At 40.6% G+C, this 72,089-nt stretch overlaps 1 protein-coding gene and 1 pseudogene across 1 annotated transcript; one reads left to right on the forward strand and one right to left on the reverse strand.

The window, feature by feature from the left end:
• Positions 1 to 4,972: 4,972 nt before the first annotated feature.
• LOC144251458 (spermatogenesis-associated protein 31E1-like) lies at positions 4,973 to 52,753 on the reverse strand. Its single transcript, XM_077794356.1, has 5 exons — positions 52,568 to 52,753; positions 51,534 to 51,579; positions 50,397 to 50,457; positions 47,126 to 50,128; positions 4,973 to 5,177 (listed from the first exon to the last, which is right to left on the reverse strand). The coding sequence occupies exons 1-5, from the start codon at positions 52,751 to 52,753 to the stop codon at positions 4,973 to 4,975; spliced, it is 3,501 nt and encodes a 1,166-aa protein (XP_077650482.1).
• Positions 52,754 to 67,256: 14,503 nt separating this feature from the next.
• LOC144251459 (cleavage stimulation factor subunit 2 tau variant-like) lies at positions 67,257 to 68,888 on the forward strand (annotated as a pseudogene).
• Positions 68,889 to 72,089: the final 3,201 nt, after the last annotated feature.

Consider the following 72,089-nt stretch of genomic DNA (forward strand, 5'->3'; position numbering starts at 1 on the left):
AGGCAGGAGAGTCATGAGTTCAAAGCCAGCCTCAGCACTTAGCAAGGCCCTAAGCAACTTAGCAAGACCCTGTCTCTAAATAAAATGTATAAAAAGGGCTGGGGATGTGGCTCAGTGGTTAAGTGCCTCTGGATATACTCCCTGGTACCAAAAAAATATATCTATATCCCTCCTTACCGCTCTGAATTTTGCTGACCATACCTCTTGAACATACTTATGATAATGTGCACATTATGGGAAAAGGTAAATTTTATATAAGTTTATGCTCTGCTACTTATAGATATTTATTACTCTACAAGTCATCTATTTTTGTAACCACCTGTGGTCCGTCCTTTATTTTAATTCACACTTCTTATTAATGATGGTGATAGGAAGGGAGGCACCGAGATGAGGAAAGTTCATTTCTACTATTTCAGCCAATCTTTGAATGTAAAAACTACCCTGTGGCCTTGCTGTTTTCCACCCTGCCCGGTGTGGAACAGATGCCTGTCTTGACCCCCACCCTCGGGATGGAGTGGAGCTCCCTCTCTGCTCCTTTTCTCTTGCTCTTACCTGTGGGGTTGGCCTGCGGAGGGTGTTCTGGGGAAGTGCTAGTGTGCAAAGGGAACTTGAGTATTCCCACTGGTTCTGATCTGCTGCCCATTTACTTATACGTGGACTGTATTTGTTTACAGACGGTAGGTGGATGTATGATTTAAATCTTGGTTTAATAAACATTTAACCCCTCCAAAAAAAAAAAAAAAGATCTTTCAATTTCTTTCTTTAGTGTTCTGTAGTTTTCATTGTAGAGGTCTTTCACCTCTTTTGTTAAGTTGATTCCCCAGTATTTTATTTTATTTTTTGAAGCTATTATGAATGCAGTAGTTTTCATAGGATTCATCACTGATTATCTATTTCTTGGTATGTATAAAAAATGCTGAAAAATTGGGCTGGGGTTGTGGCTCAGTGGTAAAGTGCTTGCCTAGCACGCTTGAGGCACTGGGTTTGGTCCCTAGCACCACATAAAAATAAAATAAAATAAAGGTATTGTGTGCATCTATAACTAAAAAATATGTTTAAAATGCTGAAATGTTTATGAGACTTACAGTAGGTAAATTTTTAAAAAAGTTTTTTAATACCTTAATTTTTATATATTTATTCTTATGTGGTACTGAGATTAAACCCAGGGCCTTGCACATGCTAGGTGAGTGCTCTACTGCTGAGCCACAACCCCAGCCCAACAGTAGGTAAATCTTATTAAAATAAAATACAGAGGATCATAAAATCTGTAATGTGAATATCTTTGTAATAGATTGAACCCCATGGATTACTTCTTCTGGATAAAATTTTGGATTTCTGCCATGGAAATTGGACACACAGATCATTGAGGTGACATGTGACAGATACATGTGCAGTGATGGATGAGAATGTTTCTTTAAAGCAAACTGTTCATTGCTAGGCCTCTAGGGAGCTCGGTGCTGTTAGAATCCCCAGGAGGGAATGAGGCTGACTTGGAGATCAGGGAGGGGCAACTGCTCTGATATGGTTAAAGTGGATTGGCTGTTGGCTCCCTGAGATTTTTGGAATGAAGAGAGTAAAACCTTTGTCTGTTTCTGTTTCTTCTGCAAGGGCCATTCCATGTGCTGATTTTCAGTTGAGATGAGAGGCCATACTTCTTCCTGGGATATAGGGAAAATTGTTTTCTGGGTCCTCTTCTGGCGTGGAGAAGAAGGTGGTAGGTTTGGGAGTGAGGATGTGAGATGTGTGTGGTTCTGGACCTGAGCCACAGAAGAAGGTAGTGTTTGTGTTAAAAATTGCAATTGGACCACATAGTTGAACAAGGGCTGGTTCTGGGAAAGTTATGAGATTCTTCAGCCTGAGATTGAACTGGGGAACAGTCAGAGATTTTGTTAATATAACAGCTTTAGATTGTGCAGAGAAGGACCTCTTAGAGACCCAGGCAGTAGCCACTGAGGACTCACTTTGCAGAGAGGGAAGGCTCCAGAACAACTGCCTGTATGCTCTAAAGGGTCCCCCAAGGCCTTGTGGTAAGAGAAATACTGTAGGTATTCTGGTTTCCCTTTTGTGCTCCAGAACGGGTGTGCACTGGTATGTCTCTTGCCTCCCAGTGACTTCAACATTTTCCCCAGAGAATCCAGGTAGTGGTCTGGGGTCATTGGTTTGAAAGAGGACTCATTCTTAGCATTTTCATCCACATTTTTAATTCTGCTCTTTGGGTGATTAGCATCTCTAGCAGTTTCTGGATATGAGGTTTGATGAAAGAGAGGCCCCCAGCCTCTACTTGCTAGTATGTGAGGTCTCCCCAGAATTTGAGGTTTGGGCTATTTTATAAAATAAATGATAGACTATTTTGAAGTATAGTCCCCTCATTATGCTCTATAGTAAAAAAAACACATTACTTTATCTATTTGGGTACCCATTAACTGATAAATATTTTTTTTTGATACTAGAAATTGAATCCAGGGATCTTAACCATTGAGCCAAATCTGCAGCTCTTTTCATTTATTTTTCAGACAGATTCTCACTAAGATGCTCAGGACCTCACAAGTTGCTGAGACTGTCTTTGAACTTGTAACTCTAGTGTCTCAGCCTCCCAAGCTGCTGGCATTAAAGGTGAGTGCCACTATACCTAGTGACAATTAACTTTTTTAAAAAATAATCTTAGTCAGAAGAAAAAGTGCCAAGAGTTTAATATTTCAAACCAATTTGTACAATTATGTCAACTTAATTTTAACGCACTTCTTGATATTTTGCAAGGTGTGGGGTTCACTTTGGAACCTAGGGACATGCAGTTTGCTAAATCAGGACCAGATTTTAAGATGTGAAATTGGCATGCAATTTTAAAGGACTCGTGTGAGAGCTACCACTTACTTTTAGCATTTCTTTTTAGGAAAATATTATAGTTTGCAGCTGGAATGTCCCTCAAAGACTCATGTGTTAGTTACTTTGTCCCCTGTTGATGGCACTGTTGGGAGGTGGTGGAGACTTTAGGAGGTTGGGACCTCCTTGGAATTGGGTCAATTGGGGGTGTGCCTTTGAAGTTTTATTTTGTCCGTGGTGCTTCTCTGTCACCCCTTTCTCCTGGCCATGAGGTGAACAACTTTATTCTGCCATACCCTCTGACCATGATGTTTTGCCTCACCAGAGGCCCAGAACCAATGGAGCCATGTGACTATAGATGAAAACCTCTGAAGTCATTAGCCCAAATCTTTTCTCCTCTAAGTTTTTCTCAAGTATTTTATCACATCAACAGAAAGCTGAATAATGCAGAAAAAATGTGTTTGACATTTTGGATTATTGGGTGAGCTATGAGTTTAGAAATGTGAATTTCTATATATATTATAAAGTTGATTTAAGTATTCACTGTGTAATATTATATACCATATCTAGCCTAGGAAATAAGATGGAGACTATGACAATTTTAATTCTTGAAATACTTCTAAAAGAAATTATTTTAAAAGAAAGACATTCTTTCCCTAAATTTTCAGTGTCAGTTTTTTTCTACAATACTCACAATGATTCTGATAAAAACAAATGGAAGTGCTCATTTAAATATTAAAGTTGATGTTGCCAGATAAAGATATAGGAATCGAAGCTTATATGAAAATGGGACAGCATAAAAGAGACCAAAACCAAACAAGCAAAGTAGGTTGACACACAGTTCACATATCCAGATTTATTCTGGATATTTTACATTTTTTCAGACCCCCAAACATTGCTAAGCAGAGGGTTTTTATAAACACAGCAACAGCATTATCCCAAAGTAGTGTGCTATAATTGTACACTATGGAGGTAGAATTATAGATTGGATATATTAGAGTTGGGATCTGGAATGTCCTACAAAGGTCCATGAAGTAAAGGCTTGGTTCCCAAGGTGGTGCTTTTGGGGTCTGATGTATTCTGTAGGAGATTGGGGCCTAGTGGGAAGTCTTTAGGTTACCAGGGGTGTCCTCTTAGAGAGGATTTTAAGACCCCATTCTCTGCCTCTCTTTTTCTTCCTGGCTTTGAGGCTAGTTTTTTTGCTTGGACAACCGTCTTTCCATGATCAGTTGCGTGCCATCAGACACCTAAAAACAATAGGTGTGATCAAGCATGGATTCCAAAACTGTGAGCCAGAATATACCTTTTCTCTTTATTAGACTGATGCAGTCCCATTTGTTGATTCTTGTATTATTTCCTGAGAGAAGGCTGGAGTTCTATTCAGGAAGTCCTTGCCTGTTCCACTGTCTGAAAGTGTTTCCCCTGGGTTTTCTTCTAGTCTTTTCTAAGTTTCAGGTATTTATTAAGGTTTTTGATTCATTTTGAGCTGACAGAAGTGAGAGATAGGGATCTAGTTCCAATCTTCTACATATGGGTATTTAGTTTTCCCAGCATTGTTTGTTAAAGGGGCTGTCTTTTCTCCAGCACTTGGTTTTGTCAACTTTGTCAAAAATAAAGTGGCTGTGGTTGTGTGGGTTTCTTTCTGTGCCATCTATTCCATTCCATTGTTCTACATGACTGCTTTTATGCTAGGACCATGCTGGTTTTTGTTACTATGGCTCTGCAGGATATTTTGAAGTTGAGTATTGTGAAGTTTCCAGCTTTGCTATGTTTATTCAGGATTATTTTTGCTATTCAGGGTCTTTTGTTCTTCCATTTGAGGATTTTTGTTTCATAGTTCTGTAAAGAATGTTGTTAGTTTGATGGTGCTTTCATTGACTCTCTGTAATGAATGATTAATAACAATGATATTTTAGAAAATTCAATTTGTAAAACAATGAAGAGAGTCATGCTAATCAGGCCCTCTGGCTGCTGGATATGTTCCTATGTTCCCTTTTGCCAGATGTGCCAGGCTCTGGCCACCGGGCTCTAGCCAGTTATTTGTTCCCTGTTCACCCTGCCTGGCCTCAGGCTTCCAGGCTCCACACCTCTTGGGGCTTGGGGCTGACACACTTATGCATCTTCTGGCAGGCCACCAGTGGATGTCCTGTGCTCACAGCCAGTAGACTCTGTGTCCTGGCATGGGGGCTGCTCCAGGAAGCTGGGGTGAGGTGGGCAGGGTATTTGCCAGCATAATCAGCTGGACTGGTGGCATGGTGAGGTCCAGTGGTTCTTGTTGATGTGGCTCTTCGTCAAGGCTCTGGTCATGGTGGGCATGTACCTGACAGCAGTAGGCACTGGCAAGGGCCTGATCCCCACTGCAATAGTGAGCAGAGTCCAAAGAGGAGCAGTGCCCAAAGTCCTATATGTGCACTGCTTTCTTCTATCCTGAGGCTGAACAGCTTGTGGGACCAGTGACAGGCAGCCTGGGTGATTGCCCTGAACTATGAGGCCAAAATGAGAAGGGGCCCCATGCAGCTGTCCTTCCAGAAAGATCAGTGGCCTCAGCTCTAAGAGCTGGCACAAGCATGGTTTAGTCAGCCCAGAATGTGGTGGCCTGTCACGTGTTGGCCTGTCACATGGTGAACAAGACCTTTCATATGGAAATCCATATGCAATAAAATGAAATTAAACCCCTATCTCTCACCATGCACAAAACTCAACTCAAAGTGGATAGAGGACCTAGGAATTAATCCAGGAGACTTTGCATGTAATAGAAGAAAAAGTAGGCCCTAATCTTCATCATGTGGTATTTGGCCCCAATTTTCTTAATAAGACTCCTATAGCACAAGAATTAAAACCAAGAATCAATAAATGGGATGGATTCAAACTAAAAAGTTTCTTCTCAGCAAAAGAAACAGAGAGCTTACATCTTTGGAAGCAAATTTTTACCCCTCACACATCAGATAGAGCACTAATTGTTAGATGGCCCTTGTTCTGAATCTGAGCCACTGGTGGGGCCAAGGATAAAGATAGGTTGGAGTCAAAGTCTGAGGTTGGACTACATGGTGGAGCAAGGGCTGAGACAAAAAATTGCCATGCAGGTTCCTTAGTTTGAACTTGTACTGAGATGGAATTAGAGAGTCTACTGAATAAAATGGAAAAATGCTTAGTGGGGATCCCTATAGTAGGCACCAGAGCTTTGCTGTTTAGAAGGTTCCCAGAAAAGCTGACAACATTTGTGCTGTAAGTGGTTTCCCAAAACTTGGGGTAAAAAAGCTGCTGAGAAAAAGAAAGCTGCTGTGTTTTTCCTTTTGTTTTCCACAAGGGTTGTGGGGTGGTGGTGTCCTGCTCATTGCCCAGTGACTTTACTGTGTTCCACAGAGAATAAAAGGAGTCATCTAACATCTTTTTGTTTTCAACATACAAATTTTCAGTTCTGTTCTTTTGCTCATCAGTATCTCCTGCAGTTTCTGGACAACAGAGTTAATGAAAGAGGTACCTTCAGTCTCTTTCTGAAAGTGTGCATGGTTTTCATAGAATGTGTCCTCTGGTGGGTGGGAAACATGATCTCTCTGGTATTCACTGTGTGAATAATTGGAGAACATGAAACTCTGGCAGCCATCTGCTACCAGGAGAGGGATGAGATGGGACAGGTGGACAGAACATGGCCTGAGATTGCTGGGACAGGAGATGGCAATGGAACAGAAGAAGGTGATGAGACAGGAGATGGTGATGGGACAGGAGAAGGCTATGGGTTAGGTTCCTGATGGCAATGGAACAGGAGAAGGCAATGGGAAAAGAAATGGCAATAGGAAAATGTTATAGTTCGGATGTGAGATATCCCCCAAAAGCTCATGTGTGAGACAGTGCAAGAACAATCAGAAGAGATGATTGAGTTGTGAGATTATCAACCCAGTCAGTGATTAACTGAGTGTTAACTGAAGTGGTAGGGTGTGGCAGGAGTGAGTGATTTATTGGGGTGTGGTTATATGGTATACTGGAAAGTGGACTCTCTGCTTTCTGATCACCATGTGAGCTGCTTTCCTCTGTCACACTCTTCTGCCATGATATTCTGCATCACCTCGAGCCCCAGGGAATGGAACCAGACTTCTATAGACTGAGACTTCAGAAACTGTGAACCCACAAATAAACTTTTTCTCCTTTACAGTTCTGATCAGTTCCTTTAGGCACAGCAGCAAAAAAGCTGACTAAAACAGATAACATCATGTTTCATAGAACATTTTAAAAGCTTCTAGTTAAGTCTTCATTTGGTTCAGATTTTTTTTCATTCAAGTTAGTTCTTGATTGATTATCTCAATCTAATTATTCTTGGCCTAATTGCATGTAAATTACTTTCCTTCATGGTGGAAATGACAGTGAGGAACTAAATAGGAATAGTTACAGTATTTGTTTCTGATACTAAATGAAACACTGTGCACACCTTTGCATGATTCTTATACATGTTAAACTGTGCTCATAGTTTGGGTTGCTAAAATCCAAAAGAATCATCTGCAAAATGAACTTCCCATCATGTGATAGTTGTGCTCGGTTCCAGTAGAGCAGGTTTGCTGACATTTTAAAGCACCTGTCCTGGTCATGAATCATAGCTAATCTCCATTGCTCATGACCTTTCTTTGAAATTATGTCTTTGCTGGGAAGGCCAGAACCTGCTGCAGCTAAAACTCTGAAGTTCTTTCCTTAAAATACTCCTTTACATGGAAGGAGATAGGAAATAAGCTCAATGGAACTCAAGTTACTGGTGGTAGTTACTTAACTTCAGCATATTCTGCTGACCTATTTGAGGCACCCTGATGCACACTCCAGGGAAAATCTTCTGGCACAGGCCTCTCCTCATGAGGCCTGAGGCTCTCAGTGGTGGCTCTAGGTCAACTGGACACTTGTGCCTCATGGTCACATGCTCAGGTCCTCACTGCCCCTGGCTCAGGACACAAAGACAGAGTCTGGGTGAGTAAATAATAGGAAAACAGTAGCTGGAACATACCAGCATTCTCTAGAGGGAAAAATGGTAGAATAATGGTCGTGTTATTGAGGGTACATCTCTGAAGATACTAGGTTTCTAGAACTGTAAAAATGGAATGGAAATAAAGTGAAATGACAATAAGGAATAGGATAGATTTTACTTGAAGATGCAGAAGTGTATCAAAAACTCCTGTAGAAACCAAAAACTCTCTAAGGTGAACTAGAATGAAACTAAGGAAACCATGCCCAACTGTTCCCACAGAAGGGGTCTGCCATACCCTCATGGTGTCCTTGTCTTGATGAGCAGGGGCTGACTTTTGACTTTAGGGCCCCTGAGGAGAGAACAGTATTGTTAGAACATACTGAACCCCCAGTAGATTATGAGCTATGACAGAGCTGGGCTCAGAGCCAGAGGACTCAGGGCACAGACGAATTCAGGTCATCACCATTCCTTTGTCCCCTGACTGGAGCAGGTCAGAGTAGGAGTGGCCTAGGGATGGGTAGTGGCCTAGGGCATGGCCTGTCTGGATGTGGCTCTTAGGATGCATCAAAGCCTTGTACCAGGGACTGATTCCACCAAATTTACTCTGACCTCTGAGCTTTGGCTCCCACCACCTACAGGTCCTCTGCACCTGGTCTCAGCCACCCTGAGTAGCCTGCACATGGATGACCAGGACCTCATGGGAGTAGCTGGGATCTTGGGCTTAGTGAACACAGAAAGTAAGAATGGTCACCACAGCCTCCAAGGGGCCAGAATATGGATACAGAGAATGGCTGATAGGCAGTGGGTCTCAGTCATTAAAGCTGGGCTCTGCCAGGACACTAGGATCAGGCCCCGGTAATCTTGATGAAAAAGAGATGCACAGTTCTTTCAGCTCTCCAGGCCTCTCCACCAACACTCTGTAGCTCCTCACTGGAGTAATATAGGATGCCACAAGTTCAGCAGCCTCTGCACAGCAGCCCCTCAAATCTACTGCTGGAGACATCGGATTATCCTCCTGCCACCAGAGACCAGCACAAGCCCATTCTGAGAGGAGTTTTCTGGGCTCAGGGAAATCACCTCTTAGAGTGTCTCTAACTGCTTTCTAAGGACAAATCCAGGTCACCTCTGGCCCTAAGTTCCCACTTCCCATGGAATCCATTTATGCCCTCATGCATTATTTAGAGACATATTCCAAGTGCCTGATTCTGGCACACAGCTTTCCATGACCTTGTACTTAGGGGAAGGGGTGTGACCTGAGTAAATAAATAAATGCTGTGGATAGCAGTGGGCCAGGAAGGGACATGGACTAAGAAGAACAGACCCAGCTCTCCTGGGGAACATGGAAGACCTTTGAGATGGGCTCTCAAGGATAAGCCCATTCAGAAGGGAAGGATCCCTGTAGCACTGGGGAGTGGGCATTCCAAGCACAGGGAACTCAAGCAGGGTTTCTGGGAAGGAAGAGCATCCAGAATGGTTCTGGAAAAAACCCAGTATAGGTTGAGTGCCATGGGGGAGGGTCATGGTGAGAGTGAGGCCACAGAGGCTCCCAGGGACCATATCTTGCAGGACTTTGAGGTACTGGGTGAGAACCTGAGGTGGTTCTAACCAGGTGAGTTGCACAGGAGGATTTTGAAGAAGGAATGGATCACTTGACTTTCTCTGCTTGGATTTTGGTGGCTCTGTAAACAATAAAGGGAGGAAAGAAGGGGGAGGGCAGGGAAGGATGTGGGCTTATTGATGAGGAGGGTATTGCAGAGCGTCCATGTGGTCTGTCTCTCCAACTTGTGTTTCTGACATTATAATATGTTTCCAGATGTAGGAAACTGAGCCATTCCCTCTATCTCCCCAGATGACTGTGATGTGTTCCAGGCCTGCACCTGTGGAACAGGATTCTGAGGGATGAGGGCAGAAGGCAAAGTCTCATCACAGAGAGGGTCTGTCAGTTCCCTTGCTAAAGCCAGTGATTATGGTCCCTCATTGTAGTTGCAGCTGGATGGTTGAGGGATTTGGGGTAATTTTGTGTTTTCTGTGCTGCACTATATAATTCATAATAGCAGAATATTATTTCTCTTTTATTTCACAATTTAATCCACTTTAACTATAGTGCCTAGTGTGTAGCAATTCCTCAACTTGTGGTATATTTGTATGTGTGCTGGGGTGGGGCAGGGAGGAGGTGGAAGGGAGAGACTGCTCACTTCTCTTAGTGGAAACTTCTTTCCTTTTGTTTTCTACTTTCTCACTTTACATTTGTAACTCCATGAATTCCACTCCATCTTTTCTGCACACCTTGTGTTTATGTGGATGCCTAGGATAATGTGTGGTTGCTCAGCTTCTGGGAAGTAGATGTGAGTCCAGATGCTTCTTTGCTGGTTCATATCATTCCTATTGTCCATTTGCTATAGGTGTTTATCATGTTTCTAAATTAGTCAACAATCCAGAATTCAGTTCTTGACTCCAATGAGATAAAGTGACATTTATACATTTGAGAATAACTAATACTGGACAAATAAGATGATTTCTCTAACTGCATGTTGGCTGCATTTTATTCATGTTTAAAATTTGTGATTCTCTAAACTATGGGTCAAAGTTGAGACTAGTGAAAACCTGTACAGGAAGGAATTTTTCAAGTCTGCACTTGGAATCTGCAGTTCTTCTGTTCAGAGGCAATGACATTGCAAAGGAACAGAAGATCCTGAGGATTTTCCCAAGCAGAGAATGTCATTTGGGAGGCCATGTTGACAGTGTCTCAGGGGTCTGGTTGGTGTCCTCCTTGTGCTTCCAGTTGGCTAAGGGGTTTCACATGAAAGAAGAATGATGTGGGGTTTTCTGTAGAAAAATCCTGTGAAAGGTCTCTGTTCAGTCTCTGTGGGATTTCTGAGTCCCAGTGGGAATTTAAATTGTGAATTAAAAGAGAAATAATTCTGTAAGGGTCTCTGTATGACAATCCTCCATGAGGTCAATGTGTATGTGTGAGATGTCTCTGTACTATCTCTTGGTTCTAGCTAAGGAAATCTATAGAACATCTCTGTGGAGATGTTTCCCCAAGGTCTAGAACTCTGGAAGGTCTCTGTGAGAGATCACTGCATGAGGACCATGTGGCAGTGAAAGTTTGTTGTGGGAGACTCTGTGTTAGGTCTCTGAGGTCTCTCTTGGTACAAATCTCTGCCAGAGGTTCCTCTGGGAAGTCTGTGTGAGGGGTTCTGTGAGATCTCTGTGTGAGGACCCTGAAGTTCATGCTATTATCTGAGGGAGGTCCTTGTGTTTCTGGGACTGCTATGTTGGAGGTTCTGTGGTGGTCTCTGTGGCCATCTTTAAGTTGGGCCTGTGAAGGTCTATGTGTATGTAGGATTCTGTGACATGTCTGTGTGGGGGTCTCTGGGATGTCTCCTGATTGTTGGAATTACTGCCCCTCATAGATGACAAAGCTGGCAGAAGCAGAGAGCAACAGGACTTCCTCTCTCAGGCTTCTGGCTGTCCATCAGTATCACTGTCTGTGGCATTATCCCCTCAGGATCCCTGGGATCCACATCCAGCTCCTCTGCACTGAGAACCTGTCTCTGTGCTTTGAGAGAGCCTAGCAGAGCAAGATTCAAGGACCCGACTCTGTTCTAGCTCATTCTGTGCCTAAGTCTTTTCTTGATTCTAGGCCCACTCTGGGGTCTTCTCTGATCACAAAAGGCACAGGACCTGGCTCAGGGTTGGCTTGTAGGACCTGTTCTCACACTGGGAGGGACTACCTGGCTTTACATGTGGGGTACTTTCAGGCATTAGAGCAGGACTATGCCTGTGCCATATGCCTTGGTGGCACTTTGTGGTATAGACCTCTCCACCAGGGAACAAAAATGGCAGAGGGCCTGGAGCAGTGCTGCTTCCCCAGATGGGCCACAGCATCAAACACTCAGTAGACATGGCTTTTTCTCTCCTCCTGTGGGGCCTGCCTGCTTTCCCATTTGGACAGGTCCTGGGAAGAAGCAGCTTATATTGGAAGACAAGTGCAGTCAGGGAAGTCTGCTGGTTGCCCCCTATCCAGCTTACCCCTCCCTTTTGGACAAGTCACTGCCCTCACATGATAAGTTCTAACTGAACCACCTCTTCTTCTCTAGTCTGGGGACAGTAAGTTCTCGAAGCCCAGGGAATCTTGCTTTGTGACCCCAGGCTACTTCTTTGACCTTTTTAGGTCTCTGCCTTTTCACTGCAGAAGTGGTGCTAGGGCCATGTGTATGTGTAAAGTCACCAAACTGGAAATCACAGCTAGAGTTACCTAGTCCTAGCTACTCCAATTGCTAACTCATCCCTTCTATAATTAAAGAGGCAAAGCCATGAGGCCCTATTCAATATAATGTCAGAAAATGAATCTGCCCTATAAGAGGGCTTGCTTCCTCTCTAGGCTGTGTCATTGCTCAAGAGGCTTCTCTAGGTTTTTAGTCTGGGTGTGGCCAGGGTGAGTCCATAATTTCTCCTCCCTCAGGTTGGTGGCTGGTAATATCTTCCCATCCACCATACCATCTTGGTATCCCCATGTTACTCTGCCTCTTTCTTTGGCTCCATTTTAATTCTCCATATCCCATTTTCTGCCCACTCTGCCCCACTGTCAGATGGTTAGTGGATGCGTATTTGTGTCAGCTGTAAGGAATTTTGAGGGATGGTGAGCTGCAAGTGGCAGCCCTTAGTAGCCAACTCACAGTTCCCATCCAGACACTCACACACCAATCTACAATCTCCATTCTGGACACCGCTCTGGAAAGTGAGGAAGGCAGAAGCAGAAGCAGGTGACCATGGCATGCACCCTGAGCTAAAAGGAGCTGGCAAGGCTCATCTCCATGTTAGGCTCCATAAGGCAGGGATTCTCAGAGCAGGTGTCTTCTGATTCCCACCAAGGTATCCACCAGCCAGAACTCTCCAGCCACCTCTGAACTCAGGGTCTGGATACTACCCCTCTCTCCCCAACTTTCCTGAACATGGGAAGCTACTAAGTTCCAGATAACCCTGTACCCCAATCCCTACAGCCTCACAAAGTCCAGGATGGAGGAAAGGCTCTTTTATTTAGACTTTAGGGTTGGGTCCTTGTGGGATTGCCCCATATTGAGGAGTCCCAAAGGCATTGTATTATTTCTGTAATGATCAAGTCATGAATTCTTAAGACATAACAGGGGGATCTGACCTAAGGGTGGGTACTCAATGCCACTGTCACCTCCTTGCATTTCCAGTCTCTTCTACAAATCAGAATAATGAAGAAAAGACATGACCACCTTCCCTATGACCCAGCAAAACACTGATTTAAAAAAATGTTATTAAGCAATTGTCACCTCATTAGGAAGAAGCCTTTATCAAACAAATGTTGGGCTCACATGAGGACAGTTTTTCTCAGTATGGTTTTTATTATGGGAAAAACTTCTTCCCAGCAGGACAAGAGTGAAAAGCATGCTGATGTTGATGAGACAACAAACATTTCTTTAGAGCATAGTGCATTGGACTGTGGACATTGTGGCCCAACATACCTGCCACCCTGGTCCTCTGCTGGCAGGGGCTGGGAAGAGATGTAAACTCCTTGAGCAGCAAGGCCTTCTTGTTGTCCTTGTTTATGATCCACCTGTTCAGAGGATGGCTGTGTCCCTTGGACTGGCCTGGTGACCAGGAATGATAGCACCCATCACTCTCTTTTGTTCTGGGGAGGAGGAACCCCTAGAATAACGGGATTGTCTACTCATAGGGGCCTGGAGTACCTCTTTAATTATGTTTTTCTTTGAGGCAGAATGTTCATAATGAAACTTCATTATGATCCATCCAACGGTGGTCATGAGTGTCTGGGCTTCTGACACCCCATTGTCTGTAAGCAGTTGGCTTGTGAGTAACCCTTATATTTGCGTATTAGTTGATGGGGTCATGATTTGCATAAGGAGTTTGCCTGCCCTTTGGCTTTACTGTGGAAAATATTCTGTAGAAAGTTTCTTATTCTGTCCCCAAATTTTCTCTTTAAAAGAGCCTGGGAGGACTTGTCCCCCACAGTGTCTTCTTCCTTCATGACAGAGGGACAGAGGAACCCATTTCCTCTGCACAGGATTGCTTCCCTCCTGAAATCCTTTCTTCCTGTGCTTTTGATCTGGGCCACACACTGTCCTCCCTCTTGGCAGTTGCTCTAATAATATTTCTCCTACTCTTCTATGAATCCTGGAGTTCAGGGATCTTGCATTTTTGCTGTCTTCACTGGTCAAGAGTCCATACAGCCCCTGAGAAGTTGATGAAATGCTACTGGACATGCTTATGGAGCTGGACAATCTCTCCTGGGAAGCTAGGATGTCTGTAGCCAGAAGCACCTCAGGGGCACAGTTCTGATGAAACATGTCAGTGGCACAGTCTTGCAGGATGATGTGAGTAGCCTGTTCTTGAGGCTGGTTCTCTGGCTCAGTATGTGATTTCAGGCATGAGTATTCTTGGCTATGTAAATTAGAACTTCTAAGAAGGGGAGGGTCTTTTACTGGTCCTCTGAGATTCTAAATTTCCCAGATGAATATCAACATTTAGGAAATTTGACATCTTTCTGATTCTCATGTTGATTCTCCAGTCAGAAGACTCCTCCTCCTCCTCCTCTAGCTCTCTGATTTCTTCAGCTTTTAAAAATTTAAAAATACCTGAAGTGATAACATGCTGTGGCATGAGACTTGTGAGCTCAAACCTCCACTCCCCAGAGACTCATGTATCCATTTCTAGGCTTGGACTTGGTTCCAGCTATCTCTTGCAGATCCCAAGACAGTATCATTGTGCCAGATTCTGCCCACAAGAATGTAAGTGTGGGGCTGAGAGGGCAGGCTGCCCTTGTGTACAGTTGGAGATTCTGAAATCCCACAGTTGTCACCAGATGTAGTTCTGCTCAGGGACTCAAAAGAGGGTCCAGAAAGAGGACTTTTCTGGGTGGGAACTGGAGTTTTTGCTATATCCTTCAACCCTGGACCTCTCTGAATGGATTTTCCCAGGACCCTGGCATTATGGGTAATGGAGTCAACCTTGGAGTTACAGGTGGCTGTAGAGGGAAGGGAAGGCTGTGGAGATGATGAATCCACAGAGTTTCTCATCTTCAAGATATTTATGTGCTTAAGGACCTTGAGGGGTGGGCCCTACCTGTGCCTTACTCTTAGACTTTTAACACATGTCTTCGGCATCTGCACAGTGCCAACATCAAGGAGGGAGATCTCCTTGGAGGTGTTCCTGAAGGCTCCCCCACCTTTTAAGTTTGGTCCATCCCAAGTTACCTTCTGAGTCTTTGAACTTTCAGGTGGGACACAGACATGGTGTGTGCCAAGCCTGGAATTACAAACACTCACAGGAATCATGCCCTCTTGGATTATCACTGACCTCTCTGAACCAGTCTCGTACAGCAGAGCTGTTCTTGTCTGGAATCACTGAGTCCCAGGAAGACTCACAATTGTCCTTTGCCTGACTTGTCCTTGGGATGTTGTCCCAGGATTCTGTCAGATTCAGAAATGGGTAGATATTGGGTGGTAGTCCATACTGATGTAGCATGAACCTCTTCTGAAGGTGTTGCTCTAGTTTCTCCTGAAGCTCAAGGCTGAGGAAATCCCCTGGGGGCATGTTGATGGGCTTGTGGTCACAGGAGGCCCTGTTCTCAGAAGTGAGATGGCTAAAGATGTTCAGAAACTTTTGGACCAAACAAGGTAAAGCCTCTCTACTTTCTATTTGTTTCCTCAAATGTTGACATTCAAGGTGTTGAAGAGAAGAAGGGAAAAGCAACTGGGTCTCCTTTTGGCTGTGGGCATGGAAATCCACAGGCAGCATTAAGAGGAAGATGACATGGTAGGCTTGGGAGAGATGATGTGAGATGTTTCTGATGGAGGATATGAGCCAATGATGGGGACTGCCACCAGGGTAAGGATGGAATCACAGGCTGGAGTTGGACAAGAGAGTGGAGCATCTGAGAGGAAGAGTGTAGCCTGCACCTGCCCTGGAATGTAATTAGGTACTTCACTGAATGCAGTCGAGGAAAATTCTGCTGAGGGCCCAGACATTCTGACAGTAGCCAGATTCACTGTGCAGAATAGGGAGGCCCCAAAAGAGCTGGCTGCATTTCTGCTGTAAACATCTCCCAGGAACTTGGTGTAAAAGAGCTGCTGAAAAACAAAGCTTCTCTGGCTTGCCTTTTGTGTTCCAGAAGTGTTGTGGGATGGTAATGTCCTTCTCCCTACCCAATGACTTAACTTTGCTTCCCTGGGAATACAGGGAGTAGATTGTTTCATTTTTTGTCTTCACATTACAAATTTTCCTTTCTGCTCTCTTGCTGATCAGTATCTCCAATAGTTTCTGGACATCAGGGTTAATGAAAGAGTCCCTTCAACCTCTACTTGTGAGAGTGGGTGGTTCCCCAGTATGAATCCTCTGGTGAGTGAAAGCATGATCTCTCTTGGATTTACTGTGTGGGAGTGGGAGAGGCCCCAGACTCTGGCAGCCATCTGCCACCAGGAGAGAGATGTGGGAACAGGTGGGGAGAATATGGCCTGAGATTGCTGGGACAGGAGATGACAATGGGACAGGAGTTGAAAATGGGCCAGGAGAAGGCAGTGTGCCAGGAGATGACAATGAGCCAGGAGATGGCCTTGGCACAGGAGAAGGCACTCAATAGTGGGTGGAGAAGAGCTGTGTGGGTTCATGCCTAGTGAGAGTGTCATTGAGTCATACTGATGAGGAGTCAGGCTGAGGCCTGCAGAGATGGAAGGTGGTCTCTGGGATCAGGAGCATGAGATGGGAGAAAGAAAAGTTCATAAGGCTGAGATGAATGTCATTCTAGAGGAATCACAGACTCTGGTGACTGAGAGGCACTCAGGATTTAGTGTGACTCAACAGTCACACTGAACTGAGGAAGTCATTAGGTTTGGTAACAAATTAAAGGCCAGGAGCAATGGTGCTCGCTCAAAGAAGTCAAGGAAGCCAAAGGGAAGAAGGCAGTGGCCAAAGCACCCTCCATAGGCAGTGTATGTGATTGGTGGACTCTAGCTGACTCTGGTTTACACATCTCATCTGGGTCATCTCCTTTTAAGAGCTGGTGAAAGCTGCTGTCATCATGGCAATTCCCTTGGTGGCTCCAGAAACAGGAGGCTCAGGCTGCAGCCAGGATCAGATGGGGCCATGAGGTAGGGCTAGTGGGGAGGGGGTGGGCACCTGTGGCCCATGGCTCCTCGCTACCTACACCCTGAATTTCTAAAGCCCTTGCTCTCCAAAAACCCAGAGCTTTAGTCAGATCCTACTCCAACTGAGGGCTTCTGCACTCCCCCATGAGAGCTTTGTGTTGTCAGATCTTATCATAGGCAGTGGGAAGGACACAGGAAGAAATAGAAAGTTACTCACATTTTTAGAAGTGAAAGCAGATCTTCATTCTCTTCCACTTTCTTCCAGCAATCACTATAACCTGAAAATGGAGACTGGGTTATTTTGGACAAGGGAAGGGTGAGTGGTATGTCCATGTGGGGCAGACTGGGAGAGTAGATTCTGGAGGGCCAGCACCAGTGTTTGAGCCATATGACAGATGACAGGTATAGCAAGGCACATGCAGGGGTGGCACTTTGTCATTCATTTATACCTCCACTAGCCTCCATTGTACTCCCTATGGGGAGAAATATTGGGCCATATCAAAGAGGAATCCGTCTTAGGGGCATGAGAACTTGTTCACACTTTTGACTAGAAGTCCTACTTCCATATCCAGATGAAGTATGTGTGTTGAAGGGTAGACAAATGGCAGTCAGTGTAGATAATATATCTGTCTCATCAGGAAGATGGGGCTGGTTCAAAAGGAAAGGAAATCAAATGGTCTTTCTCCCTTCTCCTCTCATGTGCCCTCCCACTACTTCTACAGCTTGTTGCTAAGGTAGCCTGCCCTAGAATTGTTCCTCCCTGCAGGGAGTTGTAGGAGTTAATTAATGCCTCCTGGGCTGATACCTTCCTGCCTGGATCACTTGCGTCCACCTTTGGGTCATGTATGCAAAATGGGAGAGGAGAGGCAAGAAAAAGGGAGAAGGAGGACATGAGAAAGAGGAATTCTAAAATACTAAAGGGTCTAGACATCCCCACTTATTTGGATACATGTGTCAGGGACCCCTTTTCTGCAGAGAAATCTAAATAAAACTTGCTTTCTATGCTTGCCTCAGAATTTCTTGGGTGTTCAGACTTCACCCCTAGGGGAACAGAACTTGGCCCTGATTGATTCTCATCATTGGCAGGATCACAGACAACATGGCTCCAATAGTGCCCACACCAACCTACAGGACATCACCCACCCCAGCCCACCACAGCTTCATTCTGGGCACCTGAGAAGTATCTCTAGTATGGTTTCTTTCCCAGGATCCTCCCTCTCAGGTTTCTGCAAGTTACATCTGGGACATGGCTCTGGTCTCTTGGGGACAGAGGACAGCAACTCACCTCTGGAATGGAAGGGCAGAGCCTTACCTTTCAGAATGCTACTCTTCTTCCTCTGTCCCTTTTTCACCTTCAGATGCTGACCAACAAGAAAAAGGGGGGTGTCTAGAGCCTAGTTTCTCTGCTTTCTTAGGCCAGCTACAAATGTTCTATGTTTCTGAATAGCATCACTTTCTATAGCTAGTGGAGAATCTTTTATTCAGAGAACATTTTTAAAGTGGCAAAACTTCATTTTTTCCCTTTGGAAAGCACAAAACGGGATTTTCTGTATAAACTAAACCATGGATGTTCTTAGTTACTGGTCCTTGGCTCAGGAACAGACTCATTTCCACAAGCTCTTCTCAGCTGTCAGGCAGGGTTGTGCTTCCTGAGGCCAGAGGTTTCTCCAGCAGGTGATGGAGGCCCTCAAGGCTCAGCCCTGACCAGAGCCCAACACAGGAAATGCTTGTTCTAGAGACACCCTCCAGGAGAAGGACTGATAGAGTAGTGCTTATGGCCTGTCCTTCACCAGAGGTTCCCAGATCTCTCAGGAGTCCAGACCTCAGCCACTGAGTCACAGTGTGTGCTTCACTCTAGGATCTGCAGCTCACCACATGGATGGTCTGAGATCTTCAGATAGAAGTCCTAGTGCACACTCTCTCTCTGCCATGCCCCACCTATCTCAGAGTGATTCTCTGTTCTGTCCTGAGATTTTTTTTTATGGTCTCTACTTATTTTGGAAAAATGAAAAGAAGAGAAGACAAAAGAGAATCTGTTATTTGTTTGGTCTGGCCTGAGGGTTTCTTACCTTCCTGAAATTTACCTTCCTCCTTGGTGGTGAGAAGGATGGATTACCCTGGAGGCAGGGCAATAAGAGGAGAAAGAGCCCCAGTCCACACACAAAGGCAAGGATCATAACCATTGCCTAGGAGGTGAAGCTGGGGTTCAGCCATGAGGCACTAACACTATTCAGAGGAAAGAGTATTCTCCATCATCTGAATTGCACTGTTCTGTTTGGATAAATGAATCTCAAGAGTTCACTTCAGCAATGAGGAGTAATACCCAGGCCTGTGTCACACAGGGCTGTGCCCTCTCATCACAAAGGGATACTGAGAGCGGGGGAGGTGCGAGAATAAGAGGCAGCACCATGCCCCTGCCCTACTCTCCAGCCCAGCATGTCCTCCACCCTCCTGGGCCTTTTAGATCCTTTCTTCCAACTCCACCTGCTCATCCTGCCAGAGGAGACCTTCATCAATTTCCTGTTGTTTCCGCCTGGTACCCGGACATGACCTGTTTCCTTGTAGATCTGTTTAGCTCCATTGATATCACACCTTTGGAAAATTGGGTCATTTCTCTGTTATTTCACAGGGATTGTTACTCTCAGATTCTCTCCTGTCTGAAGTTACATCTTTCTCACATAATATTTTCTTGTATTGCACCAACTCAGACATAGAACTGAAATCTCTTCTTTACGTATATATTTTTGTGAATTTTGAATAAAATTTTTTCATAATTTTTTCTAGTTATTATCTTCAGTTAGAGGGTCTTGAACATCAACAACAAATAACTAAATTAAATATACCATTATTAAGAATTCAGAACAGGTACAGAAAATGAAAAAAAAACTTTAAAGAAATTTTTGGATGTTTCTAGTATATTTGCTTCTAAAATCAATGAATGTTCAATGGCAAAAGATATTTTGGGGAATTTCTGTACAAACACAAACATGGACAAACACACACAAACAGATGCAAACCCAAGTATTCATATGTGATATTAATACCAAATATCCTTCTGTGATTTGCGTAGAAATTGATTTTTTTTTTTTTTACTTTACAAAGAGGAAATATTGAATCCAGAGGTCTGTGTTTTACAACAAATTTGGTAAGTTTCTAGCCCTTATTTTACAAGGAGTTTTTCTTCTTCCTTCTCTCCTTTCTCTCTCAGTGTCTCCTTTCACATGTGCCGGTAGCTGTGCTGAAGGGGATGTCCAGGTCATGCAGCATTACTTGCTGAAAGGATCTCTGCTCCGTGCTGCTGTGTCCCCTCTGGTCCTTTACTGTTCACAGGTTGGCTATACTGATGTGGGTCTGTTTCTGGGTAATATTTGCTAATACTTCATTGCATTTTTTCTTATACTCTCTTTCATGGCAGATTTTAGCCTGTAAATTTCTTATAATCTTTGTCTGATTTTGTTATTACATTAGTGCTGGTCTGATACAATGGGTTAAAAAGTACCTCCTTTGCATTATCTTCTGGAAGAGATTTTAGAGAATGGACATAATTTCTTTCTTAAATGTTTGTTAGATACCAGGAACATATCTTGAACTGGTGGGATGGCCTTATTGGTTCTGTATCTTTGATAAGTTACAGTTTTATTCAGATTGATCTTTTTGTGTGTGTTAAATCTAGCATATTTGTCTTGCAAGAAATTAGTACATTTCATGTAGTTTCTTGAATTTAAGAACATTGAATTGTTTGTGGTATTCTTTTACTATCTTTCTAATGTCTATAGAATTTGTATTGATGCCACCCTTTTAACTTCTGATCTTTCTCATTTTATCATCTTTTTTCTTTAATATATTTTCTAGAGGCTCATTGTTTATACTGATTATTGACAAATAATCACATATTTATAGGGCATAATGGGCCTAATGTAATGTAATGATATATTATGTCAGGTCAGTTACTATCTCCTACCCATTGCTTCTCATACTTATTTCTTTATTGTGAGAAAATTTAAACTCTACATTTTAGCAATTTTGAAATACACAATGTGAACTGTAGTACCTATGTTAATCAGCTTTTTGTCTCTGTGAATTAAATACCTGACAAGAATAACTTACAGGAAGAAAAGTTTATTTTGGATTTTGCCATCTCCATCACTGGGTCCAGGGTGAGATAGAACATAAAGACATGGCAGAGGGAAGCTGCTCAGCTATTGGCAGGCAAAAAGCATAGAAAGCCAGGTGTGATGGTGCATGCCTGAAATCCCAGCATCTCCAGAGGCTGAGGCAGGGGGGATTGCAAGTTCAAATCCAGCCTCAGGAACTTAGGGACCTAAGCAACTTAGTGAGACCTGTGTCAAAATAAAACACAAAAGGGCTGCACATGTAGCTTGGTGGTTAAGTGTTCTGGATTTATTCTCTAGTATAAATAAATAAATAAATGAAAATAAAAGGAGAGAGAGAGAGAGAGGAAGGGGAGAGAGGAGGGGAGGGACACCTGGGCCTGACACAGTTTCTTAATGTTACATAATGCCCTCAAAAGGCACACCTCCTGTGACCTAGTTTCTTCAGCCACTCCCACCTGTCTGCAGTTAGCTCTCAGTGGTCCATTCAAATTAATTCATCTAAAGGAGCAGTCTACCTAAAAGATTGCAGATCTCATAATCCAACCTTTTCACCTCTGAATATGTTTACATTACCGAACACATGTGCTTTTGTGGGGGACATTCCCAGATCTAAACTATGATAATGACCATTTTTTTCTGGGCTTTAAAAAAATGACTTCCTCACCCTTTGATTTTCTGCAATTTGAGTATGTGTTTTTTTTGTGGTGTTTAGTTTTGTTTTGCATTTTCCATGCTTCTTGAGGGAAGAGGTTATTAGCCCAATGATTAGATCTCAATCTTTTAGTGATTCTGGGCTCTTGAAAGGAGCTGCATCAGTTTCCTCATTTTCCTCGCTCTCGGGGACAAGATGTCTGCAGGCAGTTGTAGTTGAATGTTTTCCTCTCTCATATGGAAGAGCAGTGGGAGCTGGTGTTGAGTGTGTTCCTTCTTCCAGGTAGAGGGCTGGAGCAGGCTTGAGTGTGGTATTCTCTTATCTTGGGTCATTTAGGGTCTGATGAAATTTCAGTAGGCTATTCTTTTGTAAAATAATTTTTCCTAAGGTTGAAACTTCTCAAGAAGAACAGAATGATTTGGTTGCCCTGTGAGAATCTGGCTGAGATCCTGGAGGTAAAACTCACCAAAGTATGAAGAGCCCTGAGTGACTGAATCAGCCTTATCCACACTGAGCTCAATATTGTTCAGGTATTCCTAGTCTAGTACTGCTTTCCAAAGAAGCTACTGCTCATGGGTTCCACATCAAGAACTTATGAATCTCTGTATGTGTCTTTCTGTTTAACCAGTTTTAGATAAGAGTTGGTCCTCGGATTCAGTTTCTTTGAAAAATCTGACTTGTTGATTTTTCAGTTTGTTTACTTTTTTATGTTCTGAGGGTAGAGTTGGTACTGGGGCACTCAACCACTGAGCCACATCCCCAGCCTTATTTTTGTGTTTTATTTAGAGTCAGGGTCTGATTCTAAATAAAACACAAAAATAAGGCTGGGGATGTGCTTAGCCCCTCACCATTGCTGAGGCTGGCTTTGACCTCATGATCCTCCTGTATCAGCCTCCTGAGCAGCTGGGATTACAGGTATTCAGCACTAAGCCTGGGAAGATGGTGATTTCTAAGTTCCTCACATGATGAACTGGAAAGACAACCCCCCTAGTGTTATTTGTGCATTGTTTATTCCATTTTCCAATATGATCTTGATACTCTTAGGTGTATCTGGCACATATGAGGGGATTGCATTAGACTGCTACACTGATGATCCCCAGTGAACCACATCTCCCAGTAAATACTCACACTCTTGTGTGATTCCTTGTCCCAATAACTTCAAGCTTGGCCATATTATTTGCTTTGACAAATAGGCCTTTATTGAATTAATGTAAGAGAGGCTAGAAAAGAGCTTACATGTTGGGCTTGTCTCTTAAGACTGCTATTGTCTGTGGAAGCTCATTCTGACACAATGGAGAATAAATGGTTCTTAGGTCTCTACTGTTTATGCACCCTTCCAAGACCCAGATATGTGGGTGAAGCTATTTTAGACTGTAGGTTCAGCCAATTCATCAATTGATTATAGATTCATGAATGGTTCAGGCAAAATTAGCTCAAGAAACTACAACCAAACCAGAGAGCCACAAGTCCTAAAATGATGGTGCTTGAAGTAACTGTGTTTGTTATGAAACAATAGTTATTGATGCCTTCAACATTGACAATTTGAATAGAATTTAAAATGAAGTCATTTTTAATATTAATATCATTAATGTCATATTAATATTAATGTCATTTTAATATTAATGTAAATCCTTATGATAAGATAAAATAGGTTGCTTTGTTTGCATTGTCTTATTTCTAAATATTAGACTCAATGTGAATTAGGTAGATTGTTTTTATTATAAATGAACACTTCTGCTTCAGTGAGTAGACATCTTCCTGCTCTTTTTACCCTGTTCTGGAATTACTATGGATCTCCACATTAAGTAAGGGATGGATGCAGAGCTCTGCTGCCTCCTTTGGGGCAGCATGGGGAGCCCGCTACAGAAGGAGGAGAAGCCCCATCCCAACCATGTTGGGTATGCCCTAGGTCTGGCTGCTATCATAGACAAGAGCCATTTATATCAGTAGTGAGGAAATGGTGATAAGAAGGAATAAGAGCTTATTGTATATGGTATCCTAGGTGATGAATAACCATTTGCTCTTTATATAGGTATATATATGTGAATTTGCATTACTGTGTAATCTACTGATAACATTCCATTTTGAAAGTCAAAACAGATGCTTCTCAATGGCCCACAATGTTCATCTTCAGATGTCAGTGTCCTGTGATATTTCTTCCCCTGTGCACTAGAGTTAGTTGTCCTAGCTTTTGAGCTAGAGATAGTTGTATTCTGGGTGCTTTGTTTTTATCTCCTCTGTCTCTATTTTGCATTTTGGCTTTGTCTCTGTTTCTGCTTATGGGTCTTCCTGCTCCTCAGGTTTATTGTTTTCACTGATAAAGCTATGAAAATTCTGATTTCTCATTGGGAGTTCTCACTAGTGAGTTCTGGTGTATAACTCTTTCACCAATATATATTTTCTGTGGCTCCTGCTTTGGTAAGTGTGCGACTCATTTTATTCCAGCTTGGCTCCAGTTATTCCTTCTCCTTCTCCAAACCTGTCTACCAGCTATTGAATATTTTCAAATATTCAATATTTGAAACAGTGCAAATTCCATTGGAAATAGTATTTTAAGAGGCCTTCTAAAAATGTGGTGTATATACACAATGGAATATTACTCAGCCATAAAGAAGAATGAAATTATGACATTTGCCAGTAAAAGGAGACTATCATTCTAAATGAAATATGCCAATCCCCCCCCCAAAAATCAAAAGTCCAAATGTTCTCTCTGATATGTGGATGCTAACACATAGTAAGGAGAGGGGATAGAAGAATAGAAATTCTTTGGATTATACAAAGGGGAATGAAGGGGCATGAGAGGGGATGGAAATAGGAAAGACAGTTGAATGAATCAGACATTACTTTCCTATGTTCATATATGAATACACAACCAGTATGACTCCACATCTCGTACAACCACAAGAATGGAAAGGTATGCTCTCTGTATGTCTGTCAAAAATCATTCTTCTCTCATGTATAACTAAAAAGAACAATATTATTTTAAAAAGCCTTCTGAGAACCCTGAAAAGCGGTCTCCCCTTGTTCTTTTTCCATAACCTCATGCAAATCCTTTGTCATTCAGGATCATCTGCCTGGTTGAGTTGTCTTGGCATATGTCTGAGTTTTCTCCTAAATGTTGAATTTTGAGGGATTATTAAAAAGTATGTTATAAATTTACGTATCAGTTTAAACAAATGTATATCGATGTTTGAGGATTGAACCATTTATGGTTGACCATTGAGCTACATCCTTTGACCATTTTAGTCCTTTTTGTTTTATGAGACAGTGTCCTGCTAAATTGCTGAGGGTCTTGCTACATTGCTGAGGCTGACCTGGAACTTGTGATCCTCTTGCCTCAGACTCCCTAGTCATTAGGATTACAATTGTGCACCACCATCATTGCACTTGGCTAAATTCATATATTGTAGTAATTGAGCTCAGCTCTGTATACCCCAGAGCCATTTCTCACATGTAGCAGCTGCCTTGTGTGCCTGAATGCAATCATCTTAAATACTATAAATTAATATTAAATATTTTTCTCTTGAGCTGTTTTAAAGCATATCATGTTTGGGGTTTTATCGGAAAATGTAACATAAAGTAAAACTTATCCTTTTAACCATTTGAAGGGCACAATGAAATGGTATTAAATACTTTCACAATGTTGTGCACCATGGCTATTTTCCATTTCCAGTGCTTTCCAATTTTTCAAACAGAATTCCCATGCAGTTAAACAAGAATGCCCCATCCCTCTCTTCTCCAACTGCTGGTAACCTCTACTTCACTGTCTGTCTCTATGGAATTGCCTGTTCAAAGGACCTGATATGTAAAATATTTTTTTTTCCTGGTTTAACACTTATAATAATGTTTTCCCAATTCATCTACATTATTGCATTTTTCAAAGCTTTATTCCTTTTTAAGACTGAATGATACAACTTGGCATGAACATGCAACATGTTGCTTATTCATTGGTTTATGTAGGGAATTTTGGTTTTTTTTGGATTTTTTTATTAATTGCTCAAGACAATACAATGATCTTGACATATCATACATTTGATTCAAATGGGTATGAATTCTTATTTTTCCACATGTACAGATTGCAGTCTTCTTTGATATAAGGGGGATGACTCAAAATAGAGTAGGAAGGAAGAGTATGAGAAGAAGATTACCACTAAACAGGGAAGAGAGGTGGGAGGGAATGGGAGGGAGAAGGGGAATTACATGGAAGATGGAAGGAATTTCTGGCTATTTGCACCACTTGGCTAATGTGAATAAAGGTGCCATAATCTTTGGTGTGCAGGTGTTGGTTTTAGTCTGTCCTTCCAATTCTCTTGGAACCTACAAGTGGATTTGCTTAATCATGTAATAATTCCACCTTAATATTTTGAGGAACTATTATACGGTTTTGTGTAGTTGTTGATTAATTTAAATTCCCACCAGAAAAAAAATTTCTTTTTCTTTTTATTTTATTTTTGTCCAAATTGAAGAATATTTAGCTGGCCAGCCACCAACTGCTCTCCACAGAACTGACTGTCTCTGCAAAGAGCAGCCCCAAGCCTGAGCATTTTAGGATATTTAAAGGTAGAAACCACATCTGGGTTGTCATAGCTGGAACCCACCAGAAAATTTTTATGGTTTTGTTTTCTCTATCTTCCCTCTCAACATTTATTTTCCATTTAGCTTAAAATAGCCATTAAAACAAATGCATGTAAAGTGATACCACCAATCGGTGATTTGCTTTTCCTTCATGACAGTGATGTTTTCATGTGATTATTGACTATTTGTACATCTTCTTTGGGAAAATGCCTATTGTTTGTCCATTTTCAAATTGTGTTGCTTCCTAGTTGTTGAGCTATAAGAACTCAGTAAGAATTTTTCATCAAATTTGGATTGCAAATATCTTCTTTCAATCTGTGGATTGCCTTTTTTATTTACTTAATTTTATTTTTAACTGATTTATTAAGTACAATTGACTTGCCATAAACTGCACATACTGAACATATTTAAGTTATTAAATCTATTTTTTGTTGTTTTTGCCTTTTTAAATCTCTTAACCACTTCAAACTACAGTTCTACCATGTTAAGTATATTCTAAGTGTTCTGAATGGATCTTCAAAACTTTTTCATCTTGCAAAATTAAAACCTATAATTATTAAATACACCCTCTTGGCTCTAAGCATGGTGTTCTGGACTTATCTAATGCTGTTTTCAACAACCCTTTGAAACTGGACTTGCAAGGCCAGTTCACACTCAATTATTGGGAAAGGCAGTGGACATTCCAGGTACAGCCTCTGGGATATCTGTACATCTGTCATGTCATGAAGCTTGGAACCTTGATCTATTCTCATTCTCTACTCATGTTAACTTGTTTCATTATATCAATGATATCCTGCTAACTGAAAGGATCATCCTCTGTTATAGGATGTAGTAGAGCAACTTGTACATGCTAGGATATGGGCTGTCAACCTCAACAAAATCAAAGGCCCTGTAAAGTTCATGGGGTGATCTGGTGAGGTAAGACCCATTTGATTCCAGTCATGGTGGGAGAAATAAAGTGAAAACCTTTTTCATCACCCATGCATTAAAGAAGATATAGGGGTCTTTTTAGGGGCCTGTATTAATAGCATGCTTACTCCTCATCCAAATCAATATCCATGCCTACTGCATGGGCTAATGAAGAAGGGAGCCAAATGGAACTTGAGTGTTCCCCAGCAGAGAGTATTTGAAAAGGCAAATTTGATAGCCCAGGTGCAATCTCTGGGTCTCTCAACCAGAGCTGCCAATGTGGTTTGATGTCACCTGTACAGCAGATGGGATGAACTTAGCTTTTTGGAAAGAACAACAATGGAAAATGTACTTCTAGGATTTTGTCCATAGGTGGGAAGGGAGCTGAAACTAGTATATGCAACCCTTGACAACAACATTTGTTAGGAGTGCAAAATGACCTACCACAGGTGGAGCCACTGTCTAAAAACTTACTGGACATAATGTGAAATGGCCTACCTATAAAGGTGGGTGGTTGACCTATTTCACCAGCATCAATCTTCTTTAGCACAGGCCCCTAAATAAATGGCATGTATATTACAGCGATAAAGAGTTCTCGCCAACAGCTTGTTGAGTAGTGCCTTTACCACAAGTGACTGACCCAGTGTCACTGATCTTACAAGTGTGTGAGGTGGATCCTCATGCTTGAAAATTGTTGGTATACAGATGGGTCCATCATGGAAAAAGTCAAGAATTTGTACTGATTTTGCACTACAACTTGTTATTCATACTTTCTGGCTTTAGGCCCGAGAAAATATGAGCATCCAGAAGATAGAATTATACATTACAGCTTGGTGGTACCTGTGAGTTGGTTACTGGATATTTGTACTGACTGGACAGTTTACCATGGCCTCACATTGTAGATGGCACAATTGCCATCATTACTGGGAAAGTCTTTCTTGGAAGCCAACATGTGGCAACAAATGTGATTTGAAACTGGAAGAATTGATTTTGTATGATGTACTCACATTTGTCCCTGAAAATGTGGAGCTGGATGCTTTAACTATGGTGCAGTCTCTGGCCAGGACCCAGGCAGTGGACCTGATGTGGAGGGTACAGAGAAAGTAATTTAGAAAGTGCAAAATGGAATGGAACAATGCTTAAGTGACAGGATTATCCCTAAAATATAATGACTTGTTCTTGGTCGCATATCTGTGAGAGATGTGCTCCTGGTTCCAGTCCTTTTTTTCTAGCCATATTCAAGAAAAAATACACTGAACAGTCCAACTAGTGTGGGACTGGCAGATTGATCATATCAGCCTTTTGCCAAACAATAAAGGACACAAATATGCCTAACTCTGTGTAGCTTTCCCTAACAAGAGAGTTATTCAAACCACCACTTTCAAAGGTCTTGAAAAACTAACATAATATATCGACACTGGATTGTCAGTGTCAGGACATCCAGTTCACAGACACACTTTTCAGCATTGTTCCCAAGGACATGATACATCAGGAAACTTCCATCTGCCATATAACTCTAAGGCAAGCAAGTTTGGTGGAGAGAGAGCAAGTCTTATTCAAGCATTAGATATTGGCCCTATTAGGCAAACCCATCTTAGCCAGTTGGACTGGAATCTTTAGAGAAATGTATGTGCAATATACCAAAATACACTCTACTGCCATGTAGATATAAAAAGAACAAAAAAGAAAAAAATGTTAATAAATTTAAATGCCCATAAGTCTTGGATGCTTTCTCATGAGCACCTGGGAGCTCTGGCCCCTGCCCCAAAGATCATGCATGTTCAACCTGTGCATCCAGATGGTATACTGCAAGAATTGATATGAAGACAAAGAGCTCTGGGGTTTTGCACCCAGTAAGATTAAGTCCAGGGTGGGGACAATTCCATGGGGGCTCAAGTGGCTTGTCTCCCACAGATGGGTTGGCTATTTCTTGCCATAGTGGGAAGAATCTCCAGCCCTCCTAAGTGGATTTCTGTTGGCCTAGTTGGGCTATGGACCTATGATCATGCCCTAATGGGTTAAATTAAATATTTAGGGAGCTGAACTTAACCTCCTAGTCTCACATGTCCCTCACTATCCACTTTTAGAGTCACTCATGGACTCTGTACTATTGGTCAATGTTTGGGGTGCTCTACAGCATCTTGCCATGTGTTGTTGCCATGTCCTAAAACAGAAATGATACCACCAGTACTTTCTTGTTGGAAGGTGCAGATTAACCTTGAAAAGTCCCTACTCAAAATTTATTTTTCCATCCATAACTGCACTCTTTTTCTATTTTCTGTGGAACATTTGCTGTTATAAAGACAACATGTTGTGTGTATAGTCACAAACCTCAAGTTATAAATTAAAACACAAAGTAATGTCTTTTATATTTCTGACCCCTGATTAGGAGCAAGTTAAGTCATTGATTTGTTTCATGAGTCTCCTGGTGGGAAAAATGATTTTTATGATCATATGCATAATTGTTATCTGCCTCTTGTTTGTGCATGGCCCCCTATTGGTGCCCTGGATTTTGCTTACAAACTGGATGGGTTGCCTTTTGGCATGCTGTCTACACAATGCTAAAACCCCTCAGAGGCTTAGGGCACATCATGGAAGAAGGGGCATGTGGGATTGTAAGAGCCAATTATAAGGGGTGGAATGTATGCATTCAGCTTGATGTGACTGCAGCCATCTTAAGTGTAACCACCATGATTAACCCAGAGTAACCCCAGTTTGTTACTCCTGCATTGTTTCCCAGCAAATTAGTGTATGGAGCCTTATGAATGGAACTCAGCACTAGGAATATGATCAACTCTTTGATACTAATTTAATATGAACCAGTTACATTGCAGCTAGGATGAAGTCAGTTTTGACCAAACCCATATATAATATACACCTTTTGTCCTGACCAAAATTTTGGGAATGCAATTGCTCTTGCTGCCACCCAGAACCACACATGTATGTCAGTAAATCCCCCCCAATAAACTGAACTCTGGAATCCTAGATTTGCCTGTATCTTCTTTTTGTCTCATAGCATCTTGATTGTAAGGGTTCTGACTGTGAGAATATACAGGACAGTGTTTCTCTGGTGAGCAAATTCCCAGAGAATAATAGGCATCTTGTTTCCCACAGCTAGAACATTCTGTAGTTTGTCCCAAGATATCCAATGCATGCTTGGCCAGAGCACATATCTAAACTTAAACAAAAACAGCTTACATTGTAACCTACTGTAACATACTTAGTGATATAATAACAATAATGTTTGAGTGGTGCCATTGACCTAATGGAAACTAATAGTGTAAATAAAGCCAACAGCTTGGACAAGCAGCTCTTTTGCCTCTGCACCTTGCTTCTGTCTTTTTTTTTTTTTTTAATTTTTTACACTTGATGCTGGATCCCATATATTGGGGCTGGGTTGTTCTGTGCTACAGGTTCAGAAGAGGGCTGGAGGTGCTCCATGTTGGACTCACATACAGCTGTTGTCATATAAATTCACACAGATTTTTCATTCAGTGGAGCATGTTTCTTAAAACTTATATATAAATAAATACGTTTTTCTTATGTCCAGAATATTTGTGAAAGATAAGCAAAGCTCATCCTCCTCAGGTGTATTTGCTTTGTTTTGTTCTCTATTTTGACATCATTTAACTTTAAATGTGATATAAACTTCCTCTCATAATGCAAATTAGTTCAGGCCCCAATTATAGGTAATTAGGCCCTGAGTAGACTTTCTACCCATTACCCTTCTGTAGTCAAATCAAGGTTTTCTCTCTGATTCTCTTTGTCTAAGACTCCTGCCCCTTGCTGAGAGTCTTGTTTGTTGCCCTCTTACTCACCAGATAAAATTATGATGACTTGACTCAACTATTTTTTCATATTGTGTGACAGTGCACCCTTATAACCATCCTGTTTTTCTTTTCTAGTATGGTATTGAGAAAATTCCATGAGATATTCAGTACCATATTATAAAATACACAAGCTTTATGTTGGACTATTTTGCCCAACTATAGACTACTGTAATTTTTTTGAGCACATTTAAGGTGGGTGCAGCAAGTCTGTGATGTATGATGGTATATTAAATGCATTTTAAACTTGTGGTGTATTTTGGTGTAAACCTACCATAAGTTGAGGGCACCTGTGTATAATCCCAGTATTTAAAAAGAAATCATTTGTAAGGAAATTATAGAACCAGAGACCACTCCTTCTGCTGTCATATTTCAACTCACAGGAACCGCTAGAGTGTGCCTCTCAGCTCATTATCACCTCTGCCTGTTTCATATTATTGGCAGTTACTTTTCACTTAAATTTATGTGCTTTTTTTATTAGTTGCTCAAGACAATACAATGATCCTGACATATCATACATTTGATTCAAATAGGGTATGAATTCTCATTTTTCCACGTGTACAGATTGCAGGATCACATTGGTTATACAGCCATGTATATAAATGGATGGCATTAGAGAAGATTATGCTAAGTGAAGTTAGCCAATCCTTAAAAAACAAATGCTGAATGTCTTCTCTGATATAAGGGAGGTGACTCAAAGCAGAGTAGGGAGGAAGAGCATGAGAAGAAGATTACCACTAAACAGGGAAGAAAGGTGGGAGGGAATGGGAGGGAGAAGGGGAATTGCATGGAAGATGGAAGGAGACCCTCATAATTACACAAAATTTATGTGCTTTTTTATGTCTTAATTTGGTAATAATAATTAATCCAAAATACTAAAGGATTTTCTATTTACCTAAGCCACTGAAATTTAAAAATGGACCAATATTCAGAAGTAGTGAAGATTTGATGCTACTATAGTTCTAACTGTGGTGGAGATATGGACCAGCATCATCACCTTAGAGATGACAAGCCCTTGTTAGAGTGGCCTTGCTGCTGGACACATGGCCCAGACAAACCCCTACATTTGGTTATAACAAATAAATGGAGCCAGATGTGGTGGTGCAGGCATGTAATCCAAGTGGCTCCAGAAGCTGAGGCAAGAGGATCATAAGTTCAAAGCCAGCCTCAGTAACTTAGTAAGGCCCTGTTTCAAAATAAAATTTTTAAAAAAGGCTGCAGATTGTGCATCAGTGGTTAAGCACCTCTGGGTTGAATCCCCAGAACAAACAAACAAACAAAGGCAGGGGTGCGGTTGGTGGAGATTACACCTAGTTCACTCAAATTTTACTCAAGTAGAAAGTTAAAACTGTAAAGTGCTGGATTATCATACTCAAGTTAAAATAAATGAAGCACAAGTAAACACCATAAGAACAAATCATGTCAACACATTTTTTTAAAAAGATTTCTTTGTAGTTACAAAGTGATAGCATGCCTTTATTTTATTTGTTTACATTTATTTGGTGCTAAAATTTGAACCCAGTGCATCACATATACTAGGAAAATGCTCTCCCACTGAGCTACAGCCCCAACCCCTCAACACTCTTTTAAGCTATGAGAAGCAGTTTTCAGTGGCATTGTATGGCATGGTGACCTTTAGCTGAGATTCAAAACTACATTTATTTTGATAAAAACATAATTAAATCAGTAACAATATTGAACAGATATGATTGTAGAGGGTCCTGAAGCACCAACAAAGATAGGGGTAGTATTTCCTAACTTAGACATGATGGGATGTGGGTAGGTTTCATCTTTTTATTATTTCTCACATCTTTCCCATAAGCTAACATGGTATTTTCTGTTTTAAATGCAAAATAAAAATGAAGTGCAAAAAATGCACAGGAAATAAAAGTGGACATGACAAAAATGAATAAATAAAAGCCTACAGTGAGTCCTGTGTCATACAAAGCATAAAAAGAGAACAGAGAAAAAAACATGAATCCTATCACTGTGTTGTGCTCTGGAGTCATGTCTTCATTCTCAGCACCTTTAGGATTCAAATGTGACATTTGATTTTGAGAAGCTTTGCTGATACCTCCCTACTGTACTGACTGAAACATCTTGGGTTTTAGCAAAAGCACTGTGATCATTTAAATTGGGGCTCTGGCTCTTCTTCAGTACATGGTACTTGCTTCTTCTTGATGTTTGCCAGTAAATTGAAGGTGTTGGACTGAGGCAGTTTTCCTTTCTCCCATTCTGCCCCTTGCTGCAGCACCTGGTCTCCACCCAGGGTACATCCCAGGTCCTTGGACTTGGGTGATGGTGACTAGACAAAAAAATGGATTATACCAGACCTCAAGGTGGATATGAACAGTTTTTAGTCCAAATAAGAGTAAATTCAAATGTGTAGGAACTGAGGCCATGGATTCTTGAGGGTAACAAACCCTGACCTTTTCTCATGACAGAAAGAAAGTTGCTAATCCCAGCAGCTTGGAAAGCTGAGGCAGGAGGATTACAAGTTCAAAGCCAGCCTCAGCAATTTAGCAAGGCCCTAAGCAACTTAGTGAGGCCCTGTCTCTAAATAAAGTATAGAAAAATGGCTGGGGATGTAGTTCAGTGTTAAATGCCCCTAGGTTCAATCCCCAATATCAAAATAAATACATAAATTTAAATGATATGACTATGTTATGAGTCCCTTTTGAACATCTCAGGCTTCATGGCCAGCATCACCTGAAACACTGAAAACAGAGTACACTGAGAATCTCTAGATCACTGTTTGGAAAGGAAAATAGATCAAGATCCCCATGAGTTGATTTATGACATAAGGCTGCTGAGGTAAGACAAGGGAAGTATACTGTTGTCCTTGCCTGATGATGCCAGGTATGGGGGGATGTGCTAATTTGCTCATGAAATAAAACCACATCTGGTAGAACAGCTGTAACTGAAGTCACCATCTTCTTAAGCTTATGGTAATTTACTGTCATTCTCTAAGATACATCTTTTTTTTTGCACAAGCCACACAGGAATGTTGAATGGGATACAGTGGGAATCATACCCCCTATATCCTTCAAGTCCTTGATGGTGGTACTATTTTTTTCCAATCCCTCCAGGAATGCAGTATTGTATTCAATTTAATATTTTTCTGGGTAGAGACAGTTCTAGTGTCTTCCACTTCACCTTTTCCACCATAATAGCCCCCCACTCCAAGGGTCAGGGAACCAATGTGGGGAATCCACAGCTGCTAAATATGTTTATTTCAATGATTTGTTAAAGAATAGGTGAACTAACAGCAGGTGGGATCAGGGACCTTTGAGCCAATTGTGAGATGCATTTGAGCTAAAATTCCATTGATCACCTGACCTCAGTCAGCCAGCCTCTATCCTACCTTTTGGGTCATAGCAGTGTTTTGGGTTTACTAGAATCAGTGTCAGTTCAGAAGCATGTCCCATAATCTCCCTAACACCTGGTTATTTCTAGTATCTTCAGTGCACAGTCATCCTGGTAAGACGTGGTAGGTCTCTTGGAATAAGTCTGGGAGAAAGATTAATCATTTACATGTTGGCAATGTAGAGGGTCTTTCCACAAGGGCACCCAACCTTCCCTACATTCAAGGCCTTCTGTTCTGCAAACTGGCTCCAGTCTGGGAATTGACTAAGGGAAGACATTCAACTCTTTTTGTGATTCAAGTTTGACTTCTGTTCACTTGATCTAGAACTCTTATGCTATGCAGATTCAGTAAGAATTTAGTAGACTTCCCATCTATTTAATTCCTAGAAACTCAGTAATCAAGTAACCAGTGCTATAGGTCTCTCTAATTGATCCTTTGGTCTCACTATCCTCATGGTAATCATAATCACCTGAGTGCTGCTATTTTGCCCCTACCATCCCAGGATCAACTTTTTCCTACTATATGCTTTAAGTTTTCTAATTTAGTGGCAGCAGTTCCCATTTAATTTCTGGCCTACAGTAAAATTGACCAGTGATATTTTTAAGGGTCTTGGGAATTTGTACAGATTTATTTCTCAAAATCACTGTGAAAGATGTGTTCTATGTACTTTGTTTTAGAGTAGGTGAGCAGATACTAAGGACAAGGTCATTCTAAGTTATATCTTCCTTAACCTTTGGATTATTTCTCTATGTCATTCCAAGAGAAATACTTGAATTTAGGTCACTTTTTAGTCCACATTTCAGTCAGCAAACCAAATAATGAGATCCTGTGCTAGTACTGAGCTGAAATATTAAAAGCAGAATCCCTACTTAGTGGGCCTCAATCAGTACATTTGGTCTCATCCAACTTAGTGTTTCTTCCACTGTTGTCTCATAAGTCCACTGCCACACATATTCCCTCATTTTTATGTCTATATAAAATGAAAAAAAAATCATGTAGCCTTTATGGAGTGTACCTCCTCAAGGATCCACTTTGAACCATAATTTTAAGGTCTATTGGGAGTAGAGTATGGTTGTAGACCTAGAAGCAAAAAGGGCAATGAGGGTGGGTCCTGAGGAGCATAAGTAGTTTTTTGCCTGGAGGCTGCCTCAGGGCAGGTGACTGGAGTCCCTTCAGGCAAAGCTGGGTTAACTCAGATGGGGGAGGAGCAGCTGCTCCTAATGGCAAAGAGAACTGGGAATTTAGGGGTTCCACCTCTCAAATGTCATCAAGATCTTGCCAACAGTGCCATTTCAATTTATGGACCACCCCCACCCCCACCCCTGGCCCTAATCAATGCCCTTACAGCAGACACTCTGCAATGTTGGGAATTTAATGTGCATCATAATTCAGCCACTCACAGGATGTGATTCTGGGTTTACTTTTTGGCAATATTAGCTCTGTGATTACAAGGAATGAGGGTTTCTTCCAGGGCAGATATAGAATCTCTGTGGTCATTTGTGTGAGAATTGAGCTGGGAATTCAAATCCCTAAGTTTATCCTTTCTTTAGTCTATTTTGACCATAACAATTAGGGGCACTAGCCAACAGTATAGTTGTTATTAGTTTGAGGAAAATGCTCCAAAGTATCAAACACATGGCCACCCAGAACCTTCTGTCTTATGATTAGGAATGTGCAGTGGAGATACTTTGCATACCTCTGTTGCTGCATCATGCCATGAACTATCAGTGTTTTCTTCAGGTGCTCTGTGCTTGTGTTACTGCTGCTAGCTTGGAAAATGACTGATGGGGTCTTGACTTTTTGCAAGAAATATGCCATCTCTTTTCCTTTATTGAGGATAATGCATTGTAGAAAGTTCCTTATCCTGTTCCTGAAGTGCCTCTCTGAAGGAGCCAATCCTTTCTCTGGAAGGAGCTTGGGAGCGCTTGTCCCACACTGCGTCTCCTACCTCCCTGATCTGGGCAGGGGGCCATCCTCCAGCATGGGAGAGCTTCTATCCTTCAAACCTTCCTTCCTCATGCCTGAACTGGGCCACACACAGCCCTCTCTCTTATCGGACCAAACTTTTTCTTCTTGCTCTTCCATGGGTCTAGGAGCTTGTGGATGTTGCAGGTTCTGTCTGTTCTCTTTGCTAGTTGAGACCCTATAGCCCCTGATCCATGGACAAACTGCTACTGGATATGCTTAGGAAGCTGAAGAGAGTACTGGGAAGACAGGATGTCTGTGACCAGGAGCACCTCAGTCCTGAAGGAATACTTCAGGGACACAGTCTTGAAGGGTAACACCAATGGCCAGATCTTGAGGCTGGTTCTCTGGCAGAGCCCTTGCTCTCAGTCAGGAGTCTCCTGGGCCTTGGGAAGTAGAAATTCTGGAGGGAGAATTTCTGAACCATGGTAAAGCAGAGACTATAGTTCCTGACAGGGTTATACTTCCATGCCTCTGGTTTGTAGGGTTATATAATTAGTTCTGAAAGATAAGTTGGATGTGGAATTGATAGGTCATTTCTGAGCCCGAATTGTCAGGACAAAATCAACAAATATGCTTTCCCTTCTGCATTGTGACCCAGAGTTCCCAATAGGTCATCAAAGTGAGACAAATATGTGAGCTTAAAGATTGACTTGACTTGACCTGAGCAAATGAAACCTGGAACCAAGGCCCAGCCTGACTGCTTAGACCAGAAACAAGACTCACAGTCAGACTTCAGTGAGCTACGCCACCAGCAAGAAGTGACATGCAACACATTCAACAGGGCATAATGACTGGGAACATGGTCTTACCAAAAAGACTTTAATGAGGAAATCCAACAGAACTCAAGGGCAGATGCCTACGCATCTTCAGAGTTAAGATCAGACAAACTGCCTTAGCAGTCAAAGACCAACCTGAAGAGCTGACACATAACAGGACATCTTCACCCATCACAAAATTCCATTCAAATACCATCCTGCAAAGAATCAGGTATAGCACTAAGAAATCTGGGCACTCCTGAAAGAAGTTCACTCATCTGAAAGATACTACTGGGTCAAATAAAGAACAAATTCTGGGGGTCATTCTGTAATTTGGCATAGTTGGTAGACAAAAATCATGCTTAATACTGCCCCTCTAAAGTTTGCTGGCAATATTGAAAACTGGACTGATTTATTTTGTTTGTCTCTTTTGTCAATTTGAGCTGTGTACAGGTACTTAGAGATTCTGAAGCTGGAAAAGGAATGTAAGAAAATCACAAAAGAGCTCCCATGTGGCAATTTCATGGCAGACTCTGTCTAAGCTGTGTTATGTTGGAGGATTTCTTCCCATGTGCTACCATTGTACATTCCAGACAAGATTTGATTAAATAAAGGTACATGTCTACCAAGACAGTGCTCTGTGCACTCACACATGCACATATTTTATGTGGATTATATTAGCTTTGGCCTGTGCACAGCCCTCAATATCCATAGTACATTTGCAGGGCCACTTGGTCAAAAAGTTTTAAAAATGAGAAAAAAAGTGGTGACTTTAAAATAGAACACCCCTTTGCCCTTATATGCTAAAAACTTTTAGAACAAATAAATAGAATTATGTATTTTGCATTTAGAGACAAAAATGTCCCTGTAATTCATGCACCTTTACACAAATCTCATTTGCAAGCCCCTTTATTGTGATTTGAATAAATCTATTTTCTGAAACAGGTCAACTTCATCAGGATCCTCCATGTGAATAGAAAAAAAATATGTTTTATAAAAAATATCAGGAAAATTTTACTTTTATAAGATTTTTTCCTCAAAATTTTGATTTATAGTTCTGATTTAATTAAGACTTGACATATCTTTAGATATTATAATTTATTATTTTAATATTTTAAAAAGTATTTGAATTTAAAAAAGTAAATTTTGTATTATATATTACTTAGAAAATTGCAGAGTTGAAATAAAGTCTCATTTTGAAAAAAGCCATTTAGTATCTTTTAAAAATTTTTTTTACTTGTTAATGGGCCTTTATTTTATTATTATTTTATTTGTATGTGGTGCTGAGAATTGAACCCAACACCTTGCACATACCAGGCAAGTGATCTACCACTGTGCCACAGCCCAGCCCCCACTTAGTATGTTAAGGACAAATCTAAACATTTTCCCCAACATAGTAACTGTATGGAATTGAGAAATAAGTAGCTTAATGCTAAAAATAGTTTCTAAAATGCTCATCCATGAATTCATTAGGAAAAAAATAATTTTCCTGGACCACCAACAGATGGATGCAGTCTATGTTCTGAGGAAACAAATTCAATGGCTCAGCATGGGAAAGGCTGACAATTACAAGAAAACAGAACAATCCAATCAGTTCCTTTTGTTTCTGCTGACTTTATGTTGTATAAATAAATGATCTATATTCTAAATGCTAATTTTGATTGTGTTACAATCAAAGCAGTTGAAAATGTTCACTCTCTCTGATAGAGTCTTGCAAGCAGGTTGACACTTCTAGATTTACAGCCCAGGATTTTAGCAACTGAGTTATGAAAAGAGCAGTCCTGGTCTGGAAATGAGTTTGCAAGCATTTGTGGGGAGCAGAAAAGAAAAAAAAAACGTAATATGATTTCTCTAGTCAATTTCAACCAACCTCTGCCAAGAACATGGTTCTCTTCACCAAGCCTGCACCTACAGTTAATGTTGGAAGGCAGCAGCCTCTGTAAATGCTATGAGCCAGCTTGATCCAAGGTCCCTAGAGCAACACTAACTGCAGAACAAGGGACTCCTTGCACAAGCAAAATGTGGAATGCAAGGCTCACGTTGTTTCTTTTGGATGCAGTTTTCTGGGTGTTTATTTTTGCTTTTCAACTTTCGCTTGGATAACTATGGAACACAAAATTTCTTAAGGAGATTTTTGGAGAAGAAAAATGAAGTTGAATACTATAGCATGTTCTTATCTTGAATGCAGAAATTTCAGCAATATGCTTTTGTATGGAAAATATTAACTATTTGAAGTTAAGAAATATCAATTGAAAAACCAGTCAAATCCATTTTTTAGGTATTTAAATTTATATCTAATGGCATCGATTTTCTCAAGCAGTTATAGGTTTTACTGCTTAAAATCCATAAGTTTTGAAAAGTTTTATTTCAGATATCTTAACATGCTAACTTTTCAGCAATTTGCCTCTTTGTACAAAAAAGTTAAGGTATATTCTAATATCAGGGCCAATTTTTTAATCTGTATATTGAAAACACAACTTCAGCAACCTTATACTTTAAATGGTGTCACAGAGCTGGGGCCTTTCAGGAAACTGAAGCAACATGAACCCTCCCACCCCAATTCAAACCCTGATTCTTGCAAAAGATTTCTGAGTAACAGGAATGAGTTTGTTAGAAGGAATGGGAAAGGGACACTCTCAAAGGATTGAGGAACGGTGTGCCTCTCTTGCACTCCAGTTTTATAGGGACCTCAGAGAAGTTTCCAGAGAGTCTTGTTTAGATCCACCTCTTGACTTGATTGATATGAAGATGACATCAGACTTTCAAGTCTCCACTGCCATGACAACAGTATTTCATTTGGCCCATGCCTAAATGGTTCTCATTGAATTTTTTTTTTTTTTTTTGGTAGTGAGGATAGAACTCAGGGACACCCGACCACTAAGCCAAATCCCCAGTCCTATTTTGTATTTTATTTAGAGACAGGGTCTCACTGAGCTGCTAAGCACCTCACTGTCTTGCCATTGCTGAGGCTGGTTTTGAACTCATAATTCTCCTGTCTCAGCCTCTTAAGTTGCTGGGATTACAGGCACACTAAGCTCTCATTTGATTCTTTTTTTTTTTTTTTAAAGAGAGAGAGAGAGGTAGAGAGAGAGAGAATTTTAATATTTTTTTTTATTTTTTAGTTATCGGCAGGCACAACATCTTTGTTTGTGGTGCTGAGGATCGAACCCGGGCCGCACACATGCCAGGTGAACGTGCTACCACTTGAGCCACATCCCCAGCCCCCTCATTTGATTCTTAACAATAAATTTTTACAGATTTTATGGTTAGGAGGATACCATCCTTATCTCCCCGAGTTTTGGGATTTGGTGTATGAAAAGGGTCACAAAAAGTCTCCCCTTTCAGGGTAACTTGAGCTTCTCTTATTGACATTTTCCCCAGGCTTGCATTTCTTCTGCAGATAATAAGTAGTTTGCTGAGGAATGTACATATCCTGTCCACTTAGGCCAGGCAGGGCTGCAGGTAAATTTCTTCTTGGAAAATAAAGCATATAGTTATCATTACCCATTTTATAGAATTATTTCCCTCCTTGTGTTCCTATCATTCATATCTGTCTGTCCCCTAACAATGGGAACTCTAGAATAAAAGGAGAAGAGATTTCAAAAATAGACTCTAGGAATGTTTAATTCTTTCTTTAATTATAATACTAAGCCATTACTATCTCCACAATAACCAGTTCTTCTAGTAAATACACTGAAAAATGTAGTGGCAAGATCACAGGCCATGGTGCTCAGCTCCTTGGGCACTGCTTCACTCATTTTGGTCCTTGGACATACATAAACCTGCCCAGAATTCTCTATAAAGTCCTCTCAATACCTTTCAAAGAGCCCTTTCTTTGGTTTGTTGTAAATATTTTTCTAAGAAATATTTTATTGCTTTTCATAAATCAATTGAAAAAAATAAATATATATGTAAATAAAATACATGACTAAAACCAAACATATAAAACAAAATATAAAATGTGGAAACATCTTTAATTGATTAATAAATATGTTCTCTGTATTGAACCAGAAAATTACTTTAAAAACAATAAAACACATTGAATTTTAAATTATTCTGGGTTTTGGGAGGTTAGAAAAGGGTGGATTGTATGACACTGGAATTTAATGTGTTTTAACTAATGTAATTATTTAAGTGTATTAGCTAAATATTGGACTATTATTGTTGTAATAGAAAAAGTAATTTACTCAGTGACACCCAAGTAGCATAAAGGGATTAATATACCTCAAAAAAATCATAATAATCAGCCCTAGCTTCCTGCACATGGTAGAAGATGGTGATCCTTATGTTTAACAGTAACCTTGTCCTGGCCTTCTCACACATGAACTCCTGGTGTAAGGGATCCTTTTGAAAGGAAAAACCCCCAAGTGATTTTTTCTTCCTCATTTCCTGTTCTTCCTCCTAATTTTCTCATGCTAAGAACAGAAGTATAGAAATTACTCCCAGAGCCCCATTGGCAGCCCTCAGAAAGTTTGAAAAGCCTGAATGGTAAGGCATCTCTTAACTAGCACTGGGCTGGAAAAAGATGTGCAGTAAATCCCTATATAGTATTTCCACTGGCTTCATAGAAAATATGTAAATAGCCTAAAGTGCATGGGAAATAGCAAGATATCATAAAATAAACTAAATAGTGCATTTTGATTACTTCTTGCCATTGTTTTTAATATGATTAGCTTAAGTATATATTCATATAATTTAATGTTAAAATAATGATTGTATTTTAACACTGGCTTGCAAAAGTCAAGAAAAGTTAATGGTTGGATTGTTCTGGCTGCTGAAAATGGATACCAGTATGTGACTACTCAATGAAAACATATTAGAAAAATTTCCTTTAAAATCAGGAGGAAGACCCAGTGGTTCTGGAGGCTGAGGCAGAAGGATCACAATTCAAACCCAGCCTCAGCAACTTCTCAAAGTCTTGAGCAACTTAATGAGAACTTGTTTCAAAATGAAAATCTAAAAGAACAAAAAGGCTTGGTGAGCCCATGTCTCAAATGGAAAAAGGCTGATAAAGGCTGTGGCTGTGCCTCAGTGGTTCAGCATCCCTGGATTCAAATCCAACCACCCCCACATATATCCTTGTGGAAAGTCAAGTCAGGCCAAAAGCCATACCAAGCATTTAAAATTAGAAGCCCCAAGTACCATTAAATACTATTTTTCCTAATTATTATTCATTTTCTGGTAAAACTAATTTCTCTGTCCCAGATTCCTAGAAGCCATCATCTTACAAAGAGAATGGAAGCTAATATTGCTGTCCCTCAAAGTCCTGCTGTCCACAAAGGTAGAAATAAAATCATGACACTTCCCTGGCCTGCAGTCTGGGTATATGCATATTTCCTGGCTCCTTTTTCCTATAAATTGTTACATTTCTGTAGGGCATCAAAGGTAGATCAGCTCTTTTCTCATATTTGGCCAAACTATTTTCAACTATTTTTTCCTTTTTGTGTAATTTCTTCCTAATTGTGATTGGGTAAGCAACTGAATTCAGCTCACCTGGACCCTGGGTATCCTCTGGCCTGGGTAACACTCTCAGTACCCAAGAGCAAATTTCACTGTAGTAGCACTTTTTATTTCCTATAAGAACCTGTTCTATGCATTTACAGCTTGGATGCTTGGTATGGCTTTTGGCCTGACTTGACTTTCCACATGCCTTCTGTATTGAGCTTGACCACGTGTGGCTTTTGATATAAAAATAAGAGATGAGTAACTCTTAAACACTGTGAGGTGATTGTATAGATACTAATTGCCCTTATTTTTTAACAAATGATGCTATATTTTATTTATGAATTAGAATAAGGAGGATTTTGAGGAAGGTGTGGCTCACTTGGCTTTCTCTGCTGAGATTTTGGGGGCTCTGTGAAAAAGAAAAGAAGGAAGTGGAAGGGAAGGGAAGGATGCTAGGCTATTGATGAGGAGGGTATTGCAGGGCATCCAGGTGAACTCTCTCTCCCACTTGTGTTTCTAATCTGTTTCCAGATGTGGGAGACTGAGCCATTCCCTCTGTCTCCCCAGATGACTGTGATGTGCTTCAGGCCTGCACCTGTGGAGCACTCTTCTGGGGGATGAGGGCAGAGGGCAAAGCTTCAGTACAGAGAGGGTCTGACAGTTCCCTTGCTGAAGCCAGTGGTTACAGGCCCTTGTTGTAGTTGTAGCTGGATAGCTGCAGAGCTATTCCTATTTTTGTGTTTTTTGCCCTGAACTATATAATTCATAGCAGCAGAAAATTATTTCTCTTTTAATTCACAATTTATTGCACTTTAACCACAGTGCTTAGTGTGTAGCAATTCCTCAATTATGGTATAGTTTTGTGTGTGTGTGTGTGTGTGTGTGTGTGTGTGTGTCTGTGAGAGAGAGAGAGAAGGGAGAGAGAAAGCGAGAGCGAGAGCGAGAGACTGCACACTTTCTGTTAATGGAAACTTCCTTCTTTTTCTTTTCTACTTTCTCACTTTACTTTTTGTAACTCCATAAATTTCTCTTGATCTTTTCTGCACATTTTGTGTTTGTGTTGATCACTAGGATATGTGGGTGCTCAGCCTCTGGGAAGTGAATGTGAGTCCAGATTCTTCTTTTCTGGTTCATTTCATTCTTAGAGTCCATTGCCACAGGTCTTTATAATTTTTCCAAAATAAGCCAACTGTCTTAAATTCATTTCTTGTATCCAATAAAATAAACAAGTGACATTTCTACATTTAAGAAAATAAGTAAAACTGGACAAGTAAGGAAATTTCTGTCACTGGAAGTTGGTGGCATTTTATTCATGTTTAAAATTTGTTATTCTCTAAACTGTGGGTCAGAGCTGAGGCTACTACAAACCCATAGAGGAAGGAATTTTGCAGATCTACACTTGGAATCTGCAGTTCTTCTGTTCAGAGGCAATGGCATTACAAAGGAACAGAAGTTCCTGAAGATTGTTCCAAGCAGAGAACACTATTTGGGAGGCCATGTTGACAGTGGCTCAGTGTACTGGGATTCTAGGGGCAGGACAAGGCTGGTGGTGTCCCTCTTGTGCTCCCAGTAGTTTTACAGAAATGAGGAATGGATGTGGGAATTCTGTGGGAAGTCTGTGAAAAGTCTCTGTTTCCAGTTCCTGTGGGAATTCTGAGGTGTCTGTGTGACATCTCTGTGTGGGCCTCTCAAAATCTGTGTAAAATTTGTATGAGTCTCTGTGTAAGGACCCTCCATTAGGTCAATGTGTTTGGGTAAGATGTCTCTGTACTATCTCTGGGTGGTCTCTGTGATAAATTCTTGCTGAGGAAATCTGTAGGACATCTCTGTGGTGATTGTTCCCCAAGGTCTGGAACTCTGTGGGAGGTCTCTGTGAGAAATCAATGCATGAGGACCATGTGGCATTGAAAGGTTGTTATGGGAGACTATGTTAGGTCTCTGAGGCCTCTCTTGGTACAAATATCTGTCAGAGGTTCCTCTGGGAAGTCTGTCAGGGGTTCTGTGAGATTACTGCATGAGGACCATGTGGCAGAGAAGGATTGTTGGGTGAGGACCATGAAGTTGGTGTTATTTCTGAGGGAGGGCCTTGTGTTTCCATAACTGCTATGTTGGAGGTTCTCTGATGGTCTCTGTGGCAATCTTTTTGTTGGATCTCTGAAGGGCCATCTGTGGGGCTCTGGATCTGGTATGATCAAGGCACAGGACCTGAATCAGAGGTGGCCTGTAGGTCTGGGCTCACCCTGAGAGGGACTGCCTGGCTTTACATGTGGAATACTTTCAGGCATTAGAGCAAGACCATGCCTGTGTGGTCTGCCTTGATGGCATTTCATGGTATAGGACTCTGCATCAGGGAAAAACAGGGCAGAGTGCCCTGGAGTGGGGCTGCTGCCTTCCCCAGGTGGGTCATAGCATCAAACATTCTGCAGACACAGCTTCTCCTCTTCCTCCTGTGAGGCCTGCCTGCTTTCCCATGTGAACAGATCCTGGGAAGAATAAGCCTGTGCTGGAAGCACAGTGGGGGAAGAAAAGACTCCTGCTTGCCCCCTGCCCAGCTTGCTCCCACATTTTGGACAAGTCACTGCCCTGCTATGACAAGTTCTAACTGAACCATCTCTTCTCCTCTAGTCTGTGGGCAAGTAAGTTCTGGAAGCCCAGAGAATTTGCTTTGTGACCCCAGGCTCCCCTTTGGACTTTTTACTGCAGAATAAGAGAGCCATGTGTGTGCATAATGGTCACCAAACTGGGAGTCACAGCTAGAGTTCCCTAGTCCTGACTACTCAAATTGTCAACTCATTCCTTATATAATTGAAGAGGCAAAGCCATGTGGCCCCATTAAGTATAATGTCAGAAAATGAATCTGCCCTACCAAAGGGTTTGCTTCCTCTATTGCCTGTGTCATTGCTAAAGAGGCATCTCCAGATCTGTGGTCTGGGAGCCAGATCATGGTACACAGTGGTGAGGCCATAGTGAATCCATGATTTCTGGTACTGGGATAGCAGGAGCTTCCCATCTATCATACCATCTGTGGTATCCCCATGTTACTCTGCCTCTTTCTTTGGCTCCATTTCAATTCTTCACATCCCACTATACCCCCTATGCCTCACTGTCACAGTTATTGAATACACATTTGTGCCATCTGGGGGTTGGGGGACAGAGGTGGTGAGCTGCGTGTGACATAGCCCTCAACAGCCAACTTGATGTTCCCACCAAACAATTTCCATTCTGGTCACTGCCCTAGAGAGTGAGGAAGGTAGGAGCAGAATCAGGTGACATGGCCATGGCATGCAGCCTGAGCTAGAAGGAGCTGGCAAGGCCGATCTCCATGTTAGCCTCCAAAGGCGAGGGGTTCCAAGGGCAGGTGTCCTCTGTTCCCCAAGACATCCATCAGGCAGGACTCTCTAAGCATCTCTGAATTCAGATCCAGGAAACTGTATCTTTCCCCAAATTTTCTGGACCCATTTGTAGCATGGGAAGCTATTAAGTCTCATGGTAACACTGAACACCAATCCCTACAGCCTCACAAATTTCAGAATAAAGGGAAAGGCTGACTCAAACATTAGGGTGGGGTTCTCATGAAGTTGCCCCTCTTGACCAGTCCCAAAATGTGTTCTGTTATTTTTGTAATGATCATGTCATAAATTATTAAGGTATAATGAGGGGATCTGGCATGAGATTTGGGTACTCATTGCCACTGTCACCTCCCTGCATGTCCAGTCTTTTCTAGAATCTACTGACCTGCTTCCCTATGGCCCAGCACAACACAGACAGAAGCCTCTCTGATTAAAAAGCAGTATTATTAAGTCATTGTCACCGCATTAGGAAGAAGCCATTTTCAAACAAAGGTCTCACATGGGGACAGTTTTTCTGAATATGACCAATATTACATGAAATATTTCTTCCCAGCAGGACAGGAGTCAGAAGCATGTTGATGTTGATGAGTCAACAAACGTCTCTGAAGAGCGCAGTGCACTGGACAGTGGACATTGTGTTCCAACATACCTGCCACCCTGGTCCTCTGTGTGTAGAGGCTGGGCAGAGGTACAGACTCTTTGAGCAGCAAGGCCTGCTTGTTGTCCTTGTTTCTGATCCATCTGTTCAGAGGATGGCTGTGGTCGCTAGGGCTGGCCTGGTGACCAGGAGACGTAGCTCCTATCACTCTCCTTTGCTCCAGAATAATGGGACTCCTAGAATAATGGGATTGTCTACCCATAGAGGCCTGGTATTCCTCTTTAACTTTGTTTGTCTTTAAGGCAGAATGTTCATAATGAAACCTCATTTTCTGCTCTATGATCCACCCAAAAGTTGAAATGAGTGCCTGGGTTTCTGATGCCCTGTTGTCTGTAAGCAGTCGGCCAGTGACTGACCCTTGGCTTTGGTTAGAAGTTGAGGGGGTCATAATTTTGGGTAGGGAGTTTGCCTGCCCTTTGGTATTACTGCAAAAAATATTCTGCAGAAAGTTCTTTATTCTGTCCCTGAAGTTTCTCTTTGAAGGAGCCTGGGAGGACTTGTCACTCACAGTGTCTCCTATCTCCCTGACTGGGGTAGAAGGACCCATTTCTCCTGCACATAAGGGCCTCCCTCCTGCAAGCCTTCCTTCCTGTTCTTTTGACCTGAGTTTCACACTGTCCTTATTCTTGGAAGTTGCTCTAAACTTATTTCTCCTGCTCTTCCAAGGATCCTGGAGCTCAGTAATCTTGGGCTCCTGCAGTTCCTCACTGCTCTCTTCACTGGTTAAGAGTCCATACAGATCCTGAGAAATTGATGCACTGCTACTGGTCATGCTTAAGGAGCTGGACCATCTCTCCTCTGAAGTTAGGATATTTGCAGCCCAGAGCGCCTCGGGGCCACAGTCCTCATGAAACATGTCAGTGGCACAGTCTTGCAGGATGATGTCAGTAGTCCTTTCTTGAGGCTGCTTCTCTGGTTTAGTCTGTGCCTTTAGGCATGAGTATCCTTGGCCCTGGGAAATAGAACTTATGAAAGAGGATGGTGTTTTACTGATCCACTGAGATTTTAAATTCTTCAGATGAATATCAACATTTAGGAAGTTTGATGTCTTTCTGATTTTCTTGGTGATTCCCCAGTCAGAAGACTCCTCTTCATCATCCTCTATCTTTCTGACTTCACCTTTTAAAAATTGGGGCCCTACCTGAAGTGATGACACACTGTGGCATGAGACTTCTGAGCTCACACTACTCTCCAGGGACTCATTTCTGTCCATTTCTAGGCCTAGACTTGGTTTTAGGCTGTTTCTTCCAGATCTCAGGACAGCATCATTGTGCCAGGTTCTGCCCACGAGAATATAAGTGTGGGGCTGAGAGGGCAAGCTGCCCTTGTGTACAGTTGAAGGAGCATCTGAGAGCCCATAGTTCTCACTGGATGTAGTTCTGCTCAGGGACTCAAAAGATGGGCCAGAGAAAGGACTCTTCTGGGTGGGAACTGAAGTTTGTGCTATCTCCTTCAATCCTGTACCTTTCTGAATGGATTTTCCCAGGACCCTGGCATCATGGGCAATGGAGTCAACCCTGGAGTCACAGGGAACTGAAGAGGAAAGGGAAGGCTGTGGAAGTAGTGAAGCCTCAGAGTATCTCATCTTCAAAATATTTATGTGCTTAAGGACCTTGAGGGGTAGGTCCCATCTGTGCTTCGCTCTTAGACTTGTAACATGTGCCTCTAATGCCTGCTGAGTGCCAGCATCAAGGAGGGAGATCTCCTGGGAGGTGTTCCTGAAGGCTTCCCCACCTTTTAAGGATGTTTCATCCCCAGTTTTTTTGTGGGTTTTTGAATTTCCAGGTGGGCCAGAGACATGATATATGCCAAGCCTGGAATGCCAAACACCCACAGGAATCATGTCCTCCTGAATTATCTCTGGTCTTTTTGAACTAGTCTTCTGTATAGCAGGGCTTCTGTTGTTTAGAAACACAGGGTTCCAGGAAGACTCACAATTTTCTTTTGCCTGACCTCTCCTTGAGATGTTGTCCCAGGACTCCTTCAGATTTAGAAACGGGTTCCTATTGGGTGGTAGTCCATACTGGTGTAGCATGAACCTCTTTTGAAGATGGTGTTCCAGTTTCTCCTTAATCTCAAGGCTGAGGAAATTCCCTGGGGGCTTGTTGATGGACTTGTGGTCACAGGAGGCCCTGTTCTCAGAGATGAGATTGCTAAAGATGTTCTGAGACTTTTGGACCAAATAAGGTAAAGCCTCTCTACTTTGTACTTGTTTTCTTAAAATGTGGTATTCTAGGTGTTGAAGAGAAGAAGAGGAAAGCAACTGGGTCCCCTCTTGGTTTGTGGGGCATGGAAATCCAGAGGCAGTATTCAATTGAAAATGGCATGGCATGCTTGGGAGAGACAATGTGAGATGTTCCTGATGGTGGATCTGAGCCAGTGATGGGGACTGCAACCAGGATAAGGATGGACTCACAGGCTGGAGTTGAACAAGAGGGTGGAGCAACTGAGAGGAAAAGAGTGGTCCAGGTGTAGTCTGCACCTGCACTGGAATGTAATTAGGCACTTCATTGAATGCAATCGAGGAAATGTCTGCTGAGGGCCCAGATATTCTGACAGTAGCCACCAGAGACTCGCTGTGCAGAATGGGGAGGCCCCAAAAGAACTGGCTGCATTTCTTCTGTAAATGATCCCTCAGGACCCTAGTGTAAAAGAGCTTCTGAGAATCAGAAAGCTTCTCTGACTTGCCTTTTGTGTTCCAGATGGTAGTATTCTGCTCCCTGCCCAGTGACTTTACTTTGCTTCCCTGAGAATTCAGGGAGTAGACTGTTTCATTTTTTGTCTTGAAATTACAAATTTTCCTTTCTGCTCTCTTGCTGATCAGTATCTCCAATAGTTTCTGGGCATTGGAATTAATGAAAGAGGTCCCTTCAGTCTCTACCTGAGAGTGTGGATGGTTTCCCCAGAGTGAGTCCTCTGGTGGGTGAGAAGCATGATCTCTCTTGGATTCACTGTGTGGGGAGTGGGAGAGGTCACAGACTCTGGCAGCCATCTGCCACCAGGAGAGGGATGAGATGGGACAGGTGGAGAGAATATGGCCTGAAATTGCTGGGAGAGGAGATGGCAGTGGGACAGGAGATGGCAATGGGACAGGAGAAGATGATGGGCCAGGAGAAGGCGATGAGACAGGAGATAGCAGTGGGACAGGAGAAGGCAACCAATATTTTTTGGGTGGAGAGGAGCTCTGTGGGTTGGTTCCCAGTGAAAGTGTCATTGAGTCACACTGAGAAGAATTCAGGCTGGGGCTTGGCAGAGATGCACAATGGGCCATGTGATCAGGAGAATGAGATTGGGGAGGGGAAATTCTGTGTGGCTGAGGTGAACGTTGTTCTAGAGGAATCATAGACTCTCTTGATTTAGAGGCACTCAGGGATGAGTGAGACTCAAGAGTATCTGAGGAAGTCATTAGGTCTGGTGAGGAAGTAGAGGCCAGAAGCAGAGGGCGCTTGCTCAAAGAAATCAGGGAAGCCAAAGGGAAGAAGGCAGTGGCCAAAGTATCCTCCACAGGCAGTGTATGTGATTGGTGGACTCCAGCTGACTTATCTGGGTCATCTCCTTTTATGAGCTGATGAAAGCTGCTGCCATTCTGGAGCTTCTGTAGATGGCTGCAAGAGATAGAGGCACAGGCTTCAGCCAGGAGCAGATGGGCACAGAAGGTAGGGCAGGTGGTGCAGGGGTAAACACCTGTGATCCATGGCTCCTCATTGCCCCACTCACTAATATTACAAAGCCCTTGCTGTCCCATAACTCCAGAGCTTTAGACACATACTGCCCCACCTGAGGCTCCTTCCTCCCCTATGAGAGCTTTGTGTTGCTGGATGATGTCATAGGCAGCAGTAGGAAGGACTCAGGGTGAAGTGGAAAGTTACTCACTTTCGTAGAAGTGAAAGCAGATCTTCAGGCTCTTCCTCTTTCTTCCAGCAATCACTATAATCTGAAAAAAAAGACCTGGTTATTGTGGAGAAGTGAGGATGAGTGGAATATCCACATGGGGCCGATAAAGAGGGTAGACTCTGGTTGCAAAGCACCACTGTTCAAGTCTACATGACAAGTGACACGGATAGCAAAGAACATAGAGGGAAGCATTTTGTCATTTACTTCCATCTCCACTAGCCTCCGTTGTACTAATAACCACAGTATTGGGAGAAAGACTGGACAATTTCAAAGAGGAAAGTTTCTTAGGGAATTGAAAGCTTGTCTACACTTTGACCAGGAAGTCCCACCTCCTTATCCAGATGAAGCAGGGGAACAAAAGGAAGTCATTGTCAATAATAAATGACTATTCCAATCAGGAAGATGGGGGCTAGTAAAAAGTACCGGAAATCTAATGATCTTTCCCCCTCATCCTCCCATGTTTCCTTCCCCCTTATTCTCCAACCTGTTGCTAGGTTAACTGCCCCAGGAATTGTTCCTCCCTGCAGGGAGTTGTAGGAGTTGTTAATTGATGCCTCCTGTGCTGTTCCCTTCCTGTCTGGATCATTTCATCATTGGGCCCATCTTTGGGTCATGTATGCAGGATGGGAGAGGAGAGGCAAGATAAGGGAAAAAGGAAGTTATGAGAACAGAGGAATTCTAACGTGTACAAAAGGGACAAGACACCCCTACTTTTTTGAATACCCAGCCCTGGGGCCCCTTTTCTGTGGAGAAATCTGTCTCTATTCTATCCTTTAAGTAAAACTTGCTTTCTATGTTTGCCTCTGCATTTCTTGAGTGTTCAGTCTTCACCCCTGGGGAAACAGAACTTGGCCCTGATTGATTCTCCTCACTGGCAGGATCACAGATAGCATGACTCCAATAGTGCCCATACCTCCCTACTGGACATCACCCACTCCTTGCCCACCACAGCTTCATTCTGAGTGCAGGACCTGAGAAGTGTGTCTGTTATGATGATTTCCTTTCCAGGATCCTCCCTCTCAAATCTTTGCAACTGATTTCCTCTGGGACATGGCTCTGGTCTCTTTGGGACAGGTGACCACAAGTCCCCTCTGGAGTGGAAGGGCAGGGCCTTACCTTTCAGAATGTTGCTCTTCTTCCTTTTCTTTTTCATCTTCAGGTGCTAACCAACAAGAAAGAAAAAGAGGCTGTGGCCCAGTTCTCCTTCCACACTCCTAGATCAGCTGCAGACATTCCATTTTTTTCTGAACAGCATCACGTTCTACAGTTAGCTAGTTCTCTTTGTTCAGAGAACATTTTAAAAGTGGGAAAATACTTCATTTTTCTTCTTTGGGATTTTCTACATGAACTACACAATGCATGTCCTGGTGTAATCACTGATCAGGCTCAGGAACAGGCTTATTTATAGAGGCTCTTCTCAGCTGCGACACAGGGTTCTGCTACCTGAGGCCAGAGGTTTCTCCAGTGGGTGATGGAGTCCTCAGGGCTCAGCACAGCCCTCACCTCAGCTCAACACAGAGGAAAGGCTGGGCTATGGACTTTAACCTTCCACCATTGCAAATGAGTTCTGAGAGGAGGCACAGTAAATAGCTATCGGGGAATCAATTAATCTCACAGGAAAAAGAACAGCAATGGGAAGGATATGAACTCCTATCTCTACCAGTAACAAAGGGTTTCAAACTTTTTACACCTGCCTTTCTGAGTTAAAATTTTAACCTGCACAACTAATTCCATGACTTTCTGAAGGGCCATTCACAGTTTCCAATGATTAATTCACCCTCATTGTAAACTATAGAACTCAGACTCCTTCTGTAACCCATGGGTCCTTATTGTACCTAGAAAATGAGCCCTTCCAGTGTCTGATGGATTGACTGTGCTTCAGCATACAGGACAGCTTTCTGATTCATTTGAGGTCTGCTTCCATCCTGGTTATTTGTATTTTCATTATGGGGCTGAAATCATGTTGGTTATTTTTGCTTATATCTAGGGAGAGTCTTTCCCTGACCTGAACCATCTGTCCCAGAATGATGGTCTGTTCTGTCCTGAGTTTTATCTTTTTTGAAGTGCATCTATTTATTTTGGAAAAATGGAAAGAAGAGTAGACAAAACAGAATCTAGTTTTTGTTGAGTCTGGTCTGAGGGTTTCTTACCTTCTTGAGTTTTTTCTTTTTCCTTGGTGGTGGGAAGAATGGATCACTCTGGAGGAAGGGCAATAAGAGAAGAAAGAGCCCCAGTCCACACACAAAGGCAAAGATCATATCCATTTCCCAGGTGGTGAATCTGGAGTTCAGCCATGAGGCACAAATGCTATTCAGAGGAAAGAAAGGATTCTCCATCATCTGAATCACACTGTCCTGTTTGGACAAATGAGCCCTGAGAGTTTGCTTCAGCAATAAGGAGTAGTGTCCTGGCCTGTGTCATAAGGCTGTGCCTTCTCATCACAAAGGGGTCCTGACATAAGGGGAGTAGCAAGAAGAAGAGGCAGCACCACACCTCTGCCCCACCCTCTGGCCAAGCATTTCCTCCACCCTCCTGTGCCTTCTAAATCTTTCCTTTCGACTTCACCTACTCACCCTGTCAGAGGAGCCTTTTGTCCATTCCATATTCTTCCCCCCCAGAACCCAGACGTGACCCACTTCCTTGTAGATCTCTGCTTGAGCTCCATTAATTTCATAGTTTTTGGAAATTTGTTTTATCTCTGTAATTTTTATTTCTCAGGGATTATTATTTTCAGGATCACCTCTCTTTGAAATTCCAACTTTTCCATATAATATATTCTTGCCTTGTATCAACTCAACATAGAATTAAAATCGTTTCTATGTTTATTTAGTTATATAAATTTTAAATAAAAATTTTCAAATTGATTTTATTATCTTCATCTAGAGGATTTATTTTGCTGGCAGCAAATTTTTTTCATGCTCTCTTTATCTGAGAGTATCTTTATTTTTCTTCATTATTAAAGGATATATTTTCTGGTTATGGAATCTCAAGGTGATCCTCCCTGGCTTCCTTTGATTATGCCACCCCACTACCTCCTTCCATTGTTTCTGATTGGGAATCAACTTATAACCTTACTGTGGTCCAAAAGTTTTCCTCTGCTGCTTCTAAGAGAGATCTAAAGAGAGATTTTGCCTTTTCACAGTCTGACTGTGATGTGCTTAGGAATGAATCTATTTGTTTTTATTTTACAAAGGCAAAGCATTAAATCTAGTGAATATATATATATACACACACACACAAACATATATATGTGGTGTGTGTGTGTGTGTGTGTGTGTGTATAAATTTGATAAGTTTCCAGCCCTTATTTTACAAGTGTTTCTTCCTCCTTCTCCCTCCTTTCTCTCTGGTCTCTCCTTCCACATGTGTCAGTAGCCGTGGTGATGGGGACATCCAGGTCATGCAGCACCACTTGTTGGAAGGATCTCTGCTCCATGCTGCTGTGTTGCCTTTGCTCCTTGAATATACATCAATTGGCTGGACTGATGTGGATCTGTTTCTGGTCTCTCCGATCTGTTCACTCACCTATTTGTCTATTCTTTCTCCAGTATCCCACTGTCCTGATAACCATTGCTCCCAGTAGGTCTTAAAGTCAAGTACTGTCCACCCTCCAGCTTTGCTTATCCCCAGCATTGTTTTAACTCTTCCCAGATTTTTGTCTCTCCTTATAAACTTTAAAATTGTTTTTTTTTTATCTTCACAAATGAACTTGTTGGAAGTTTGTTTGGATCACATTTAATATAGAGAGCAAATTGGGAAGAAGTGACATCTTAATAATGTTCAGTTTTTCTATCCACGCTGTCAAATACCTTCCCATTCATTTAGATCTTCCTTGATTTATTCTATCACAGCTTCAAAGTTTTCCTCATATTGGTCCTATAAATATTTTGTTAGTTTTCTTTCTGAATATTTAATTTGGAGGATAATAAAAATAATAATTAAAAAATTTATCTTCAACTTAAATTTTAAATAAAAATTTTCAAATTTATTTTATTATCTTCATCTAGAGGATGTGATGAAGAGACAGATTTTTCTACATTAATCTTCTCTCTTGCAACTTTGTGTAATTACTTATTCATCCAATGTGTTTTCTTATTGATTGTGTTTAATTTTCTACCTAGACAATCCTGGTACCTGCAAAGATAGTTTAATTTCTCCCTTCCAAATCTATATAATTTTCCATCTTCAGTCTTTTAAAATGAGATTACTTAATTAATTAATTTATGAGGGTTGACACAGAGATAAATCCCAGTTGGTTTTTACTATGTAATTCTTGATATCAATTGTTGAAGAATATTTGTCTATATTTTAATCCTTTTGCATCTCTTTTTGAAAGATATTGGTCTGTAGTATTTTTATACTATTTCTGTCTCATTTTGTCATTTGAGTAATACAGACCCAATAAAATGAGTTAAAATATTGTTCATGTGCTTCTACCTTCTGAAAGAGATTATAGAGAATTTATTCCTTAATTTTTTTGTTAGGATTAACCAGAAAACTATCTGGGCCTGAGGATTTCTATTTTAGAAGGTTATTTATTTTGGTACTGGGAATTGAACTCAGGGGCACTCAGCCACTGACCCACATCCCCAGCCATATTTTGTATTTAATTTAGAGACAGGGTCTCACTGAGTTTCTTAGTGCCTCACTTTTGCTGATATTGGCTTTGAACCTATGATCCTCCTGTTTCAGCCTCCCAAGCTGCTGGGGTTACATGCATGTACCATTGTGCCTGGCTTTGTAAGGCTTTTAATGTATCTATTCAATTTCTTCAATAGTCATAATTCTGTTCAGATTGTCTATTCTTTTGTGTGAATTTTGGCAGATTGTCTTTCAAGAAACTAGTCCACTTTGTGTTGTTCATTAAATTTTTGGGCGAAGGGTTGTTCAGACTGTTCCTTTATTATCTGGTTGATGTCCATAGGATTCAGTATTAATGATGCTTCCTTAATTTTTTGTTATTCTTGAGTTGTACTTTATTTAGTTTGTTAGCCTGTCTAGAGATCTATTTATTATATTGTTTTTTATTTTCATTTTATTTCTTTTTTGTATTAAATTTAAAATTATTGACATTCTAAGTAAGTTATAGAAATTATGAAAATCTTAGGCTCCAGCTAGTAAAACCTTACATACAAAAGTTACTTCTAATTTATTACAAGATTTACTTCCCAAATGGCTAATCACAGCTAGAATGATAGAGTATTTGGGAAATGTGGCAATATGGTTTATGTAAGTATCCCACATTATAAATCTACTGGAGATGCAAAGTAATTGGACTTTGTGGAATTCAAATCAAAAGAACAAGCAGCAAAAATTATTGTGGTGCCTCCAGATCCTAAGGGGAGAAAAAAATCAAAAGATGTAACAAGATCACAAGTAGGAGAATTTTTTGCAATCATTTCAGTTTCTCAACATCCTAACCAAAGCAGCACTAAGAAAACCTGGTATACTTGCCAAAACAGTGAAAATCAAGCCCATTCCAACCAAAGTGCTGCTGTTTGTTTAATATTGAAATAGGTTAAACTAAACTAACATTAATGATAACTTGTTTAGAAGAAAACAAAAAGAAGAAAGGTTGAATGAAAAAGACAAGGGCTGGGGTTGTGGCTCAGTGGTAGAGCACTTGCCTAGCATGTGTGAGGCACTGGGTTCAATTCTCAGCATCACAAAGAAATAAATGAGTGAAATAAAGGTCCATAAACATCTAAAAAGAAAAAGAAGGAAGACAATGTCCAGATCAAAGAGTTAAATACAGACACAAGCAACATAATCATGTGTAAAATGAAAGATCAAGGATTCATGTCCAAGGACTCTGAAGTTGAAACATCTGAACTCCAAATACAACTGGCAACAAAGAGAAAAAAAAAACAGGAAGGAGAAGTGTCCAGCTTACCTGGAGTCATAACAGGAACAAGGAAGAGAAGTAGTTCTGAAGATGGAGACTACCTAGTTCCCAGAACAAAACTAAAGAAATGGCTCAGAAAGACCACATTAAAGAAGAAGCTACTGAAGTTTCCAAAGTAAACAGAGGTAGAACATTAAGGTTATGGTTTGATATGCTGTTAGTGTTTCAACCCCCTTAAAATGTCTAAAAACAAGAAGGAAGCATGACATGACCCTCATCCTCTTGTGGGTATCTTGCACATATAAGGAGATTGTGATGAGCTATACAATGATGACATCCCAATGAATTACACTCTCCAGTAAATACACCTTTAGGTGGTTTCCTAACAATGATTTCCAATTTGGCCCCATGATTTGATTTGGTCAATGGTCCATCATAGCTTGTAATATAAGAGAGGCTACAAAAGACTTTACATATTGGGCTTGCTCTCTCAGAATACACCTATCATCCACTAAAGCTCAGACTAGCCTAATGGAGGATGAGTGAGCATAGGAAGCACAGTCATCAACCTTCCAGTACCCTTTTAAGAACCCTGATATGTGGGGGAAACCATTTTAAACATTCTTGGTTAAGTCAATTCATCAGCTAAATGTAGCTCCCTGAATGGCAATACTAGCTGAATAAACCACAATCAAACCAGAGAATTTCAAGCATTAAAATAGTAGTGTTTGAAGTCACTATGTTTTGAGATGGATTCTTGTGAAGCAATAGTTAACTGAACCACAATGGTGGTTTCTGTGTAGGTTTGCCTTCAGCACTGATAATTTGAATAGGATTTAAAATGAAGTCAATTTTCATATCTAAATCCTTTATAGTAGCTTGAATAAGCTCATGTTAGATTTTGCTCTACTTAAATGCCCCAGCTAAGATAAAATATGTTGGATTATTTTTATTGTCTTTTATTTCTAAATATTGGGTGTAGTTGTAAATTTGAAAGACCATTACTTTATCTTAAATTAACATTTCTGTGTTAGTGAATTGTTCTTTTTAGAAAATCTTCCAACTCTTTTACTCTGATCTAGAATTGTTAGGGATCTCAGCATTGAGACTGAGGGAAGGATGCAGAGCTCTTCTGCCTTTTCTGAGGCATAAAGACAAGCCCTCTAAAGGAATAAAAGCCACACACCCCCAGTGATGATAATTATGCCATGAATCTGGCTGCTCTTGTACCAAAAGCTGCTTTCAAGTTTCACTTAGTGAGCTAAATGGTGATTTAAAAAAATAGAAACTCCTGTATAAGAAATACTATGCACTACATAATTGCTTACTGTATATAAGTATAGGATGTAACTAAGTGAGCTTACCTTAGTCCATATTTGATAGTACTCTTACAACATTTATATAGTGACTTTAGAAAATCACTTCTAAGGACTCCGAAAAGCAATCTCTCCTTCTTCATGTTCCACCAACTCCTGAAAAATCCTTTAAGTCCCTCATAATCATTGGCCTGCTTGAGTTTTCTCTATATGTGCCTGAGTTTTCTCCTAGATAATGTGTTGGGAGTTATACAGCATTTTTAAAAATTAATGTTGTTTGTAAATTTAACTAATCTGTGTACACACCATAGCAATTTTTCATATCTAGCAGCTGCCCAGTGTATGCTTGTTAAGTGAACACAAGAAGGATTGGGTCAACTCTGCTGCAATTTATCTTCACTGAGACTAAAGGCAAAGCAAATTAAATGAGTACAAAGTCCAAGAAAATGAATCTGTCTTGCTGAAACACAGTGCTCACTGTGAGGAAACAAATACTTTAGATTTACTTTGAGAGAAACATCTTACAGCAAATATATAACAGAGAAAGGGGGTTGGAGGGAGAGAGATCCACAAATTAGAAGCACATAACTTGCCCAAACCTGCTTAGCATCAGGGTCTATTTCTAAGTGGGCTTCTGTAATAAGGAAGAAGACTTGTAACATAAATATTTCTAATAGTAATATTTTTAAAATTATTTTTAGTTGTTGAAAAACGTTTATTTATATACTGCACTAAGAATTGAACCCAGTGTCCCACACATGCTAGGCAAGCACTGTACCACTGAGCTACAACTCCAGCCCCATCTATTGGTAATATTGTGATTTGGATATGAGGTGTCACCTGAAAACCTCATGTCTTAATCATATTTCTGTGTACATCACACCTTGAGTTTAATGGATCTCTCATATCCTCAATTTTCTAAATATTTCAATACGGATTATATGACTGAAATGAGTACAATTATTTTGTATTATTATTTATAATTTGTGACATTATTAAAATGGCTATCTCATAAAGAATGTAAGTCCCTATATTTGAAAAATATCTAAAAATCCCAGGTGCCTCAAATGCAACAAATTGTATAAGATTTTTTTTTGTCAGATTGATAGAAAGTAAAATTATGTTACACTGTGTATGGATATAGCTTTATTTTATCTTTTTTCTGTCTTAAACACAGTGACATATTGTATCACTTTTGTTGGTTTTAAGATTTCAGATAATAAAATTATTTTTCACATGAAAAAAAAAAAACCTCATGTCTTAATTCAGGACTGTCCAGAAGTGAAATAATTAGATTATGAGAGCAGGAACATAATCAATGAGTTGATCCATTTGATGGAATAATAATTTGATTGAGTTATTGGGGTAACTATAGACAGGTCAAATGTGGCCAAAGGAAGTAGGTCACTGGTCACTGGGGGCATCCTTAGAGTTATATTTTGTCCATGGCTGTTTGTTCTTTGTTTTCTATCCACTACCCTTTCTCTCTCTCTCTCCTTCATGGCTGCCATGAGCTGAGAAGTTTTTATCTGTTATGCTCTTCACCTTGGGTCCACAGCAATAGAGTCAGCTGACCAAGAATTGAACCCCTGTAACTATGATTCCCCCCAAACAAAAAAACTTTTCCTCCTGAAGTTGTTCTTGTCAGGTATTTGGATCACGGTGATTAAAAATTGACTAACCCAAGCAATATGAGTCATTGCAATGAGAAAATGACAGCACAGCTATTCACCGGTACATTATAAAGCAACTGAAATTGCATCAAGATGCCCTCAGTTCCTTAGGTCATGGCACATCTCGTCAGGTGAGACCCAAGTGCCTTGATGTTAGAGGACCTTCCCAAGGTCATATGATCAGTGAGTTGCATAACAAGGTCTGGCACCCATATTTTTAACTTGTGATTATCCACAAGTTATTATTTTCTCTGTCTTGGCTAACGATAGACATCTGGAATCTAAGATAGGCCTAATATAGCTTATTAACATGTGTACTTCATCTTTAAGGAATCTGTAAGAGTAAGGGGACTGCAAAAAGGAAGATCATTAGTAACCATGACAAAATCTGTGACTGAACAAACACAGTGGTATCCTTAAAATAAAGTCTGTCCAACTTTAGGAAACTTCTTTTTCTGCACTTATAGACTTCAAAGTCTATGTACCACACAGGTTATAGATAGTCATTGGGTCTGAGAATAGTACATGTGTTGGTTCTGACTTCACACATATCCTCTTCTTTAATGTGCTCTGGGTGTGTATCGCATGTCAGAGTTTCTTCAGTTAAGCTCTGATCAGGCTGGTTATAAACCAGCTTGTCCAATTATTTTACATCCTTGGTTAGATTAGAGAACTTTTAGATGTACAGAAGACATAAATTTTCTTCAGGTGAAATGGAGTGAGAGGTAATTATTACCCTTCATCAAAAAGCATGTCAAGCCGTCTTGCTCATGCAGCTGCTCTGCCTTGTGTTAATCTCTTCGCTGTGGGTCTTGGAGGCAAGCATGTGGAGGCTCAGGTTTCTGCAGAGAACTGTGGGATTATCATTAAGTACACACTTAGGTTGAAATAGTTCGTGACACTCAAAACTGGTGCCCTTTCAACCTATTCAGAAGGGTCTGCTTTGAAATTTCTTCTTTCAGATTTTTCGTTATGAAATACCAATAGGTCTTGGGGCAGCTTGTGCTTACTTAGAATAGGAAAATTCATCATTAAAAAAACTGGGTGTGAGAAAGAAAAGAAAGGTCAGAGAAAAATGACAATCACCATGTTTATAAAGGAAAGTAGTTAAGAAAAATACTTAATAACCTTAAATGAAATTGAATTGATGATGTTTTGATACTAAAAACATACCATAATGGGAGTTTTGTTGAAAAATACACATAAAATAAAAATGCTATTTTAATGATTTTAAGTATACAATTCTGTCACATTAATTGATTTCACAGTGCTGAACAATACTCAGTATTAACCATTCCTATTTTTTTCCCATTTTTTAAGCAAAGATTCTATACCATTAAAAAATTCATCCACATGCTTCCTCTCCTTGAACTTCTGCCAATTTCTGTTGTAGTTTATGTATTTATGAAATTTTCTATTCTACATATCTCCTTAAGTAGAATTGTTTAATACTTGTCTTTCTATGCATGGTTAGCACTTAACATTATGTTTTCAAGTTCATTAATGTTCTCCGTACATCCAAACTTCATTCCTTTTCACAGCTGAATGATACATTACATGCATATAAAACATATTGCTTATTCATCCACCTATCTAGGGACATTTGGGTTATTTTCATCTTCTGCCTAATATGAATAATGCTATTATGAACACTGGTGTGTGAGAGTCACTGAGCTCAGTGTTCTTGAGTATATGCCTAGAAGTGGATTTGCTGGATAACATGATAATTTTATGCTTAATATTTTTCAGGGTGGTTACACAATTTCCATTTTCAACAGAAAGCAACAGGATCCCATTTTTCCATATTACCATGATTTTTAAAAAATATTTATTCTTAAATTTTAGGTGGACACAATATCTCTATTTTACATTTATGTGGTACTGAGGCTTGAACCCAGTGCCTCATGCATGCTAGGCGAGCACTCTACCACTGAGCCACAACTCAAGTCCTACCATGATTTTTAATTTTCCATATAGTTTACAATAGCCATGTACCCTGAGTTTTTGATTTGCTTTCCCCTAATTACTATTAATGTTTTCTTGTGTTTATTGGCAGCTGAACATCTTCTCTGGAAAAAAAAATTTGTTCAATTTATTTTTCAGACTAAGTTGCTTCTTTGATATTTAGTTGTAGCCATCATTTATCAAATATAAATTGCAAATATTTTCTTCCATTTTGTATATTATCTTCATTATTTATTTAATTCTATTTTATCAGATTTATTAAAGTACAATTACAATAAACTGTGCATACTGTACTTATTTAAAATACATAATTTTATTTATTTTGTGTGGCCCAATGGGGCAGTGTACTGAGCCTTTACATTGTGGATGGAATGAAGGTAAATGGAACAGAGTTTTATACTAGTAAATCCTCTTTGGGGAGCCATGAGTGGGCAACAAATTTGGAAAGAGCTACATGAAAGGTATATGGTTGACTGTATATCATGAACCTACTCATATTCAGATATTTATCCTTGGAAATATGGAGACAAATGCTTTGATTAAGGTGTACATCCTGGCCCCAATACAGGCAGTGGGTCTGGTACTGTGGTACATAGAAAGTTTATATCAAAGTGCTAAAGTAGGATGGAACACAGCTGAAGAGGTGGCTATGACCCACTGGCAGGTATACTCCTACCTCCAAACCATCTTTTCACCCAAGTACAGATAGGAACAGAAACAGTGAGCTTTGCAACCAGTGTGTGACTGGTATATTGATTATACTGACACTTTGACAAACAGTAAATGACATAAATATGCCTTAGGAGCTGATGAATTTTTTCAAGATTTCTCTAGTAAGAGAGTTAATCAAACCACCACTAGCAAAGGTCTTGAGAAGTTGATGTAATATATGGATATCCATACTGGCTTGACAGTGACTAGGATACCCATTTGTAGACCATGCTTTTCACGAGCATCCCTAAGTGTTAGGTAGAAGTCCAATAATGTAGCAGGGATACAGAGTTTCTTTGAATTGCCTTTAATAAATAATTAAGTAATTTGTACAAAACAACCTGAGAATAAACAGGCAGAAATAAACGGAGCCAGTTAAGAAAGATATCAGGAAGAAAAATCAATGGAACTAACTCCTGACAGGGTCTACTGGGATCATTGTAAGGCTGGGGTTAATGGTCATAGATTTCTCCATGTATTTCAGAAGGGAAATTTCATTAGTAGAGCAGGTGCACTAAGATAAATTTTGCCAGATTATTGACCCCAGCACCCACATTAACATAGGATTGATTTGTAGATGAAGCCCCCCCGCCCCCCCCCCATGGGATTGTTGCCTGTGACAGTTCCGGAAATTACCAATTAGGGTCAAAAAATTCCCCCACCCAAAATGAAGGAGAAGTTAAATATCTGATTGGTGAAGAGTGCAGAAAGTGGATCCCAGTTCTCATGGAAACATAAGTTTGCCATTAAGTTCCTTGTGTCATTCTCTGCTCAGGGATGACCTACTCTGTATGACACTTACTTTCATTTATAATCAAATTCTCTTGCTTGGCTTTTCATGTCTGACTCTAAATTATCTTTTGCCAGCACATAAGAATTAAGGTTTGGAGTTTTGGCCCCTCATTCACCTATGACACTAAGCACATGATGTGTCATAGCACTTTCATCTTTCATGTAACCCTCAGGGAGCAAGAAGGGTTTGTGGAGAGAGAAAAGGGCTAATTAAAGTAATAGATACGGACCATACTAGGCAAACCCACCTTTGGCACCTGGACTAGAGCCTTTGGAGATGTGTAAATAAATTTAAGAACTCAAAAGGCTGGTATGTCGTCCCCTTATGAACACCTGGGTGCTCTGGCCCCTGTCACAAGCTGTGCATGTCTAAGCTTTGCATCCCAATGCTATGCTGCCAGAGTGGATACCCAGGCAGAGCTGGTGTTTTACACACTGCATTCATTAAATCCAGGATAGAGCACAATTCAATTGGAGCTCAAGGGACTTGTTTACCTGGGGATGGGATAGCAATTTCTTGCAAGAATGTCAAAAGCCACCAGCCTTCCTAACTTGATCCCTGTTGGTTCTGTTGGATTTTGGACTTGTGGTCACAGTTTATTCCCTGAGTGGACTTAAAAAATTTTAAAAACCTTGGGGCACTACAGTTGATCTCCTGGTCTGGCATGCCATTCAATTTCAGATTTAGTAATCACTCACAGACCCTGCCTGTTGGCCAACGTTAGCTCCAGTTGCTGCTGCTATGATGTGTAACTGAGATGATACCACCAGAGCCATCTTTTTATTTTATTTATTCATTTTTTTTTTAAATTTTAATACTGGGAATTAAACTCAGGGTCACTCAACCATTGAGCCACATCCCCAGCCCTATTGTGAATTTTATTTAGAGACAGTGTTTCATTGAGTTGCTTAGCACCTCGCCTGTTGCTGAGGCTGGCTTTGAACTTGTGGTCCTCCTACCTCAGCCTCCTGAGCTGTTAGGATCACAGATGTGCACCACTGTGCCAAGCCCACCAGTGCCATCTTGCTGGATGGCAGATTTACCTTTGCAAGTCCTTATTCAACATTTACTTTTTCATCTATATTTGCAGTCTTTTGCTGTTCTTGCTTTCTTCTTTGGAACCTGTGCTGTTATCAAAACAAAGAGTTTTTGCTCCCCTGATGTCAAGCACCTCACATCCCACATGACAACCCAAATTAAGGCCTTGTCTGATTCTGTTCCCTCTGTAAGATAGATGATAAGTCATTTATTTGGCTCCTGGGACTCCTAGGGGACAAAAACCAGGTTGTTACTATTTCAATATTTCTTCTGTTTCATTTTGTGCATATGCTTCTACTGCTGCTATCAACTTTGCTTACAATCTGGTCGGATGGCCTTGTAGCATGCTATTTACATAATGCTAAAACCTCTCAAAGGCTCAGGTGACATCACGAAAGAGAGGCACATGAGATTGTAAGAGCTAGTCATGAAAGGTGAAACATTTACACTTAGCTTGACATGACTGCAGTCATCTTGAGTCCTAACTGCCATGATTTCCCAGGGTAGCCCTTGTTAGTTACTCCTATAGAGGTTCCCAGCATAGTATAAGTAGACAAAACCATTAGAATGATACATAGAGCTTTACAACCAGACCCTTGCTCCAGGAATATGCCTGGCTCTAACAAACCTACATTTCTGCTAAAACATTCACTTTTGTACCAAACCCTATATACACCTCTACTTCACACCCAAATTGTGGGAATGCAACCAATCTTGCTGTCATCCAGGACCACAGTTTTGTCAGGAATTCCCAATAAAATGCACTCTGCAATCCTGGATCAATCTATGTCTCTTTCTGATTTCATGCCACCTTGGTGCTAGTTCTCATACACTGGGTCTGGGTTGTTTTGAAATGATAGCTCAGAAGACAGTTGGAAGCCTCACAATGAGGGTTAGAAATGCTCTATCTCGGACTAAAATTAACAAACTTTCTGTATAAATTCACACATTTTTTTCATTAATGAAACATTTTAAAAACTCATAAAGAAATATCTTAATTTTTTATAATTTAAAAATATTTGTCTAATTTATGCAAAGGTGGATCCTTCTCAGATTTGTTTATTTTAATTTTCTTCTCTGTCTTGGCATAGTTTATAGTTTAAATGTGATAAATCTACTCCACTCACAGGATAAATAAACCCTATGAGTAGCCATTCTCTTTTCATAGCTAAAGCAAAATTTGCTCCCTGATTCTCCTTGTCTATAACTCCCACTCTGCCTGAGTTTTTTTATATTGATTTCTTAACTCATTGGAGAAGAATACAGAGATTTTTTGATTTTTGATGATTTGACTTACCATTTTCAACTTTGAATTGACTCCAAAGTGTAGGCTGATGTAAGTGTTCTAAGCACATTTAAGATAGGTGAAGCTAAGATGTAATATTTGGTAGATTAAGTGTATTAAATGTGTTTTCAACATGATATTTTCAACTTATAAAGTTTTATTTTGGTACACAGTTCTACCATAAATTGAGGAGCTTCCTTATATAGTTCTAGTATTTAAAAAGAAATGATACAGAAAGAAATCATAGAGCTAGAGACTGCTTCATCTGCTGTCACTCATCTCAACTCAAAGAAACTCTACAGTGGGCTTCCCAGCTCCTTAACCAACCACTTCTGCTTCTTTTATGCTATTGACAGTTATTGCTAACTGATTTTTTAATTTTAATTATTCATTTGGAAATAAAAATTAATCAAAAATGAGAAATTTAAAAAATAGCCAAAATTTAAAAAATAGCCAATATCCAGAAAAGGTGATATGAATTTACTGTAGTTAACTGTGATAGAGCTATGGGTCAGTATCGTCACAATCAGAAAACACTGGCCTTGGCTAAAGATTTCAAACCATTAATAAAGGAGCTTCACTGCTGGACATATGGCTCAGACAAATTGCTGCATTTAGTTAAGAAAAAATGCAAAACTACAACTGGTTCAATCAAGTAGGAAGTTACAACTCTGAAACATGCTAGATTATCATACTCAGAGTCCAACTAAGCACCATAAGAACAAATCATGTCAACACATGATATTATAATATATTATTTTGATATATTCATATATTCATGTACTGCAATTTTCTCCATTTCAGGCTCCACTGCTTCCATTTTCCTTGCTTCTTCCCTTTTTATTAGTGCACTATAATTTTTAAAAGTTACCACACCTTAAGTAGACCACCAAGAAAAATATTTATGAGTTCTTTATAGGTTATAATTCCTGATTCTGATGGAGAAATAGACAAAAATGAGAAAAAATACCTACAATTACAAAATGGAAAGCAAAATAAATCTATCCTTTTAAACAACTTGTTTTAAAGATGAAATCAAAAGAAAATTTAGAAGTAGTTGGGAAATTAATGCAAATGAATTACATGTACAAAATGAGTTAGGTTGAAAACCCTATTGATAAATATGAGCAATCAAAACCAGACAGACCTAAATAATACTGCACTATTATTTAAACACCTAAAAAGCACACAATTAAGTTTCTTGTAAATAAATGAAAAATTCTAAATAAAACAATTTTTTAAATTATGTAATAAAAAAATTGAAGTAGATAAATTAATAAAAATTAAGTATTATATATATATATATATATATATATATATATGAATACATTACATTTATTTTGGTAAAAGCATAAAGAAAATAGAATACTAAACAGATGTGATTTGTGGAGGGTTCCTTAGCCCCTCCAATGAAAGGGCAATATTTCATTCCTTAGGCATTTGGGGATATCTGTGGTTTATATATTTTTTTTATTATTCCATGCATCTTTCCACGTAAGACATACAAAATAACATGCATATCTTGTATGTCTTAAATGGAAAGTCACAAAGCAGTGCAAACTGCACAGGAAATAAAATTAAAGTTAACAACAAAAAAAGGCCAACTGTGAGTCCTATCTCACAGAAAGCATTAAAAGACAACAAAAAGTGAATTCTACAACTTCTTTTGCGCTAGAGTCATATCTTTATTCCCAGAACCTTTAGGATTCAAATGTGACATTAGGTTTTTAATCATTGTGTTGATATCTCCCTACTGTATTTTCTACAATAACTTGGGTTCTATCAAAAGCACTGTGATCATTCAAACTAGGGTCCTTGCTCTTCTTCAGTACATGGTGCTTGCTTTTCTTGAGGTTCATCAATAAAATGAAGGTGTTGGACTAATGCAGTTTCTGTTTCACCTACTCTGCCTGTGGCAGCAGTACCTGATCTCCACCCAAGGTACAGTCCAGGCCTTTGGGCTTGGGTGATGATGACTAGACAGAAATCAGATCAGCCCAGACCTCATGGTGATGGGTGAACACTTATTAACACAAAGAAGAGGGAATATAAATGTATAGGAACGGAGGCCAGCGATTCTCCAGGGTAACGAGCCCTGACCTGTCCACATGACAGACAGAAAGGTGCTTCAGGGGTTAAAAAGTGGAAAAAATACTTGTAAATTTGAAACATACCTGGGGCGACTCATAGAAGAATTTGCTATCAGCTGTGTGTATGACTGGAATCGTGTCTAGTGTGGTGGTGAGCAACCCTGAAATGTCTTGGTCTCTGCGATCAGTGTTTATGGGTAACATACTGGATGAGGCAACTGAGAAGCAGTTAAAGGAATTTTCTCAGAGGTAGGTTCTGTTGTCAGTTTCCATCTAGTATGTGATAGAGAGACGGGAAAAACCCAAAGGTTATGGCTTCAGCACCCATCATTGACTCACCCTATGGAGACCCCTTTGATCCAGAAAATGCTCCCGAATCAAATACCAAAGTAGTTGCCAGTCTCCACCCAGAACAGATGATTGAGATAATGAGGCAGATGAAGCTCTGTGTCCAGAATAATCACCAAGAAGTTCCAAACAGATTATTTCAAAATCCACAACAGGCTTATGCACTGCAGGCACAAGTAGTGATGCGAATCATGGATCCTGCAATTGCTCTGAAAATTCTGCATTGCAAGGTATATGTCACACCACTGATCACAGGCAAATCTCAGTCTTGTGTCCAGCCCTGGTGCTGGTCCTGACCCTGGGCTGTACCCAGGACCTAATGTTATACTCAATGAACAGTATCCTCCAGATCCTTAGCCTCAGTACATGGGTGGAAGACTGTGGAGAGCCATTCTCACACGTGACTGGGCAACTCCCGGTTTGGGTCTGAGGCGTTCTGGCTGTGTCGGAGCTTTCCCGGCCCTCTCCTGATGAGAGAACCCGTCCGAGTGGGGGTGTGACTGACCACAGACCCCGGGGCTCAATCACTGACCCTGACCTTGGAGTGCAGCCCCCCTCAACCTTCATTGGATGGAATTCTCCCCTGAATTTCTTGTTCCCCAATAAAAGGCTACTCCCTGGCGTGCTCACTCTCTCTCTCTCTCTCTCTCTCTCTCTCTCCTGCTAGCCCTGAGTAATCCTTGCTGCCCTATGGGTGGTTCGAGGTGGGAGCCAGAGAGGGGAGCCGTCTCGTACCTGGTCATAGAAAAAGGTAACTGAGTCTGTGTGTTTTATTTCAATCTCTGCTAGGTAACTTTTATGCCAAGAACCTCATTAATGAAACCAGTGCGCTGGTCGCATGGTGGAGAAGACTCATTAAGGACATTCCTCCTCTGATGCAGACTCCTATCCAGAGTGGAATTCTAGCTCCGGGGTCAATACCAGCAGGAGTTCCTGGAACTGGTCCTGGTTCCTTCACTCCTGGAAAAGCAATGCAGGCACAAGGAATACCAGGAGTTGGCCCAGTGCTCTTAGAACAGGGACAAGTACATATGTCAGATCCTAAAGCTTCTGTGCCTCAGGGACCTATGACTGGTAGAAGCCTACCTCCTCAAGGACTGTCAGGAGGTGCTCCAAATGACCCACATGGAGGGACTCTGCATTTAATTACTGGAGAAGTAGAACCTAGGGGTTATCTGAGTCCACCTCATCAGGGTCCCCACATGCCCAATTACTCTGGTCATGACACCTGTGGTCCTTCCTCTCATGATGTGAGAGAAGGGCCATTATCAGATCCCAGATTACTAATTGGAGAGCCTACAGGACCTACGATAGATTGAAGAGGTCTATCTATGGATAGTAGAGGAGGCAGAGGTTCTCAAGTGATGAGGCTTGAGCCATGGAAACAGAGGCCTTAGATACAAGATAATGGAGACAAGAGCAGTGGAAGGCTGGCCATGGAAGCCATAGGGCTGGAAGCAAGATCCTGATGGATTCAGACAGGTCCCAAGCATTTTAGGAGTAGGAAATCCTGGAGGTGGCATGCACAGGGGCAAGCATACAAGGGGGAAGAATTCAGGGAGCAGGTATGCAGGGGGCAAGCAAGCAAGGTGGAGGCCAGCCAAGAAGTTTTAGTTCTGAATAGAGCCAGGTAACTCCAGAGGATCAATACAAAGCAACTTTGATCATGCAGCTTCTTCAGCTGACTGCTGATCAGATTGCCATACTGCCACCTGAGCAAAAGCAGAATATCCTGATTTTAAAGGAGCAAACCCAGAAATCCATTGGAGCTATCTTTTCTCCAGTGCATGTTTTTGGCAACTTTGTCTAATATAAGGTAGTTGTAATTTTTTGGGTTAGTCTATTCTGTACCACTGGCTTACCAGTCTGCCTTCAGCAAATGGTGCTGGGAAAACTGGAAATCCATATGCAACAAAATGAAATTAAACCCCTATCTCTCACCATGCACAAAACTTAACTCAAAATGGATCAAGGATCTAGGAATTAAACTGGGAACTCTCTGTTCAATACAAGAAAAAGTAGGTCCTAATCTTCATCATGTGGGATTAAGCCCCAATTCCCTTAATAAGACTCCTATAGCACAAGAATTAAAACCAAGAATCAAAAAATGGGGTGGAATCAAACTAAAAAGTTTCTTTTCAGCAAAAGAAACAGTCTGTAGGTGAGCAGAGAGCTTACATTCTGGGAGCAAATTTTTACCCCTCACACATCAGATAGAGCACTAATCTCTAGGATATATAAAGAACTCAAAAAGCTAAGCACCAGGGCTGGGGTTGTGGCTCAGCGGTAGAGCGCTCACCTTGCACATGCAAGACCCTGGGTTTGATCCTCAGCACCACTTAAAAATAAATGAATAAAATAAAGGTATTGTATCCAACTACAACTAAAAAAAGCTAAGCACCAAAAAACCACAAACAATCCAATCAACAAATGGGCCAAGGACCTGAACAGACACTTCTCAGAAGAGGATATATAATCAATCAACAAATGTATGAAAAAATGCTCAGCATCTCTAGCAATCAGAGAAATGCAAATCAAAACTACTCTAAGATAACATCTCACTGTCAGTATGGCAGCTATTATGAAGACAAATAACAATAAGTGTTGGATAGGATGTGGGGGAAAAGGTATACTCTTACATTGCTGGTGGGACTGCAAATTGGTGCAGCCAATATAGAAAGCAGTGTGGAGATTCCTTGGAAATATGGGAATGCAACCACCATTTGACCCAGCTATCCCTCTCCTCGAACTATACCCAAAGGACTTAAAAACAGCATGCTACAGGGACACAGTCACATCAATGTTTATAGCAGCACAATTCACAATAGCTAAACTGTGGAGCCAATGTAGAGGCCCTCAGCAGATGAATGGATTAAAAAAATGTGGCATATATACACACAATGGAATTTTACTCAGCAATCAAAGAGAATAAAATCATGGTGTTTTCAGGTAAATGGATAGCATTGGAGAAGATAATGCTAAGTGAGTTAGCCAAACATCCCAAAACAAATGTCAAATGTTTACTGTGATATAAGGAGGCTTACTTATGGTGGGGTTAGGATTAGGAGCATGGGAGGATTAGATGAATTCTATATAGGGAAGAGGGTGGGAGGGAAAGGGAGGGAGCAAGAATTAGCAAGGATGGTGGAATGTGATGGACAAAGATTATCCAAAGTACATGTATGAAGACATAAATTGGGTGTCTACATACTTTATATACAACCAGAGATATGAAAAATTGTAGTATATATGTGTAATAAGAATTGTAATGCAAAAAGTACATGTATAAAGACATGAATTGGCATGAACACATTTTATATACAAAGATATGAAAAATTGTGCTCTATATGTGTAATAAGAATTGTAATCCATTCCACTGTCATGTATTTTTTTAAAAATAAAATCAATTAAAAAAAGAAACCCATTGGAGCAAATTGAAAGATTCTTAAAAATACTTGGCTGCAGTTTCATAAAGTTTATTCTGTAGCATAGAAAATGGGTATAAGAAGTTGACTTCTGCATCCCTACACTTTAATGATTAGAATTTCCCTCCTAGAACTTAATCACATTTCTTGTTGTCTTTGTGTTTTCAATTTTAATTGAGGGTAGGGGGTAAAGAGAGTGGATCTGTTCACTTTAAGTCCCTGTAAATATACAAAAATAACTCTGAAAATGATTGTATCAAATAAGATTACAAAGAGTGTGCAGCAATATTACAGTCTCTATAATATGCTAACTACATTTTAAAAATATTGAGTAAAATGTGAAAACTGCACATAAAAACTGAAAGGCAGGCTGGAGTTGAGGCTCAGTTGTAGAGCACTCAGTGTGAGGCACTGGGTTTGATCCTCAGTGCCACATAAAAATAAATAAATAAAATAAAGGTATTGTATTGTGTTCATCTACAACTAAAAAAAAATTTTAAAAACACTAAAAGTTGCCCTGTACATTTTAATGTATTAAGATAATTTTAAGATTTTGAGTTGTGTAACACATTTACCTCAAAATTATAAGAAATATATTTTTGATAAACCACTGAAAATACAAAATCCTATTTTGGAGGCAATAAAGTTTTGTTTTTAACATTGTTTTAGTTTAGGAATTATTTTGAAATGTTAGAGCTAACAGGATGAGTTTAAATATGTGGTTTTAGAGGTTTTTGTTTTCCTAGAGCTATGTTATTGACAAAATCAAGGAATCCATCTGTTTTAATGTTGCTTCATTTATACTTCTCTTCAGAGATAAGCAGTATTCTGCCTGGGCCTTGTCTGTGATGATTTAAAGGGATAATTCTATGATAAACCCGGTTACTTAAGTCTTCTCTGATGAGACCCAGTAATTTCTCGGTATGTGTCTATTTCTTAAGAGTCTTTAAACCCTAAATCTGAATCTGAGTAATTCTCACATCCTTCCCCAAAATCAGTATCAAAAGACCATTTGGTCTGAATGAGTACATTGCAGCATTGAGCTTTTCATAAAGAATAGAAGGTTTCTTTCAGGAAAGCTCCCAGTTTCCTGGTAACTAGCTTCTCTATATAAATAGTATCCATTTGGTCAATAAGAATCAGGAGTTAAAAATCTTAGTCTCAACATCAGCATGCCTTTTTTT

The sequence above is a fragment of the Urocitellus parryii genome (genome assembly GCF_045843805.1).
Source record: "Urocitellus parryii isolate mUroPar1 chromosome 13 unlocalized genomic scaffold, mUroPar1.hap1 SUPER_13_unloc_8, whole genome shotgun sequence".
In the NCBI taxonomy this organism is placed as follows: Eukaryota; Metazoa; Chordata; class Mammalia; order Rodentia; family Sciuridae; genus Urocitellus; species Urocitellus parryii.

Excerpts from the sequence above, each read along its gene's own strand:
- LOC144251458 (XM_077794356.1), bottom strand. The coding sequence starts at position 52,753 with ATGGAGAATCCTTTCTTTCCTCTGAATAGCATTTGTGCCTCATGGCTG. Across the intron at positions 51,580-52,567 it reads AAAAGAAAAAACTCAAGAAG|CACCTGAAGATGAAAAAGAA; the intron begins GTAAGAAACCCT and ends CTTGTTGGTTAG. Across the intron at positions 50,458-51,533 it reads GAAGAGCAACATTCTGAAAG|ATTATAGTGATTGCTGGAAG; the intron begins GTAAGGCCCTGC and ends CTTTTTTTTCAG.